Source organism: Leiobunum rupestre, chromosome 7 (assembly GCF_980474605.1).
Source record: "Leiobunum rupestre chromosome 7, qqLeiRupe1.1.hap1, whole genome shotgun sequence".
Taxonomy (NCBI): domain Eukaryota; kingdom Metazoa; phylum Arthropoda; class Arachnida; order Opiliones; family Sclerosomatidae; genus Leiobunum; species Leiobunum rupestre.
This window is the reverse complement of record NC_143390.1, coordinates 1,468,900-1,529,847: the sequence shown is the minus strand read 5'-3', so window position 1 is coordinate 1,529,847 and position 60,948 is coordinate 1,468,900. Positions and strand designations below refer to the sequence as shown.

Here is a 60,948-nt window from a genome sequence, read left to right as displayed (position 1 = left end):
CCTATGTCTTGCCCTCTTGTTGAGATAGCTGACAGCAGTGTTGCCAATGTGTGGGATACAGGGATTTTTAAGCGAAAATCATTGATTTGGTGGGATTTTTGGCCTGAATATTTGAAAAAGCACTATTTCCAGAAATTCATAAACCGAAAATATCAGACTTCTATTTCTCTAACGCTATAAAAATTATTAGTAATTTTTATTTAATTTTTTTCCCGCGCTGGCCTACGAAACTTGAAAATATTTATCATGTTTTCCGCTGAGTTTTGGGAGGGGGCGTGGCTAAAAACGTGTAGGGGGTTTGGCTGGAAATTTTGGAACTGGACTGTGGGATTTTCGCTCGTCAAACAATGGCAACACTGGCTGACAGCGGTTTTCAAAAAGTAACGGTTAGGTCGTGGTAATATCAGTCTTTGCCAGAAATTGCCATGCAGATAAAATTATCAACACAACAAATAAGTAAGAAGAATTTCATAATAATTAAGTAATATTTATAATAATGAAATTATTAAAGATGAGTAAATATATGTATTGTATTTTTCATATAAACAAATGGCGGGATTTTTTAACATTAGGTACTTTTGTTTTTTTTGGTTTGTTATTTGTTTTTTTGGTTTGTTATTTGTCAAGGATTACAGTAATGCAAAAAGTTTAAACAGCAAGTTATAATTTAAAAAGATATGATCAATGTAAAATTGCTACTTTCTAGCAATTTATACAACGGAAAATACGACATATTTCGAGATTTATGTACGTGTTGGATGAGGTAGGACTGATGACGAGGACGATTCTTTAAATTCCTAGATTTTAATACCTTTTGGATAAAGTAGGACTGATGACTAAAATGAAAAAGGCTGAAATGCAAAACAGTACTAACTTTTAAGGGTTGGGAATTTTTCCCGTATTTCAACGCATTTTAGCCTTTTATTAACCAGACTATGTCATATTATATGTCTTCTGTGTGATGTTGACTTATACAACGTCGAATGTATTCTAAGTATTGGCCTCCCCAACTTAAAAACTGATTTGCGAGAAAATTTGATATTTAACGCGGGGAAGACGGTCGTTCGACTTCATTTCAAGAAAGATGTCAGAGAGTGACAGTTATTTCCGTTACTATAAGTCTCAAAATGGGGACGAGTGTTTGCCGGCCCCGTTTACCAGAGAGGGCGTGGTTTGGGTGGAATATTTAAGAAATTAATGAGATGTATTACACCGATGATAATACCTTTACGCAGCGAAGCGCTAGGTCTCGGAAAGCGTATGTTCGGTGATTTGGAATCCGGTGTAGATCCGCAATTGGCTATCCGCAACAATTTACGATTAGCCGGAAGCAATTTGTTACATAAAGCCGCTGACAGAATGAGTAAGCCCCAGTCAGGCAGTGGAACTCGTAAGAGACGCGCGCCTCCTAGACAACGGAAAAAGAAAACGAAAAAATCTAGGACGAAAGACGATTTTTTGGGATAAGAAACAATGGCGCTTCGAGAAGGCATGCTAAGTTCGTTAGACTTGTTCGAACGACCCGTGTTAAATACCAACATATTAGCTACAACCGAAATACGATATCTACCCACGAACAACTTAACCGACAATGGACCTCTCGAATTTTTTATTCCGGCATCTGATGACTTATACATTGATTTATCCAAAACTATGCTCAAACTAAAAATGAAACTCGTGCATTTCGATGGTACAGACGTACCAGCCACTGAAGTGAAAGTCGGGGTCACGAATAATCTTATTGGAACTCTTTTTTCGCAAATCGACGCTTATCTGGGCGACACGTCTGTACAATCTACAAATAATCTTTCGGCGTATAACGCGTACTTGGCGAAATTGCTGAATTTTGGTGAAGACGCTAAGAAAACGCTACTGGAGAATGGAATGTATTATATGAACTTAACCTGTAACCCGCAAGACATGTGGGAACCTGCTTTTAACAATGATCGTAACGGAATGCTGAAGAGATGCGCGCGAACGAAAGAATCGACCACGTTTGAGTTAATGGGCCATTTACCCCTCGATATTTGCCACATGAATAAGTTTATTGTCAATCAACTACCCGTAAGATTCCGCTTAGTAAGAAGCCCTCGTTTAACTTGTATAATAGCTTCAGAGCAGGGAAAAGATTATAAGCTAATTTTAGAACAGGCGTATTTATACGTTACTAAAGTCAAGGTGGCTCCGCAGATAAGTTAAGCCCACGCTAGGATGTTAGAAAGCGGAATACCAACGATTTATCCCATTACGCAAACAATTATGAAAAGTTTTTCTATCGCTCAGGGTCTGAAAAACATAAATCGCGATAACGTAATACTCGGGAGAATACCAAAAAGGGCAGTTGTAGTTTTTGTCAAAGAAGAAGCTTTCAACGGGTCATTGACCACAAATAGCTTGCAATTTGAACATTTAAATATCACCGACTTATCTTTGTCAGTCGGACCGGATAGATACCCTCCTGACGGCTTTCAAATGGATTATGTAAATTCAAATTACTGTTTACCTTACCAGGCTTTATTCGAGTCAATGGGCATAGCTTCCGAAGATAGGGGTAATTATCTAAATTTTGCGAATTTTAAGGAGGGGTACACGGTCTTTACTTTCGATATGTCGGCGGACCAGAATGCCTCGGCTGATCATACGAGTATTCCTCGACAGGGGTCTTTACGTTTAGATGTTCAATTGAAAGACCCCCTACCGACTAATGTCGTGTGTATAATGTACTTTGAATTTGATAACGAGATTTTAATTACCCGGGACAGAAAGGTGATATATAGTATCGAATAAAATGAGCCACCCTGTTTTCTATTCGATTAGTTCGACGCGAGCTTTTGTTTGAGAATGACACGCCCCCATTTTAATTAACCGTCAAGGACATAGAAGATATGTCAATTTTAGCGTAAAAGTGTGGAAGAATCTCTGGAACTATGAACAAGAAATTGAAAGATTTTTCAAAACCACTACCGAAGCTATACGTTTTCATAGCTGGTTGTCGGATAATGTCAAGTTGGAAGGATTCTTCTGTCAGCGTGGAAGAATTATTGATATTCGCGGCTATATTCGCGGGTCTAATTCAAATTACGACGTTGTGTATTCCTCCGCCAACGGGGTCGCCCTCGATAAAGAAGCCTAGGACCGTTTGAAGATTATCCGTACGAGTCTCGATAAAGAAATAACTGACCGAAAAGACGCTTTTGAAGGAATGAAAATGTCTATTTTAGACGAATTAAAAAGTGTATTATTTACGTTAACCGAGGCATGCCCAAACCTGCCCTGCCATAATCAATTGGCCCATCACATTAGTTGCAAACCGATCGCGTCACATTTCTGCGAAAGACTCGAAAAAAGTGTCAAGATGGCGATACCCCTTATGAACTATGACAAAGTAATTAAGGCGTTTTACGTCAACTTTCCCGACTATAAACTTGGGGGTAGAAAATTTATATCATGCAAAATGAATCTGCAATTTTATCAGAGCTGATGAATTAAAATTTTCCATTAATATGTATAAAAATGTAAACTTTGCTGGTCTTTCATTTAATAATGTTGCACACTTTGAACTGTTAAGACATGAATATAGAATCTATTTATTTTGACCCAGAAAATCCCGGAAGTCTGGGAGGACTAAAACGTTTATCCGAACAATTACCCTCTATTTCCAAGAAAAAAATTAAAGATTGGGCACTGACCCAAGACGCCTATACGTTGCACAAAGATAGAAAATTTAATTTTCCTAGAAATAGGACTTATGTCACGAGCTTGAACGAAGAACACCAGGCTGATTTAATCGAGTTAAACGAATTAAAAATTATTAATTAATTTAATTATATTCTTACTAATATCGATATTCTGTCCCGATATTTATTCGCTATTCCCGTGAAAACTAAGAGAGCGAGCGATATATTAGCTGCTTTCAAAAAAATCCACAAACAACGTAAGCCTTTGAAAATTAATACTGATCAAGGTTCTGAATTTTTTAATTTTAAAGTGCAACGCTATTTCAAGGACCAGGGGATTAAGCATTTCGTTTGTTACGGCGATAAAAAAGCAGCGTATGCGAGAGAGTGAATAGGACGCTTAAAAATAAAATTTACAGATTTCTTACCAAAAGTCGGGGAAAAAAATTTATAAATGAACTACCAAAAATTGTAAAGTCCTATAACGACAGCGTTCATCGCACGACGGGATTTAGACCTAGCGAAGTTACCTTAGCCAATGAGCATCTTGTTTGGCAAAAATTATTTGGAAAGAAAGTGAAAAGAGAGGAACCGAAATTCAAGATTGGCGATCACGTGCGCCTGTCAAAAACCAGCAAAGTATTACGTAAGGGATTTAGAGGATATTGGGGTAAAGAGGTTTTTACCATATCGAAGGTGATAAATAAACCCCGCCCACTCTACCATATCAAGGACAAGAATAAAGAGAAAATATTGGGGTCATTTTACCCCGAAGAAATTCAAAGGGTTTTGCCATGAATACTTTTCAATTGGACGCCTTTTTAAAATGCGACCCGAGAACCAAACCTTTTTTTCTGGGCACATTTTCCAAAGATACTTTACCTCGAGATTGTCCGAAAAAAAGCCCTTTTGTTTGGTGGCCAATGTACAAGACTCATCCATGCCGGGAAGCCATTGGATAGGAATCTTCGTCAGTGCTAAAAATAGGAAAGAACAACGCGTGGGAGATTTTTTTTGTTCTTTCGGTCAACATTTTGATGTCTACGGTTTTAAATTGGATCATTTAGCTCAGAAATGGTTTTATAATAAAAATATAATTCAAGATATGAACCAAGAAACTTGTAGTTTGCACGTTGCTTCGTTTCTGTTAAATAGGTCTGCTGGATTAAGCTTTAAGAAAATTTTAAAAATGTATAATAATGAAATATATATGAACGAAGCAATTTCGCTATTGGCATTGTGTGTACATTTATTTAATCACGAAAACAGATTTTGTAATCAATAGTGTTTAATAAACATGGTTTTACAAAAAACATTAATTTTCCCATTCATTAATTTCCCAATCATTAATTTCACGATCTTTAGAACACGCCCGGCGTCTTTCTTTGCGACCTTGGCGGGTTGGCAATTCCTTTCTTGTCAAGAACGGTCCTACGAAAGGCAAGGAAACAGGTTCGGTCGTATTACGAAGGGTGGATTCCGAGGGCTTATAGCTGCTGTCTTTGAAAGTTGGCGTGCTATATTCATCGAGACTCGTTTCGCTTCGAGATTTACGTAGCTCAGCTCGAGCGGGCGAAGTGAAAACGTTGCTAGCGCCGTTCTTCCATTTCCCTTTTTGGTAGCCTGGAGTACTCGCAAAGTCAGGCTTGAATGGAATATTTCGTGACGTCACGAGATGTGGTGGGGCTGCAATTAAAGTTTTATGGGCGTAATCGGGCGATTTAGATTCGTCCAACCCCGAAATTCCAGAGACACTGCCATGGTGTAGAAATTCCAGGATTTATCGGTGATGCTGGGAGGGGGCTGTTAATAGCCATTTCCAGTTGGTGGAGAGGTTGCTGTACGGCTCTTTGCACCTGTTGTACGGGCGGCGCGGCGAACAGTTGATGGAACTGATTTGGCGTTTGGGAGGCGAAAAAACACTTGGCGAGGCGAACGGCGGGTTACCGAATGAAACGTTAGGTACAGCGGGAGGCTGGTAGATCGCACCGTTTGCTAACTGTATCGGCGCTAACGTACTCGAAGAAGGAGGTAAAGGGGGCGGTTTTATTTGAACGGCTGGAGCGCCGTCGTAGTCTTTAATTCTGCGATACCGCGCCAACATTGCCAGATATTCTCGTAGTTTTTCTTCTTCACTACCGTCTCGAACGGATTTGTTAAGAATACTATTCATGTGTACTTGTATTAAATTTAGCAATTTTTCGGTATCGGATAAATAGCTATCAGCGGGTAGCAAGACAAATTTCTTCATCGCGCCGGATTAATTATACGACCCAAGATTGGCGGGATGAGCGAATCGAGAATCGCTCCCCAAAAACCGCCCGTTTGCGAGACTAGAATTCTTCGTCGATAACGATCACTGAGATCTCTTTGACCTAGTTTTCTAATAGATTTTTTATATCGTTGTAATTGCCGTCGTTTATTCTCGCCAACGGGTAAAGCTCCGCGGCAAATATTATGACAGATATTCGCGATTGAGCCAACCTGATCTCGCGTGGCGTTCTTAAGTAAAAATCGTCTTTGATTTGGGGAAGCCTTTTTCAATAAAGTTAGATACGGGCGGCTTTCTATAATTGACCTCGGCAAAGGCATTTTACAGAATGACGTAAAATTCGAATAAACACTTTGTTATATATTCTGATTATTACAATAATGTACATTTTCCTCTACCAAAAATGATAAATACATAAAATAAAAAAAATTAATTTTCGGTAAATACTAGCATCGGTCCTTCTTCCATGAGGCATTGCGTTCTAACTTTTAGAAATTCGGGAGTTTTTTGTTGTAGGTCAACAACCACGTTAGAATAGGGCTTATCCGACGTTACGTAATTATAAACGTTGCTCAGAAAATTAGGGTTATGCGGAAAAATCTGACGACTTAAATGTTTTATTTGTGATGGATCACGGGTCTTCGGAACAGGACTATAAATGAGGCGTTAAGCGAAATGTCGCGAGAAAATCTGCCCTGACCAAAGACGTTCTGGCATAAGAATACAATACTCAGATTCAGATGATGCGAACACACGCGAAAAAGTTCGGATACCAGCACGTTGTCTAAGCATTCGCTCGAAAGGTCGTCTAGCACCAAGAGATTGTTTTGTCTTTTGTCAAATAAATCTTCGGGTTTTTCGCTAAAGAGCCCTTTATGGAATTCAATTTCGGGGGCGAGGGTTTTTAATTCGTCAAATTGATCGTTCCAAAGATTGTAGCAATATAAAATTTTTTGGGGTGGATTGTCGAACATTAAATTTTTATTTTTCAGGAGATTAAACGTCCAGTGACTTTTTCCCGACTTACTGGGGCCAGCCAAAAGAAAGGTACACTCTGTTCAAAAAGTCTTTGCCCGTGGGAGATTTCGAACATTTTCGCCCGTCATTTCTTGTATAGTTGCATCAAGTCGAAGCGGACATCGGTAATAGACGAATAAAATGTTTAGCTACAAATTGGCCAAAATCAATTTCTGGATAGACTTATAATTTGGCCTATTTTGGCCTAAAAGAAGGGTGTGTCAACTTTTTTATTTTTGATCTCAGGTAATTTTAAACCCGATTTTCGTGATCTCCGGGGTTGATTTATATTTAGAAAGTGTTGGAATTATTCAAATCGACGCATTGGTTCAAAAGATATCCACCAAAGAAGTTTTCACAGAAATTGAGAAATATCTAAACATCTCACCAAGCCATTTAAAATAATAAATGTTGACGGGTTTTGTCGTAATCTATAGTTCCTAGAAGTAATCTTTTTTGCTTAATTCTAAATATGTAACAAATTGAAGGTTAATATTAATATTTTCATGTGCTCATTTGGGAAAGAACAGGGGCGACGCCAGAAAATATTTAGGTTTAGGCAAAGATTTTTTAAAAGTGGGCTCCTTGTTCGTCAAATACTTAAAAATTATAACATTTCCCGACTTTTCAAATTTGTAACTAATTTTTTTTTAATGTTGTGGTTTTTTAAACTTTTACAATTTTAACTTATGTCGCAGCAGCGCGTGAAGGCATCTTAAGACGACGAAAACAAATCTCCGCGCTACAGCCTGAAAAGTGAGAGGCGTTTAAGGTAACAGGTTAAAATCGAAATAGATAATTGAATGTAGTATCGTCTGCTATGCAATTTCGACGCCCCGAGATAGAAGTTGGGTAGCATTTTCGTTGAGCCGAGTTCTCACTTGGTTACTTTTGTTAGTTTCGCGACGAATTCAATTTTCGCCCTAGTAATTTTATGCGTAGGCGTAAGTCCGATTAACGAAAACTGGATTTGGCGCCACTTTGGAATAAGGCTTTGAGAATTTACACGAAGTTAACTAGAAATCGCCGGGGCAGCTTCAGACTAACTTATGGGGGCACCGTATGGGTTTTTTATTGAATAACGTAAAGAAATAAAAACCTAGAATCCCGCGTGGTATATATTATTTGTTTGCCCCCTCCCCCCACCTCCAAGGTGCCGCCCCGGGAAATCAGCAAAATGTAGCAAACACCAATTACAAAAATCTGAAAATTACGCCTAACGAGGCCTACTGACGACTTCAAAAGTTTATTTACGTATGTTAGTAAACACTTAACTTCACATGTGTTTAATACGTATCCGTTATCGTTAGTACTAATATAGGACCGTATGGATATTTGCTAGGCTGAAGCTGAGATCGCGTTAGACTGGTTATTTTAATAGTCAATTAAAGGTCCACACCGAGTAGCGACTTTCGATAGCTCCTTTAAATCCATACACATTTACCCTGCTCGAATATAAACAGTCGTCTTAAGATGCCTTCACGCGCTGCTGCGACATTAGTTAAAATTGTAAAAGTTTAAAAAACCACAACATTATAAAAAAAATTAGTTACAAATTTGAAAAGTCGGGAAATGTTATAATTTTTAAGTATTTGACGAACAAGGAGCCCACTTTTAAAAAATCTTTGCCTAAACCTAAATATTTTCTGGCGTCGCCCCTGTTCTTTCTCAAATGAGCACATGAAAATATTAATATTAACCTTCAATTTGTCACATATTTAGAATTATACAAAAAAGATTACTTCTAGGAACTATAGATGGCGACAAAACCCGTCAACATTTATTATTTTAAATGGCTTGGTGAGATGTTTAGATATTTCTCAATTTCTGTGAAAACTTCTTTGGTGAATATATTTTGAACCAATGCGTCGATTTGAATAATTCCAACACTTTCTAAATATAAATCCACCCCGGAGATCACGAAAATCGGGGTTAAAATTACCTGAGATCAAAAATAAAAAAGTTGACACCCCCTCTTTTAGGCCAAAATAGGCCAAATTATAAGTCTATCCAGAAATTGATTTTGGCCAATTTGTAGCGAAACAATATATTCATCTATTACCGATGTCCGCTTCGACTTGATGCAACTATACAAGAAATGACGGGCGAAAATGTTCGAAATCTCCCACGGGCAAAGACTTTTTGAACAGAGTGTACAGGGGGTTTGAAATTTTAGGCGAGTGAGAGACATGAATATCCGTAGGGAATAGAAGTACCGTCTTTGAAAAATATACGTTTCGTCGACGTAAATCCCACAAGTTTTTCGGCTTGTCTGAGATACAAGTGCCCGGTTTTTTGTCTTTTCACGTTAAAGGAAATCTCGACTCGGTATTTTAATTCGCGGTTCTCGAGCGCCAACTGCTTTATCGTGTCAAAGTTTAAGATGGTCTGATTTTTTTAAGTAAGAGTGACGCCTTTTATCTTGGTTAAAATTTTGCCCGATTCGAACAAGATAGAGTAACCCTTGGGGGCTATCGTGGTAAAAGCTTTAATGGGGTCATTAGGATATTCATCCGTAAGTCCGCCCAAGCTGCTTGATAAAGTTAAATCTAATTTCTTATCGTGTATCAGAATACAACTGTCCGTATCGCCATAGGCCAAATTAGGCCCTATTTTAGCCATTAGATTGTATAATTTAATACGCCCATAAGAGGCGACGAAAATGCTCACAGTTGGGGAACCTTTACGATAAGCCGGGACGTGGTCTTCGTGATCTTTGGTCGTCACGAGAGCCATTCCGTTTTCTAGGAGTTTTAAATCGGTCAGCTCTTTCGTTGTATCAGTTAAAATTTTAACCAAGTCGGCATAGGAATTTATAAAAGAACTATTATTTTGACGTAATTGAATTAGGTGACGCCCCCAAAGCTGGTTAAGGGAAAGCTTGCCAAGCGCTTTGAGAGCCGGGTTAGAGCTAACCTCTTCTAGGCCTATTTTTATCCCGTCCTGTTCCCAAAAGTCGTTTAAATATTTTTGTTTTTCTTCTAAGGAGTCAACGTTTTTAGGAAAACCAGCGTATTGGGTTTTCATTTTGTAAAAATCTCTGACGTAATCGTCAAATAGGGGGGAATCGGAGTCGAAAGTTTCGCGATAATGCTGCACTTCGTGAATTTGTAAAACTTTATAATTATAATGAAGGGATAAATAAAACCCGGGGGTAGTATACGTATCCGTAATCGCGCGTTCCGCCTCGGTATGACGACAGTCGGCTAGATTATAGAGGGCGCACGTTCTGCATAACGTAAACATTAATTTATCGCCAATCAGGGAGCCCAAGACGGGGAGATATAGATCTTGGGGTGGAACAAGAGTCGCTTTGATCAGCCCGAAATAGAAATCGGGTTCGTAATTAAAGTTGCTAGTTAAGATTTCGGGGAGCCCTTTGGGGTAGCGGTAATTTTTGGACATGGAGACAGAGGGGTACATACTGTTAAAATCGTAAAATTTAATCGGCCTCTCGGGGGTGGATTCTATATACAGTAAAAAGTTTTCAACGCGCCCGCCCCTCAGAGCACTTCGCGAATTGATCGGATCGGAGAAAGCCAGCTCGTCGCAAAAATAATTTATTTCGGGGTTTTCTTTTAAAAAAGTGTCCCATTCACATTCCCATATGGTAATTAAACGCGCGTTGGGGTAATTTTGACGATAAAATTCGATTTTGTCGAGAGTTTTTAAGTAATTATTGATATTAGATTCTTTAAGTTCGTAATTGTACCCATTATGGTCAGTGTGATTGGGACACCCGTGCCAGAAACACCCGAAAAATTCCCCAATTATTAAAGGGTCAGCGCTGTAAATGTCGGGGTGGTAAGGAGCTAAAAACTTTTCTCCCTCCAACGATCGCGCCGTTTGAAACTTTACGTGCATTTTTTGCTCCAAGTAAGCCGCCCATCTGAGAGCTTTAACGGAATGCTTGCCCCTGTACCCTGCTGGCGGGATAATAGCTATGGTATTTGGTTTCAGATACCGGCTCAAAAATAAATCGGTTAAAGCTCCGGGTAGAGTCACGCTTTTTCCCGCCAAAATGTCGAAATTGACCTTTTCTCTAAAAAGATTTCTGAACCGGTCAAAACCTCACTGTAACAGCTTGACGTCATCAATGGCGTACTTTGTCAACACTTCTTTTAAATCAAAAACGGTAAATTTTTGGGCGTCGTACCAAGTTTCGAAATTTGTCAATTGGTCGGGGGTGAATTTATCTACTTCGAAAAAGGATTTTTCCGGTACGACGCCGATATAGTCTAAGGTGTCTTTTTTAAGAAGGAATACGGGAAAAATCCCTTGCTTTCGCTTAAATTAAAGGTTTTGGAGAAGCTTCTGAGATGGGCTGGAAAATAAGAAAAGCTATCTATAAATCTTATATTGTATTTGGAAAGAAACATCGCGAGAAGTTTGCAGCCTTTAAAGATAACTTCGGGGATTATTGACCGGGTCAGAACTCCTTTTAATACGAGTAAACTATCAAATCCAGATCCAAAATGCGAAATGCACGTAATGTTTTTAAAAACTGGTTCGACCTTTGAATATTTGGTCTTACCCTTTTTTGCAACGACCTGACTCTCCAATAAGTAATCTAAAAACGTCTCGACGCAATTAAAGCCGGTAAATGTACGGTAATCGTACGTTTCAGAGTACGGACTGTCTTGCATAGCGGTAATTAGCAGAACGGGTTTAATCTCGTCATTGTCGACTAAAGTTTCAAAATCAAAGTAAAGGATTCTGGTGGAATTTTCCGGTAACGTGATAGGTTGAACAAAACACGCATTTTTCGGGTGCTCAACTTTGCAGTAGTGACATTTCAAATCGCATACGTGGTCCCCTTCAAACTCTTTCCCGCAAGTCAGGCAACGTTTGAGTTTGTCGCACGTCCCTAATTCTATATGCTTTTGGAAGCACGTATCCCCCGAAAAATATCTAAAGCAGTTGGCGCAGCGTTGACTAGCTTCGGTATGGGAAACATTCGTGTCGAGACACCGCTTACAGCTAACGGGACCCTCGCAATTGTGCATCTTTTTTTCTTTGCTATTCCCAAAAACTTTCAAACAAAATGGACAGTACCCTTTTCCCCCGAACATGGCGGCGTAAGACCTCACTACATGGACGTGGTTTCCTAATTTAAGGAGAAAGATTTTTTTGGGTTGAAAGTGGCCTAAATAAATGGGGTCAAAATTGGAATCGGAATCGAGTAGGATAATTTGATAATCTGGTAAGACATTTTGGAATTTAGGAATGTCTTTTATTTCAACAGGACCTGGGGGATCTCTTGACAATCTGTGCAACGCTAAGGCCGTTTTTTTGTTTTGGATGGTTGACATTACGAATGTACTTTAGATCATAGCTATTAAAATTTTTGGATTGGCCTTTATTTTTTAATTCTTGGTAGTCAGCGAGACATTTTCCTATCGCTACCGCCCTCGCAAAACACAGATTATCAGAATTGCGAATTGGATTAAAGGTATTGCCCTGTTCAATATAATTTTCTAAGCACTCAATAGTCCTGTTACGAATACTTTTTTGGCTACCACTCATATTGGTGTCTTGCAGAAGAATTATGTCGAATTTTTCCAGCGAATGCGCGACCTCAATTTCATTCGATGACATAATTAATAGGTGATTCTCTTGGTATTGTCGCTAAAGGTATTTTATTTGTTGATACTCTAACAGCGAGCGGGGTAACCTAGCAACGGCGCATTCCTCGATCAACACCTGATCAATCAATCAAACCTGTCACCACCTTAACAATGGAAAACGGGGACCGAGTATAGCGAGCCTGGGAATTCCTTTAAAGGAGTACTGACCCTTTTAGCGCCAAAACGCCAACCAATCAGCGCCATTTTGAATAATTTCGCGCCAGCCAATCAGCGCGCAGTACACGCGTCGCGTAGTTACCGCGCCAGCCAATCAGCGCGCGCCACTCTGCGGAGGTCAATGACCCCGAGGAACATGTCGACCCCCCGCGCCACCTGCCGGAAGGGGGAAGGAAGCGGGGACTTCCGGTGCTGACCCCCTTTCTACCTGTACATTGAAAGCTGGCAAAGATTGGGGACACTCCTACTGACCCCATACTAAAAAAAGCTATGGGCCATCTATAACGCAACCTAGAGGACAGCACCAAGCCTGACGCATCAAGTATCGTCAACCCGATATTAATCCAACTAACCTAATAATATAAATAAACTAACCTAACCTATTTTCCCCGCCAAAACCCCTAAAATGCGTTGAAATACGATGAAAATACCTTAAATAAAAAAATAAGTTAGTAATGTTTTGCATTTCCACATTTTTAATTTTAGTCATCAGTCCCACATTATCCACAACGCATTAAAATCTAGGAATTTAAAGAGTCATCCTAGGGAAAATTCACTGCAAAAGACCAGTGTTTAAAAATTCATATCTTGGTTAATATTCATTTCCGCAAAAAAAATTAAAATAATCCCCATCTTGCCCTCTATCCAAAAAAATATATAAAAAATCAGGTGGGGGGCAGCTATTCTACACTTTACCCAAAATTGCTGGCAAGTAACAATTTTATATTTATCATATCTTTCTAAATAATAAATTGCGGTTAAAACTTTTCGCATAACTGTAATCCTTGACAAATAATAAACCAAAAACAATAAACAAAACCAAAAAAGCCGTAGTAGAAAACACATTTTCGGTTTGCACACGTTTTAAAAATTTGGTAATATCTTGTCGTTAAATCTAATTCGTCATCAGTCCTACCTGATCCAACAGTTACAAAAATCTCGAAATATGTCGTATTTTCCAAGGTAAAAATTGCTGGCAAGTAACAATTTTAAAATTATCATATCTTTCTAAATAATAAATTGCGGTTAAAATTTTTTGCATTATTGTAATCCTTGACAAATAATACATCTAAAAGAATAAACAACACCAAAAAAAACCAAAAGTACCTATTGTTAAAAATAGCCCAAATGGCCTAGGCTTAACTAAATACGGAAAAAGTTAAAAAGAAATAGCACACCTAATAGAATTTTCACCCTCACTAGGCTCACTTATAACCAAGGTTAATAAATAAAAGCACTAAATAAGGTTGCCTATTCCGGCAGTTTTGGAATTCGCGTCGTCTGCTTGTCGGCCTACCTAAAATGCGTGTGACGTCACTGGGAGACCCAGAGAGGCTGAGAGCGGGAAGCTTTAGCGTAGGAACGCGGAAAAGATAAGGTAATTTTAGTAGTACTATTCTTATTTATAAACCAAATAATAACTAAATTTTATTTTTATTTAACAAATAACCTTTATTATAAATCATTTTTATATTATTTTAGGTCATTACAAGGAAAGAAAAAAATTCAGCATGCCTGGAATGAGGTGTGCTATAGCTGTGTGCAAAAACAGCCGCTGTAATACACAATCGAAAGTTATCTATAACAAATTCCCTAAATATCCCTCAATAATAAATATTTGGAAACAGCGTTGCTACAGAGCTGATTATTTAAATGAAAACACCGCGCGAATATGTTCTGATCATTCTACGGAAGGTGATTATTGTCATGACTTAAAAGCGGAGTTATACTTGGAATAGAAAAACGAAAGGTTTTGAAAGAAGGTGCCTTGACTACAAGAAATATTAAACCATCATCAAAAGAGAATACTCTCAATGAAGAACGTGCAAAACGTATCGCAAAAAGGGATTCAAAGAAAATAGTTAACAACCTTTTAAATTCATCAACACTTGCCATAAATGCAGGAAATGAAGAACCACCACAGGAATCTAGCACTATTTGCACTGATCTACCGCAATACAAAGCTACTTTAGCAAATCTCACATTAAGACAGTTACCAACTCTCAACTATAACAAGTCTAAAACAAGCGAAGTAATCTCACCAACAATAGACGACATAGAAAACTGTAGCAAAACAGTTTAAGAAAAACTTAATTTATCTAGTCACTCATGCGTGCAAAGTTTGGATTCATCAGGTTATTCAAGTTTACTATCAGAGTCGGATGATGATGCAATATTAACTTTGAGATCCAAATGCAAAGACTATGAAACTCTACTAAAAGAAAAGGACGATTTATTGAAAACTTTAGAAAATGAGAAAAAAGACTTAGAAAATCATTATTCTAATCTAAAATACCATTCAATCATGGGCAAACTACTACGGGACTCGTAATATAAGCCTATAGAACTTCGCTTCCATATGGTCGCGCTAAAAATTTTCGATGCATACAGCGCCACCCAGTGTGATTTTTTGGAGTTGAAAATTTGGTACAAGATGGCAGCCGCCATGGAGATTGAACTTAGACAATTAGAAGGTAAAAACATAATTAATTTTTAATGTATATTAATAATTAATAAACTAATAAATGATTTTTGTAATAGATATTATAGAAAATCGATTTATGTCAATTCTCTGTGAAACGATTGAGAAACTTAATGATGCTTTAAGCACTCCTCGCCATGATGAATCAAAGAGAGTAATTATTATTTTAACATCAAAAGGATACTCTGTTGAATATATGATACTAAAAGATACAGTTAAAGAAGTGGTAATGAAGGTGCTCATCACTGGTAAAGGCAAATTTTCCCTGAAAATGGGGCTTATCCTACTAAACCACGCTCTTCAACTAAAAACACAGAAAGTTATACGGATAATTTGTGAAAAGTATAAAGTAAGTTACCATTAAAATATTTTTAAATTAAAATGAACATGATAAATATTATTACAGACTGGACTTGTTGATTGGTCTGATGTGACTGTTAATGTCATAGCGGCAGCTTTTATGAGGAGATTTTTAATAGTAGTAAATTACTATCTCGTATCACGAAATGAAAAACCATCAGGAGATACAACTCCAGATCATGACAAAGAAAATATATCATCAGAAGGAATACATTATGTTGGTGGTTTTGTCCTACAATCACTCAAGAAAAAGCTCATGAAAATTAAAGGGTATAAAAAGAGTGATGTTCTGAAAGTGATTGACAATATGACTGCCAGTTTCGACAGTGAAAAACATGATTATGATCATTTAAGTCGAGCACTTAATCGTGGGGCGTTAAATAACCTAAATGAAAGGGGTTTTCAAATGTTTAAAATCATAGCAGAAATCTGTAAAAAGTATTACGATTCAAAGTGTTGTGAGCTTATTACAAACAGAAAAATAAAAACAGAAGAAGAAATTAAGAAGAATAAGCAAGTGTTAGAAACATGGGAAATTGTTTGCACTGGCCTATCTAATAATATCGAGAAGAAAGGTTTGGACACTGTCATAGCAACATACCTTAATACTCATAGCAAAGCGTTCACAAACTATTTAACTGAAAAATATCAACGTGATAATTTAAAAAACATTTAATCTGTTCCTAGCTTACGAAAAGCTTTAAGTTCCTATGAAAACAATAAAAACTAGTCTTTAAGTCGTAAAAAATCAAACTAGTCTTTAAGCAGTAAATAAATGATTTTATTATATATTTGTAGTTGTATTTCCTCCTACTGCGTGAGGGACAATTCCTATTGGCTGGCAGAGGGATTGGTATTAGAACCGCAAAGGCTTCTGTGTTTTCCAAACTCCTGTTCTATAGGGTCTTGATTTAATTTTCTGGTAGAAATATATTTTGCTCCCTTTGAAAGCATATATCGAATGATTGTTATCATTGAACAAGCTGTTGAAGAAAATTACTTTTAATTATAAGGCAAACTTATGAGTCAAAGGTTTATGTACTTGTAATTTTAGGTCCCTCGGATGTTTCAGTGCTTAAGAGCATACTCTTTCGCTGTGCATTGGAAAACCCCTCTAAAGATGAAACTTCCTCCTCCCATTCTTTGAAATATCCCAGAAAGTCATTTTCAAGCCACTAATGAAACACAAAACCCTTTTAATAAAAATGTCAAAATATGCACTTCAGTTAGTGAGCTTACTGTTAAACGGTTGTCATCAGGAAACTGAAATGGTTTCAGATTTGGATTCCTTTTATGGTATGATTTTGAGAAATTAGATGTATTCATAATATCAAAGTAATTGTTCATCAAGCTACAAAACTTAGCGGTTTCACTGCCCTCCTCACCAACCTCCTTCGTCATTCCAATGGCTATTTTTGCGGACAAAACCTGAACTGCATATTTCACTCTTATTTTACCATGCGATTTCAAATTAATATGAGACAGTCTCAATTTTGGGTAAAGTCTTGGAATACGTCTTACATCATTGCTGTATACTTTGCGGATGTGGTCCCAAAGTATGTGTTTTTTATTTTTCTTTAAAAGTCTAGTAGGCAAGTCATCTTTGGGTTTCTTTGGTGGTTTCTCTGTTAATGTCTTACGCTTTCTTTGAATTTTGGGTTTCTTAATCAATGTGCTGCATTCCATATTGTTGCGACTGGTCTTCATAAGGTGGGGATTGTCAAATAGAAAAAACAATGGTCTGGGATTTTGTTCCATTGCAAAATAATTTAAGCCATAATGGGCGAAACTACCATCATTGGGAGTAACCATATTGTTCTTAAAAAATTACCGGTTAGTATTGGTACCATCTCCAATGATTGTCAAAACCCGACAGTCTATAGCTTCTAGACGTTCAACAGCTTCCCAGATTAGCCCATTCAAATCTTCGGCATGCAGACCGCTACATGGGAAGAAGGCCAACGAGAACTGCAGTTTGGATGTAATGCCTTTCACCATAAATTGGAAAACATTCGTGGCCAGGTCAATATTAGTTCTCTACTTATCAATATTGGCATTGTTAGCTCTTCTAACTTCATTAAGGGTTTCCCCCAGGTCCACAAAACCAACAAGATCACCAGTAGTCCGCTTTTAAACTAATTTCTCTTTAATTTTCATTTCATCTATCAAGATAGAGACATACTTTGTATGTTCTTGATCAAAACACTTCAATTCCTTCATTCAATTTTCAAATATTGTAAAAGAGTTTGCTTGAAATCCTGGTTTCGCAGTTAAAGGCACTGAATAGTTGAATAATGTTTTTTGACATGGTAACTTAAGCGCATTAGTTTTCCGCAAGCATTCATACGCACTTGGTGATTTACTGTGAATTAGTAAACACCATTTTATCACGCTTGGATGCCATCTACGTGCTCTACTATCTGGCGCTTTAATAGCTGATAGCTGCTGTTTTAAAAAGCCTTTGAAACGTTTTTTGTAGAATCCATATTTGTTTTTACAATTTCTTCAAAAATATGCCCCTCTTCACGAATCAGCTTGCAATATTTCTGTCTTAGAAGTTTAGTTTGCTTTGAGAAATATTTTTCCCTTCTCTTTCCATTCTGTACACTGCAAATCAGCTGTTTTTTGGTCATAAAACTTGGTCTCTTCTTTGGAGTGCAAGTTTTATTTCTTGACACTAGTTAACGTAAAATATTGCGTAGATTTTTGAAATATTTACATCGATGAATTCTACCGTCTTTTTTGAAGAGGAGTTAACATTTTGTTGAGTGAAGAGAGTCCCCAAGGTTATTATAAACACTTCTTCCAAATGAGTTAATATCCGGAAAATCACACTTTTTATTTCCTGGGCAAACACAAAATTTTTCAAGATTCTCTAGGATCTTAGGAATATCCTCAATGTCTGTGATTTTACTTTTCATTTCTTCCATAAAAAAATGACTGGAAGGTACTTCTTTACCCAATACAGTTGTGCGAGTTGATTGATCCTTCAAAATATAAAATGACAATTCCAGAACCTCGCCGTTGGCTTTAGAGTTTTTGGCATAGTCAACTCCATAGAAAGTTGTCCAATTTTTAGGACAGCCAAACTTCTGATTTAATAGGTCAATTGTAAAAGGAGGCATAATGTCAACCTGAAAAATATAGAAATTTATAGCTTATATATTATTGTTAATATTCGAATACCAATAAGGGTATATTACTCGTACAGTTTCATTTTGTGAGCCCGAAGTTGATATTGAGAAATCGTGAGTTTGTTTAATCTTTTTGACTGTAATTGTTTCTTGATAACGGTCACTTGGTGAACGAGTACAGGTGATATTATTTGCCTAAAATGAAGTAAGTCAGCAAGTTTAAAATAGCGGTACTAATTATTCCATAATAAAAACTTTACCTTTGGCCTTTCATATTCAAGTGCATCAGCAGTTGTCTCGGACAACATAATAGGATCTTCTTGCTGTAGATAACTTCTTTTACGATGCACTGAAGAAATGTTGAGTCTATCCTCTGCCTTTATAGTGGGCCATATAATTTTGTTAAGATTATTATACATTGACATAACAAAACTCAAAAATGTCTTACATTTGAAGTATCATATTGAAGCTGGGTATTATCGTATTGAGGTTCATAATTTTTTGTATCACTCAAGTGGTTACCATCATCATAACTGGTAAATAAATCCTTACCACTTGTTTGATGGTTTAAAACTGGAGTTGTACTAATATTATCTTGGGTAATAACCTTCCGGCGATCATTGCAGAGAACAACCTAAAGGTACAAGCAAAGAGTGTTTTAATTTAATTAGTATGTATAATAAATATAATAGGATGCTTACCTTTCCATTAAGTTTAATTGGATTTGGATTTAACTTGGAAGGTCCATCGTTATCCAGGAAATGTTTGCCGCAGACGTAGCGAGGAGTTTTAGAATAATGAAATTTTTCAGATGAAGCCAAGTTCAAACCACTGGCTTTTAACCAATGCTCAAAAAGAAACGGCTGTTTTTGGGGATTCGGATACCGATAAAATTTTAAATTTACACCTTTCAGCAATCTCGTATCACTTCTACAATCACCATAAAAGCATTGTTTAGGTGCCATCGCTAAAATTTAAATATTAACTCGTTAAATCAAACCACGGTATACGTCGCCATCTAGATTTTTAACTCTCGCGAATTACGCAGGGTGGCGCTCCAGTCGAATAGCGCGACAGTTCGAAGAGAAATATTCTATGGGAGCTTAGTATAGAATTACGAGTCCCGTTGTAGTTTGCCCATGATTCAATTAAAGTCAAAAAGCAACTAGAGTCAGCTCGAACAGAAATTGCCCAAAGAACCATAATTAATACATCCTTAAAAAAACAGCTGAAAAAAACCCAAACCAAAGCAACATCAAAATTAGAACTAAAACGATACGTTTTATTAACTCTTAAAAATGTTTTCACTCCAAATCAAATTGATATTCTACTCGGAATAAAGAAACGTGCGCAATGGAACAACGAAGAATTGGCTACCGCATTTACGCTAAGATATTTCAGTAAACACGCCTATATTTATCGTCGAAAGACTTTAAAATTCCCTCTTCCTGGCATTTCAACTTTGCAGAAATACGCATCGAAAATTGATCTTTCAGAAGGTACGCTATATGATGTTTTAAGGATGATGAAAGCTGTTGGTGAAAAATTAACTGAAATTGAGAAATTAACCATAATTAATTTTGACGAAGTTAAAATTAAATCCATCTATGAATATGATATTAAGAAGGACAAAGTTGTAGGCCCCCACTCACAGCTGCAAGTTGTTATGGCTCGAGAGTTGTTCGGAAAATGGAAACAGCCTGTTTATTTCCAATTTGATCAAAAAATGACCAAAGACATTTTATTTTCTCTAATAACAGACCTTAACGCTATTGGCTATAGAGTAGTTGCCTGTGTTTGCGATATGGGGGCCTCAAATCAAGGTCTGTGGAAATCACTCGGTGTCTCCCAAAACAGAATATCTATCGAATCGCCTTGCTGTCCTAAAAATTTTATCTTTTTCTTCGCTGACGTCCCACACCTGTTAAAACTGATTAGGAACTGGCTCTTGGATAACGGATTTCAGTTGTAGGATGGACAAATAATTTCCAAAGCTCCACTTGATGCGCTCCTGAAAGAGGATTCACACGAGTTAAAAGTAGTTCACTGGTTGACACCATTACATTTGAGTTGTAAAAATACAGAGCGCCAGAACGTTCGTTTAGCGGCAGAATTGCTTTCACACACTACAGCAACGGCTTTAAAACAACTTAGGCCAGGAGGAAATCTAAAAGTGGCTTGCGATACAGCTGACTTCATAGAAACCACCAACAATTGGTTTGATATTATGAACAGTCACATCATTGCTGTTCCATCATTTCCTACAAAATGTGCTTATGGCTTAAAACAACATATAGATGAACAAAATAAGTGGCTTGAGGAAATAATATTTTTGATGAACAGTATGACTTTTATCGGATAAACAGCTATGCAAGTATTCCAGAAAGGTGTAATAATGTCAACCAGATCATTGCAATCCCTTTCTATGCACATGGAACGAGAATTTAAAATTGATTTCATTCTGAGTCACCGTTTAAATCAAGATTGCCTTGAAAATTACTTTTCACAGCTGCGAAGTCGAGGTGGATTAGACGACCACCCGACTCCTCTCAACGCAATTTATCGCATGAGGCTAGTGATGTTGGGCAAGAATCCAGAATTAGTTAAGAAAAACACCAATACAAAAGCGCCAGTAACAAACCGTGATGACCAAAACTTTTCCAGCTCTCCGTGTTCTATTGATGAATCTTCTTTTGTAGTTGCAAAAGTTCTTAAGCAACTAGAAGTCAATTTGGAAAGTAACGTTGAGAACAAACACTATGACATTGACAGCTCTTTAGTATTAATTGAAAAGGATTCAGAAAACACGTGTGAAGCCCCTACGGACGTTGAAATTAATTTAACCAAAACCGAAGAGGTTGGATTGGAAGTTGTAAGTGGATGGGTAGCAAAAAAGTTCCAAACCAAGTATCCCCAGTTATCTAAGGATAATGCAAATTACACGGATGACCACACCTATAACGTTCCATCCTGGATCAAACACTTGTCGTTCGGAGGCATGATGGAACCATCTGAATCCTTTTTAAAAGACTGCAGACTTATAGAAACAGAATTTAGGAAGTTCCATAAAGACAACATAAACAGAGAAAATCATGTTATTGAGAGCTTAGCAATGAAAATAAGCCACGAACTTACAAGCCTCCCATATGAAGTCATCCACTCTTATATCAAAGTACGAACATTTATACGCATCAAGTATTTGAATGCTCTTCTGGTTCAGTCGAATTAAAGAAAAAACAGCTGAGGATACAAAAAGAAAAACTACCAAGAAAGTACAAAATGTTTTAAAATAATTATTATCGAGTTCTTAACTGATATTTTTTTTAAATATAAAACATGATTGAGTTCCTATTTTTAAACTTTATTAAATGTATTTGTGATAAGTGGAGAAGTGGCACTAAAAATATTAAGTGAAAAGCTACAGTGGTGATAAATGTGTTACTAGTTTATATTCTGAATATTAACTGTATAAAGGTACAAGTGGTACTTCCCATAATAAAATATTTCTACATTTTATTTATTGTATGAGTGTTTTGACCTAGGCTTAATTGGTTAAGCTCTTTAAACTAAATATTTTTACATTTAGATTTACTTTCAGTGATTTTTTCTTAATTCTAACTTTACTTTATTAAAATTACTATTACGAGAACCGTTTTATTTCATATTAATTAGGTATAGTTAAGGAAAATAACATAAAATAGGAACTTTTACTATTATACTCAATGGAGCTCTATGGGAGATAGGTCTCCCTCTGACGTCAGAGACTCTGGCACAGCGTCAGCCAATCACCATTTAGTTTGAAAAGTAGGCCCCCTTGACTTATAACAACCTTACCCAATACCACGGCCAACTTTGATCACGCGCTGTTCGCGCTACTACGGCCAACACATTCCGCGAGCAAGGATTTCCCCCCTATAAACTGTACTATAATGTGTAGGAGTTCAGCGCCACGCTCGGTGGTTATATTGTCTTCAATGTAAAAACTATACTAAAAATAATAATCCGCTAGGGGCGCTGACGTCATACACATCTTTTGCTCATAGGTTAACACAGAAACGTCAACGAATGAGATGGCCGCTGTAGCGCGAGAGATGCGCGAGAAATCAAAGTTGGCCGTGCCAATACTGACTAATTATACTTAGAGCAATAATAAGGGTGGTTAAATAATTTTGGGTTAAATAGTTTTATTTCTGTGTGAAAAATTTGCATGGATTAAAGTAATTGCGTTGAACAGAGGTACAGTGTTTTCAAGTTGCTTTTAAATATAGTTGAAAATAGGCATTGTTAAAATGTTTTCACTCATTGATTATGGAAGAGGATGGAAAATTTTCATTTAGGTAGTTTATTTGAATTTGAAATTTTGATACCCTGCACCTGAAGTCTGAAACGCTTTGTAGGTTAAAAATAAAGTGGTTACATTTTTTGAGTTCAATAGTTGTATTTCTGGGTGAAACATTTGCATTTATTAAAGTTATCATGTTGAACGGACCCTCAGTGTTTTCAGAATTAAATGTAAGCGAAGTTGCCTTTAAATATAGTTTAAAATAGGCATTGTTAATCTGTGTTCACCCATAGATTATGTTAGGATATAGAAAATTTTCTTTAGGCAATTTTTTGAAATTTGAGTTTTAAATTTTGATATTCTGCACAATATATTATCATTTATTTAAAACTCAAATTTGAAAAAGTGGTCTAAATGAAAATTTTACATTTTTACCATACCCAATTGGTGAACACAGTCTAACAATTCCTATATTCAACTAATGACAACTATATTTAAAGGCAACTTCACTTACATTTAATTCTCAAAACAATGAAGCTCCGTTCAACACGATATCTTTTAATAAATGCAAATTTTTACCAAGAAATACAACTATTGAAGCCAAAAATATTTAGCCACTTTATTTTTAACCTACACAGCCTGTCAGACTTGGGGAAGGTTGTTTTTAGTGAGGGTTCAATCACATTTGAAAAAAAAATTGCTTGAGCTCTAAATAAATGGTATAGGGTGCAGGATATTAAAATTTCAAACTCAAATTTAAAAAAACTACATAAATGAAAATTTCCCATCTCCTACCATTATCAATAAGTTAACACAGACCGATAATGATTATTTTTAAATATATTTAAAGGTAATTTACATTAGGTTTAATTCTGAAAACACTGAAGATTGTTCTACGCATAACCGTTAATTTATGCAAATTTTTCACACCGAAGCAGAATTATTGAACTCAAAAACAATTTCACTATTTTCATTTTAAACTATACAGCGATTCAGACTTGGGGAAGGTGGTTTTTAGTGAGGGTTCAATCACATTTGAAAAAAATTACTTGAGCTTTTAAATAAGTGATATAGGGTGCAGAAGGTTAAAATCTTAACAAAGCTCAAGCTTTTTTTTTCAAATCGTAATTGAACCCGAGGGGTTAACAACTTTTGAAATCAGGTGTAGAAATCAGCAGTGAAATCACTTCAAATCAGTAGCTTTCATAACGTTAAATCAAAAGTGAAATCACATGAAATCTGAAATCAGGTGTACAAAATTTTGCAACAGTGAATAACCCCTCGATTGAACCCTCATTAAAAACAACCTTCTCCAAGTCTGACTAGCTGTGTAGGTTAAAAAATAAAGTGGTAACATATATTTGGTGAAAAATTTGCATTAATTAAAGTTTTGTGTTGAACTTGCAGATTCATAGTTTCCAGAATTAAATGAAAAGGTAGTTGTTATTAAATATAGTTGAAAATAGGCATTTTTAATCGGTGTTCACCCATTGATTATGGTAGGAGATGGAAAATTTTCATTTAGACAACTTTTTGAAATTTGAATTGTTAAATTTTGATACTCTGCACCATATTATCATTTATTTAAAACTCAAATTTGAAAAAGTTGTCTAAATGGATATTCACATTTCTTACCTTATTCGATGGGTGAACACAGACTAAACAACATTGCCTATTTTCAACTATATTTAATGGCAACTTCCCTTACTTTGAATTCTGAAAACACTGAAGCTCCGTTCAACACAATACCTTTAATAAATGCAAAAATGTCTTACCTAGAAATACAACTATTGAAGCCAAAAATATTTAGCCACTTCATTTTTAACCTACACAGCCTGTCAGACTTGGGGAAGGTTGTTTTAAGTAATGGTTTAAATAGAATGGGGGAAAATAGCTTGAGCTTTTAGGTAAGTGATATAGGTACTTTGCTACCAAAATATCAAATTCAAATATTAAAAAGTTGTCTACATCAATATTTTTACTTTTCTAGCACAATCAATAAGTGAACACCGACTGTTAATGATTATTTGTAACTATACTTAAAGGCAATTTCCATTACGTTTAATTCTGAAAACACTGAAGATTGTTCTACGCATTAACGTTAATTTATGCAAATTTATTACACCGTAGCAAAATTATTGAACTCAAAACAATTTCACCATTTTCATTTTAACCTACACAGCTATTCAGACATGGGGAAGTTTGTTTTTAGTGAGGGTTCACTCACATTAGAAAAAAATTCTTGAAATAAGTGATATAGTATTAAAATCTCAACAAAGCTCAAGCTTTTTTGTCAATTGTAATTGAACCCTCATTAAAAACAACCTTACCCAAGTCTGACTAGCTGTGTAGGTTAAAAAATAAAGCAGTAACAAATTTTTGGTGGAAAATTTGCATTAAAGTTTTGTGTTGAACGCAGATTCAGTGTTTCCAGAATTAAATGTTAGGGAAGTTGCCTTTAAATGTAGTAGAAAATAGGCATTGTTATTCTGTGTTCACTCATTGTTTATGGTAGGAGATGGAAAATTTTCATTGAAGCTTTCTTCTATGTGATAACCTTTATATATGCAAATTTTAACCCTGAATCGCAATTATTGAACCCAAAACCCATTTAACCACTTTTTTTAACCAACGCAACCATAAGCTTCAGTGTTTATAGCCTGCAATTTAAGGGAAATTGCCTTTAAATATAGTTCTTTATTAGTCTGTGATCACCATTGTGTAAGGAACCATTTAAAAAAAAATATATAATTTTTTTATTTTGAAATTTTAGCAGTGATTTATATCTTTTCTCTATTTTGTGCAATTGCATTTAATCATAACTGTTGGAAGACAAAAAACCCGCCTTAAACCCTAGTGCTTAAGGTTAATTTATTAAAATTATTTTATTGTTTAGCTGCAGTACACTCAAAGAAGACATGGAAGAGTTTACATTATGAAACATTTTGGCAGTATTTAATATAATCGAGATTGAAAAATGTTAGTCTGGTAGAATTTATGTAATGTTATATGAACTACTTAATTTTTAATAGCCAGAAAAGTTAATTTTTTTTAATTTAAAAAAAAGTAAATGTGATTGTAATTTAGCCACTGTAAAAATTGTGAATCTATTTTTAGTAAATTTTGTTAACTAAAGCTGTTTTAATTCTATATAGCTGTATCACGTCTTTGAAATAAATTAGTTCATTCAAAAATTTACTTTTGTACAGGGTGTCGCAATTTGCTCGATCAGGCCATTTTTCTCAAATTGTATTTATGCTAGGGTTCTGACATTTTCAGGGTTTATTTGTTAGGTATAGAAGGCTTTGGTTACTAAATTTTAGAAAAATCGAACGATTTTGTGCCGTTTTGGAAAATTTATTTTTTCACCGGTAGGTGTCACGCAAAATGTTTCAATAGAAAAGTTGTAGGGCATAGTCGAAAGTGTAAAAGTAATTTTGGTTCGGTTGAAAAAGACCTATTTTTCACTGAGTTTGGAGGTCGGGGGAAAAACAAGTTGTACTGACAGGCAATAGCCTTTAACGAATTGTAGGTAACATGCATTTCAGTTATAAGATTTCGAAAAATAAACAAATAATAATTAGCCCAAGTGACAAATGTTTTTTAATGACTTCTTCAAAATGTTTTCAAAAATGCCACCTTCTGATGCAACGCACAAATAAACACGATGTTGCATATTGCGAAATGCTCCCCGAACCATTTCTGGAGTCACCCGGCAACATGCTTCGATGATGCTTTGTCGTAAATATTCAACGCTCGTCACAGGTGTTTGGTATACGTAGTCCTTTACGAATCCCCAAAGAAAAAAGTCGAGTGGTGTTAGATCAGGGGATCTTGCAGGCCAACGAACAGGACCAGTTCTTCCGATCCATCTTCCAGGAAACTCGTCGTTTAGATATGCAACCACGTCACGATATTGGTGAGGTGCCACCCCATCTTGCTGGAACCAGATGCGTCTGTACTCGGCCAGAGGAATGTCGTCCAACACGTTGGATATTTCATTTTGAAGTAACTCCAAGTAGTTTTGACATTCAGACGATTTGGCAGGAAGAACGGGCCAATAATTCTGTCACCTAACAGACCAGCCCACACATTTAAGCGAAACTGCACTTGGTGGCGGTGAGGAAATCCCCAGTGTGGATTCTCGTAGTCCCACATATGTTGGTTTTGACGGTTGAAAGGCCCATCTCTTCCGAATGAACATTCGTCGGACATCAGTAGTTGATCGTGAAAATCCTGGTGTGCGTCAGCCATGAGGCAAAACCAATTGAGAAATCGAGTCGGCCCTGTCTATCACCGTCATGCAGTCCTTGGTGAAGTGTCGCTCGAAAAGGATGAAAATGGTGTCTTTTGAGTGTTCTAAAAAACGTAGTTTCGATCCAACCCTAAGTCAAAGCTGGCAGTCCTGACGCTCGCTCGAGGATAGGCGACGAAGTAGGCAAGTATGGTGTTTTCCATGTCGATGTCCTGGAGACCACGACCACGAAACCTCGGATTGATATTACCCCAGTTGTCGAAGTCGTGGACCACTCTAAGAACCGTCGTATGACTTGGTCTGCAATTGGGAAATCTTCGTCTAAATAACTGACTTACTAGAGTAGCATTACGACGACCTTCTCCGTAAAATAATTCTAGCATATGAGCGCGCTGATCTCGAGTGTAAAGAGGCATACTGGGCAACAATCGGCCAAGCTGAGATAATGTTTTAACTTTGAAATTTAAACGCTTTAAATACTACTCGGACAATTGATATTTCACGTTAAAAAACAACAAAAGAAAAATAAGCGTAATTTTTGGTCTACAAATCTTTGTTTGATGATCTTACTCGTAACCAGGTCGAAATGGAAGACGCGGTCTTTGTCTACTTTGTCTAATTAGGTGTTGAACGTAATAATTACCTCTCCGAGGGTACTTTGTACCCTGGAGGGGTATTACAATCACCGTGTCTGTCTGTCTGTCAGGCCTGCGAACGCGTTGGCATTTTCGAAGCAAAGGGTAATCACTGCGTACGCAGTTTCTTAGAATCAGGGAAAAGGTTTTTCCAAAAGTGCCCTCTTTTTGTCAATGGGTGTAGTATAATTTATTAATCGGCCGGGATTCGAAACCGAGCCCTCTTGAACGACAGGTGAGCGGTCTACCGCCGAACCACGGATACAGTTACGCTTGACGGAAAATTAAAAACTCTCCCGAGGAGAGTTATATTTTGGCTTGCCAACTTATTTTCTTCAACAATAACTTTTTGCAGATCTGATTATTAACTACATAGCTGAAAGCATACGTTCCCTAAAATAAATGTACATGTGTGTTGTGATTATGTACGACTGTTTACGTTAAAGGCTATTGCCTGCTAGTACAACTTGTTTTTCCCCGACCTCCAAACTCAGTGAAAAATAGGTATTTTTCAACCGAACCAAAATTATTTTACACTTTCGACTATGCCCTACAACTTTTCTATTGAAACATTTTGCGTGACACCTACCGGTGAAAAAAATAAATTTTCCAAAACGGCACAAAATTGTTCGATTTTTCTGAAATTTAGTAACCAAAGCCTTCCATACCCAACAAATAAACCCTGAAAATTTCAGAACCTTAGCATAAATACATTTTGAGAAAACTGGCCTGATCGAGCAAATTGAGACACCCTGTATATTTATATACTGTACAATTAACAACTTGCTTACTGTAATTAACACAGATTCAATGTTTACGATAAAAAAACTTCTGTTTCCATTTCTGCAACCTTTACACCTTTTCTGTAAATTTTACAGAAGGAAAGCTTTTGGACAAACAAAGTTGTTGTAATATTTACCAACTTTTTCTGTAATTTTTACATAGGTTATTTTTTTAGATAGACAAAGGTGTGGTAATATTTACGTCTTTTATCTGTAATTTTTACAAAAGCAAATCTGTTAAATGAACTAAGGTGTTGTAAAATATACAACTTTGCATTGGTAATTTTAACAGATGTTTCTCTGCAGAAAAAACAAAACGTTTGTAAAATTTACTACCCATGTTCTGTGAAAAGTACTATTAGTTTTTACTGTAAAAAATACAACCCTTTTACTATTATCCTAAAAAAAAACAAATAAATGGTAAAATTTACAGAAATATTCTGGCATGAAGTACTTCCAGTAATTTTCTGTAATTTTCACAGAACCCTTTACTCTGTGTATTTTTGTTTACTACTATCTGTGAGCCCTGTTTGGTCGTTAAATATCTGGACGACTATAGCGAAATTTGAGCAAGTGTTTTCTATATGTTCATTTGATGTGTCTTAAATTTTTTCGGTCGATGCCAGATGTTATTTAGGCGTAACAGATGCTCTAATTTTGTTACGATCTCGTTCCATAGATGTTACAATAGAACATCTGCAGAAGCACGTAAATTGCACTTAGAGTGCATCTAGAGTACATATATGTTACACATAATTGCATCTGCTGATCACTAAAAGTGCATATGTTCATGTGTTCAACAGGTGTCAGGTGCTCTAATTTTGTTACGGTCTCGTTCTATAGATGTTACAATAAGACACTGGCAGAGCACCTAAAATGCATTTAGAGCACATCAGGAGGACATCTACCGTACACACAATTGCATCTGATCAACACTAAAAGTCCATATATGCAAGTGTTTAACATGTGTCAGGTGCTCTAATTTTGTTACTCTCTTTAGGTGTTTTTTAAGCGTGCTGTAGGCGTCATAAAGATTTGCAGTGTACGCAAATCTTAAAACTTTTTCAATAGAGTTTTCTATTTCCATATTTAATACTGAATGTTTATTATTCACCCCCTACGCCTCTGGTTGTTTGAATTGTCATAATTGTAATTATTTTTAAATAACTAAAGGGTCAATGTCCGTGAACTGCTATCTTTGTTCCATTTAAACTTTTATAGAATTATTTTATTTTTTGTAAACGCTCCCTACAATGAACCAAATATCAGGGCTGATACTGGGTTACTTTTTTAACTAAAAGTTACTTTTTTAAAATCGGTTACTAAAAGTTACTATTTATCTAATTTGGTTACTAAAAGTTACTTTTTTTGCCCATAGAAATAAAAAATGCCGTCTTTTAACAAAATCCTTTATTCGTAAAAAAGGGAAACGTGTTAAGCTACAAAACTAGCGGGAGAGGCCACCACTGGCGAATTCCCTAGAAATGTAACGGCCGCTCCCTAAGCCAACTTATGTCTACTCCTATTTTGGCAGCCACATTTTTTTCTCGTCTTAAAGATCGTCTGCCTAATTTATCTCAAACCTCGTGTGGTGGGTTTTTAAGTTATTTCTTAGTTACTTTCAGGTTACTTTTTGGTTACTATTTTAGAAGAGGTTAGTTACTATTTCCACTAAAATTAGTTATGAATTTGAGTATCAGCCTTGAAATATGGAAGAAAACGTCTTTTGCTTTTCTATGTGTGAGTTTTCGTCAAGTTTACAATTTTGTAATAAATTAACAAGCACGTTTATTCAAAAATGGTCATGACCATCTTTGAGAACTCATATCGTACGTTAAGACATAAAATCATATCGAACGTCTGCTTCAAAGAAGTAAAAATCGCAGATAAAGTCGATTCATTCTATAAAGGCCAAGAACGACGATGAACGATCGCTTATTATATCGATGTTATATCGATCTAATTTCCTTTACATAAGAAGCCCTTTCCGCCTCATAAATATACACAAATCATCGAGTGGATTTTTACCCTTTGATTCTGCAATTTTTTCCCGAAAAATATAAATTAGTTGAAATAAAACTTTTCGGGGTATTCATAAAACACCAAATTAGCTGGTTTTCGGGAACCATCTGTCGAATCCAATTTTGGAAATTACCCGCTGGTTTCAATTTATATGATGCTTGAGAGCTGTTCTATGTGCGTATGTCACCGTAACTTTATTCTTGGTCATTATGTTAAATAATTATATACTGAGTAAAACCAAAATTAGACACAAAGAGACCTCATATAAAAACGATCACTTTCTTCATCAAAAGTTCGTAATGATGAACGATTCCCTCAGATTATTACTTAACACAAATAACTTCCGGCTCAAAACCTATTTTCAATGAAAATGTGCAAATTCGGTTTTTTTTTCTATAAAAATATTCGGTTACTGTTATACTTAAACAATTGCTGCTCAACATTTGGACATTTTTTTAATAACTGGCCGGTTATAGTTCCGGTTATAAGTCGGAAGAAGACTTGGCCCTTGTACCCCTATGGTTCTAATTTCATATGTTAATAAAAATAATTGGAATTTGAATTTGTTAGCGTTGATACTGTTTAACATTGGGTCAGCTTATTGGCACCTCTACAGAGCATTAACCGTTCAATTGGATGTCAGAAGACAAATACACACCTTTTATTAACTCCTTCGGGAAAAGCGTGATCGAGAGTTTTCCGTAAGAAAAACGAAACGAAAGAAATTCTGAAAGGATATTGACTTAAATGAAAGTTCTTCTGCTTGCTCTCTGTGATATGAAGCATTGAAATGTAACGTTCACACAGTAAGGCCACAGAGCCTTCGGGCATTTTTGTTTCGAAATATTGAAAAGTATTCGAAGCTTTTATTATAGATTTGTAACTTGCAGCCAGATTCCTGAGAGCTCTTTCGTTTGGAGAACCCCCTTTCTGTTTAACAAAAGTCTTGATTTAAAAACAAGTAAAAATTCAAATCGTTAAAGATTACAAGTAAGTTCAGTCATACGTTCCCGATTCCTATAATACAATTATCATGGCTGCACAGGTTTTCATCTAAGAAACCACAATTTTTGCAAACGAGACCAGGTCCTTTCCATTTCGTTTTTTATTAAAGGTTAAATATTTCTGGTTCGTGGTTCGTTATAATAAAAGATTTTATTTTAAAAATATAGAAGACTTACACATGGAGTTTTGTATAAAAACCTTTAATTAAAAGTTCAGTAGCTTTCGAGCTCGTGGCTCTTTTTCAACTTGAAAGGAATGGTCCATTTCAATGGAATTCTAGGTTCCTATATCCCCCAACGGTATACCTTTCCTCAAAATTTCCCATTTCCAGAATATAAAGTTTTTAATAAAAATGAGTGGGCTGATCAAATCTAAACATCGGGTTAATGAAAGTATAGTATCAACGACATTTTGTAAGACAGTGTGAAAGATGACAAGCCACATCCATTGATAACGTTGGATCGATAAAATGAGAGGGCGAAGCCAGAGGCATAATGAAAGAGGCAAATATATTTTCCGCTCAGGGCTCATCAGGTACGTTTGCAAATTTTCCGGTTGAAATAAAACTGAAATTTCATTATGAATAAGGAACTTACTTCAATAAATAAGGACAATCTTTTACTCAGAATTGGTTCAATTTTTCCACTTTCCACGATATCTTTCAATGTTTCGATTCTTCGGGGAACTCCCAAAAAGGCAATTGCGGATATGATGTATGAAGAGAGAAATTGAACAACGACAAAAACGCAAAATAACCACAGTCCGACCAGAATTCGACTTTTCGGGCTTTTCGGTACAAATACGCTTGCTAAAGATAAAGAATTATGTGCACCTTAAGGACTTTTTTACGGAGTTAACTAAACAACAACTGCCGAGAAAACTCTTAGCCCTACAATTAAAATTGCTTCGGTAAAAATTATGCAGCTGTAAAAAATGAAGCTGTTAGGGTGAAAACCTTTTGGAACTATCTCAAAACATAATAAAAGTTGAAATCCATAGAGAAAAAAACAATTTTGGTGGCCATAAATGAAAGTCCATTCTGGTCCACCCTTTCAGGGATTCACAAGTTACAAAAAGGTCCACATTCCCCCGAGTTTCGTCGTTAGATTCTCTTATGAGCTTTCTGATTAAATTAGTTGGTAGGTTATAATTAAATTAAATATAAGTAAAATTACGTTTTAATAAAGTCCAAACAGTAAACATTCCAATGTGTTGAGAGAAGTTTGGAAGTCGCTGTTTAGTGTTTAATTTTTTCGGAGGCTTAAGAGTAATAACACTTGCTTCCGAAGTGTTATAAAAACGACTCATTTTCTTGATAAATTCGAGCTCCGCAAAGAAAGACAAAGTTGAATAAGCAATGAGAAGAGAGGCACCAAGAAGTAAGACCTGTACAGACACAAATTTCAAAATTAAAAACTAAAGGTTTACTCTTCCCAGGGTTGGCTTCATTTATGTAACGTTTCGGTTTTAATTGATTACTTCTAAGTTTTTTAATGAACTTTGGGAGGCATTTTTAACGAACAAGTATTATATGCTTATATAAGTTCATCGTTTATAGACGACTGTTAATTTGCGCATGATGGTGTCAAAAATGTTATTTTCTAATAAAGAAAGACCCCAACGTTAAAGCTACAACGGTGACGTAACCTCGGAATTAAAATCCCATTATTCAACGCACTCTGTGATCAGACTCTGCAAGAATGTAATATTTTAAAGGAACCCAAATTTCATATTTGGGAAAGTTGGAAAACCAATAAATTGAAAAATAAATGAATATTCAACGTAATTAACAAAATATATTATATACAGGTTGATTAAAAAATTTACAATAATTTAGGGAGTTGTAGGGGACGAGCTCAGAAGTATGCTTGTTTTCATCGTGATTTTTTACAATGAAAAGGCATGTTTATTCAACACACACAACTGGCATGAGTGGGCGCTTGTCGATCTCCATGACCCATTTACTTGTGGTTTTTAGGAGCGTGTATTGGTAAACATGTGGGCTGGAATTGTTGGAGATGTCTTGGTTGGTCCTAACATGCTGCTGCAACGACATAAAGGGCATCTCTTTCCTGCTCTTCTTGACGTTGTATCACTGGCGACTCGGCAACAAATGTGTTTCCGGGCTACGGCTCACTATGCTTTGGCGGTCCGGGGTGAACTGAACTATCAATTTACACGCAAATAGATTGCGTAAGGAGATCCAGCCTGCAAGATCACCGGATTCAAAACCACTGGACCTTTTCTTGTGGGAATAGATGAAAAACCTGGTTTACGCCAAGCCGGTAGACTCAGAGATGGATTTTGTGGCAAGGATCCAAGCCGCTACAGAACAAATTAAGAACACACCCGGAGTATTTCAACATGTATGCGATTCCCTCCTTCGTCGCTGACGTCTTTGTATCAGAGTTGAAGGAAGAAACTTCGAGCATTAGTTGTAAAAACGAAAATTTATTTGCCTACTTTGGGCTTCAGTGTTTATTTTGTCTCATTTACCATGAATTCACAACATTATCGTACCCCTGAAATGGCATTTCCCTGCTGAATGGTTTAGTTTTTACCCCCCCCCCTATTATGGAGGCCCCCCCCCACCACAATTTTTTCAAATCCGTCCACATGGATTATTTAATTTTTTTAAGCAAAAAAATTTGAACTAAAAAATAAACTACTGTTAAAGATACTCGTACCTTTGGAAGGAATATAACCAGCGATGTCGTTCAGCGAATCAGTCGCATTGAATATTGAAAAATTAATAAATAAATTATTACTCAAACAAAATACAGAATTTTCTGATATTAAATAATTTGGAGGCCCATATATTAAATTTTGGAGGCCCCTACCAAAATTTCAAGTAGGCCCAGGCCTACCCCGGCCTGTTGCTGACGCCGCTACTGTCCAGGGGCTAGGAGGTCCCACTTTGAAGCTCTCTGGCAGTTTTTTAACTCATCGCAGATAATCGCAACCCAAACCGGCAGTCTTCTCAGTTTCTCCCCTACAACTCCATAAACTATTTGTACAGAGTTTTGGATCACCCTGCATAGTTTTTAAAATTGGTTAACCGTAACAAATTCGAATATCTTAAACAGGTACAATAATAAAAATACCCAGTACATATTCTTATAAGGAGCAATTTTCATGAGCGTCAGTTCCACGAGTTAACTCGAGGACCACTTATTTCAATATAACTATTTATTATGGTATCAAACCACAGAGCTCGTTGTTCTGATACAGTCCGAAAACCACTGTTTAAATTTTTATCGGCAAAACATTACTAGACATATTCAATACCCCTATTTCCACGGTACTATATTGGAGTAGCAAAACTTAGGTCTGTGATCGTGGGGACCATACATTTTTCTCAATACACGTGATTTCGAAGCTCCACCTTCAAATTCAAACTATAAATTGGCTCTTAGTAACTGCGTGACAGATGAATGTCACTTGCTACCAAACGTTTGTCGCCGGCCGTTGTTCAATAGGAGGGGGGAAGTTTATCTGTGCCGTGGTGGGCCCTCTGCAGCACAGCTGGTCTTTACAGCGTCCTTGGTGTGAGAAATAAGGCAAAGCCTAAGAAAAGAAAACCCTGAAGGCAGGATTCACATGGAGGTAACAAATTTATATGTTTAATTTCTTACGCCTTGAGTAATAATACCAATAAGACGAAATTAAATCAAATACTGGAATCGATCTGTTTTCACAAATGCAGTAATAATAAAATTCTTGGGACCAAATATTTTGTTAGAGTACCTTGTAATTTATAAGACGAAATACTGTCCACAAATCCATCGAGTAATCCAATGGCTTCCCAGAAATAATAATTATTTCCACCTCTGAAACCGCGTGACTTGGCATCCACAAACTATTATTTAATATCGTCATAGGATATGGAACAGAAATGATTTTCAGTTCCTATAATAAAAAGCAACTATTGAAAAAATATAAATTGTTTACATGAAACCCGGCCCGACGAGAAAGGTCAACGCCTCGAGTATAGTTATCCCGGGTCCGGGCCTTTTTCTCGACGGTTCTGCTTTAATTTACAGTATTATGTTTTAAAATTTACCTCATTGGCACTTAACCGGTGGTAATTTTCCTTTTCTTCAAATTTGAACGGCGCAAGTTCAATTCTAAAATGACAAAAAAATAAATCTTTCACAGAGACTATTACGAGCGTGTGTAAAAAAATAAGACCGATCTTACACAGAAACTTTAGCAAATAATAAAGAACCTTTTAAAAAGTCACTAAATTTTTGGCAACCCCAATTTGGTCATTTGCCGATCTTATATTTCTATGGCTTTTCCCACAGGGACGTGTTAACCTATAAGGGGAAGTAAGCGAACGCCTATGGGCCCCACAATTTGGGTGTACCTTAAATTTCAATTTTGCGCCTAAGTGAAAGAGTCTGAGAGGCCCTAAAAGTGAGAAGGCCACCAAATAAAAGGCCAAAAAGGCACTATTTCCAATTACGTGAATGATCTAAAAGTTATAGGTGTCTATAAAACAAACATATCTGACCAAAGGCTAATACTGGTTCATTTTTGTAATTTTATTTGTATAAACGAGGCGCTAATATTTTATACGCCTATGGTGGCCAAAAGTCCTAATACGCCATTGATATATCGTTGGTGTTTTAGCGTAGTTGAAATCTGGAGTAAACGTGGGCAGTTTTGAAGGAAAAAAAACATCCAATTTGTTCAGTCACTATAAAATTGAGTATTAAGGGGGAGAAGATCGACATTTTTGTAAACTCTCGCGAAATGCTCCGAGTTTTGACCCTTTTTTTAAAGTTGCAACAAACAATTTACCATATTCCCTCTCTTGTTGAGTGAATTTAGTTTCGCTCTAATCGTAAAGAAATCACGAATTCTGAATTTCAAATAAACCCTCTCCTCTTTGGTCGACAGACTTTCGGATACTTTTGGAAGGAGCTGATTTTTTTTATAAAACCTGGTTTTTAGCTTTATAATGGTGCATATTTTCCCAGTGAATTTTTTAAGAACATTTGTTATTGTAAGGCTTTTGTGGTTCTACAAGTATGTTGCTAAATTGGATTTTCTGGCTATAAAGCTAATATAGATGGTGATTAGGGACCTACCAAACTGAACTTTTAAGAATTTCAATGATATTACGCGCCCTTCTGAAGGATTTTTGGTGACCGTTTTACCACGCGTAGAAAATATCTCCACCTGATAGAGCTAGTAGCGTAGGTTACAAGTTTTTTATATAGTCGGGAACTTCGCCTGTGTGACTCTATAAACCGATTTCTGAGGAGTCAAACCGGATCTTTAGATTTTCCCGCTAGATGGTGCCAGTTATTATATATTATTATACTCGCGTGTATTAAAGTCCACTTATTTTTCTATCGAATGGTATATAACACAACCGAATAGACGGTGAAATAATTGGATGTGAAATTTTTAACCATTTCTGCTTCTTCAAAACTGGACGGGAGGAAACTCCGAATTGGTTGATATTTGAGTATGCGCAGAGACCAATTTTTTACTATTGCCAGAGAGTGTAAAGTCGCATCGTTATGAGAGGTGTCTTTTCCTATTCAGGTAATGTTAAAATTTATAAGAGATTTTTGAAGAGCCCCCTTCATGGGAGATATTTCTGGTCCATAAAACGTGATGGCGCTAGTGAAAAACTTTCAATCCATGGAAGGATGCGAAAAATGTTTTCTTTATTTTTATGATGGTCAGTTTATGGAAAACTGTACGATATGACCAAGGTATAATTTGTTAACATTCATTGTTTTTTAAATTATGAAGTTTATGCTTATTTATAAAGAGGATAAAATTATTTGTACAACTAATTCCTGGAAATTACTGAGTATGTATTTAATGTTCAATTTTCATAAGTTTTCTATCTAATCTTTTCTGAGATTTCACGTATTCGTGGTCGATATCTTGCTTAATCAGTGTGCGGTGAATACAAAACTCAATAAAAAAAACCTATCATGGTTGGAAATATAGTTGCGTGTGATGAATCCTTAAGAGCGGCAAACAACTTTTAGTCAATACGTCCTGTTATAAATCTTTCTAAGCGGCCTTTAACATTTGTCGTATGAGACAGTAAGGCACATCCACAACACGATAGTTAAGGGCCCTTAGATATACAAGTATATACGCGTATAATTTCCAGTTCCCAGAAATATTTACATTCCATGTGATGAAAGTTGGAATATTTCACGCGCCATCTTCTATCAACATTCCAAGAAGCGTGAAATGACTTAGATAATACGATATGTAAAAATAATTTCTATAGAGGATTTTCTATTCAGAAAACTTATATTTTATGGTGACATACAGAAGGAATAATTCTAGGAGCTTTATTTTTTATATTTATTCTACCCACTCAATTCCACTTCTTCGAAACTTTTCTGAAAAATTTGATGAATAGGACAATTGAAAAAAAATTATATACAATATATAATAAAATGTTCGCTGTTACTAGATAAATAAATCAAAATGAAAAGCATATGAAATGAAGGTTGAAATTTACTTTTGCGATAGATTGTTAAAAATGACGAAATTAATCAGATCTCCAAGGATAGACGGATTGGCCATAGTTGATTCTTTCAAACGATTGGTGGTTTCATCGAAAGCAAAAAACGGAGCGACATTCTGTTTAATAATAAGACCAAAATAATTCAATATAAAAGAGAGAGATTTTGAAAGCCATTTATTTTCAAAATAAAATTCTACCTATTTTCTTCAAATTTGTGATTATGGTAAAATATACATGAAATTAAAGGTAGAAAAGTCCTTCGGTATTAGCAAAGTTATTATTACTAGGTGTACAAAAAGTACTTAAGTTCGGCGATGAGTTTCAAGGGCGGTTTCAAACATACATTTAAATCAGATCTCGCAAAATCAAACTTTAGTCTTTGTACTAATTTGAAATATCAGGTAAATATAACTCCTGTGTAATTAACTCATTCTCAGTATACTTGACAGCAATTGTAGCAATATTTTGTAAGAGGCTAAAATTTTAAATTTTAAAAATATTGTTTAGAAGGTCCCAACCACGAATTGGAATCGATAAACAATTATTAATTAGCTATTAACAATAAATTACGTCGTTGCGCTACTTGACCTCTGTGAAATAGAGATTGGCTATGCAATTAAGGTATAAGTTACGATTATTAAATTACAAAAAATCACGAATCAGTTATATTGGTTTTAGTTTCGCACTATTTCCTTCATCGGGGAATTAAAAATTGTACAAAGAAAATATTCATAAGAACATTAAATAATTTACAAGGTAGCCATGTAGTCAAAGAGCGAGCATTTTCCACGATTAACAGAGGATCCACGGCCAATGATACACCGTGGCAAGGTACATACATGGCGATTATTTTGGGTGAGCATTGCTTAAAAATGGGAATATCAACTGGCATAGCTATTTGCTTTAAGATAATGAATAGAAGAATTTAAATTTACATACTTTTTGAAAATAGAGTACTTTCAGAACCATTTCGAATTGGAATAAGATCCTCCGCGTCGAAGAATAGAAATATATTCTGATTTCTTATTTCTCCAAAATTTAATTTGATTTCCAAAATCAAGCATGAATACTGAACACTTTGAAATACGGTTTACTGGCTACCTCGCTCACTTGAAGGTATTAAGCTGCGTTGTTTAGTCAACCTGCAGATATGTAAAATAAAATTGAATTACAAAAATTAAAGGAAACTTACTTTAAAACCTCTATCTTTACTGAAGACGTTATTTGGGGAATACTTAAATTAGGAAACGGACTACGACCACTGACGGTAATGCATTTCCAAAATGTTACACCACCTCATCAGCGGCGTATTAACTGCCAACCGGCCCCTTGGTTTATGTTTATTCGACCTCTCTAGTCTTGTTTCGTCTAGGCTCTCTCGGGGCTACCAGTTTTTGATAAGTTTCGAGCCATTAGGCTTAAGATTAATTACCCTCTCTGTTACTGGACATTACTACTTGTTTAAATTAATTTCATATTTCCATTTATTTTGGCCTTTAACAAATAAAGTATAGAAATGAAATATTTCTCAGCGTTAAATTGCATTGCTTACGAGTATTATTATCTTACAAATAAAACTAGGACTGACGATAAGAATCTTTGATTTTCCTCCTTTCTTTCACATTGAAATGTCCAAATAATCTGTTATTTTCGTCAAATTCACGTTAATCTAAGATTAAAATAATAAAATATCTAAAACTATTTTAATTAGTAATCGCAACAATAATTAATGTGAAATGACTTAAATACAAACTTTTCGCATAAAGTTACCATCGAACCTTATTTATCGGTCTTAGCTGACGAGTAGATGTTCGGCAAAGTGAATATTATTATTATGTATAAAAGGTGTGATTTTGCTCTGACTGCACATTTTTCTTAAAGCCAATAAGAGTTAGAGTTAAGATATTTTAACATTATTAGGTCTAATATCATTTGTTTTTGCGACAAAACAACAAGAACCCTTCCCATCCTAGTTACGGATAATCACCTCTATCGTCCTAACGCGGTGTCCAGAAAGGTGATTGGGTTCTGCCTCATTGCCCAAAAAGTGGCTTCCCGCATGAAATCCGACTTAAAAGTACCTGGATGATTCTTCGCTCGGCGACGGTCCAGACACAGTTCTTAGTGACTTGCTTCTTCTCAAAGAAATTTCCGAAGACATTAATCTCTAACTGAACACTTCTAAATGCGAACTGTTAGTCCCTAACGCCAGCGAATTCGACGATTCATACACCCAGGGTCTTTTCTCCACGGCTGCTCGCGGTATACAAATTATCGATCGCAGCACCTACGTGCTCCCATTTCGGTCAAAGCTGTCTCCGCCTGCCTCTCTAGAAAGACCGATAAATTAAAAACAATGGCTGGAAACCTACACCAAATAACGGCCCATTGGGATATTTTCCTACTAAACATCTTGGCCGTCCCAAAGCTTTCGTACATCCTCCGTAGTGCCCCAATCTGGCGGGACGAAGATGGCCTTAACGTCTTCGATAATACCCTCCATCCGGCGCTCCAAGAGTTTACCAATACTATTATGGAAGATGCCCCTTGGGTACAGTCTTCCCTTCCCGTTTCTAAGGGGGGCCTTGGAATTCCCCATGCCTCGAAACTATCCCTTCCGGCTTTTCTCTCCTCCGTATCTAGTGTCGCTGACTTGGTGCGCGTGATCCTTCCTGACTTTATTACCGATTCTCCTGACCCCGTTTTGCCTTACGCCTTAAATCAGTGGGAGTTTCTTTTGGAGGTGAGCGTTCCATCCGCCGACCATTGGAATCATCAACCAGCGTGGGAGGGTCCGCTCGTGGACAAATCATTCGCCTTCTTGACTGACGCCGCCTACGATGACCGCGATAAGGCAAGGCTGCACTCGGTGAGCGCTAAAGAGTCCGGTTGTTGGTTGAACGCTCTCCCATCGCCGTCCTTAGGTACCCTCTTAGATGACGACTCGTTTAGTATAGGCGTCGGCCGTCGGCTGGGTGCTAAAATTTGTGTTCCGCACTCGTGCAACTGCGGAAGCCATGTTGACTCTTTCGGCTCTCATGGCTTGAGCTGTAAGAAAAGTGCGGGTCGGCTTTCGGGCCACGGCGCTGTTAACGACATCCTTAAACGCGCCCTAGTATCTTCTGGCGTGCCATCCATCCTCGAGCCTCCTGGCCTATCGCGGGATGACGGGAAAAGACCCGATCTGGTCCCTTGGTCAGGTGGAAAATCCGTGGTGTGGGATTTCACCCACACTGACCCTCTAGCGCCATCGTATTTGGCATCTTCTTCGTCATCCCCTCTCTGTGCCGCCACCCAAGCTGAAAACAACAAGAAATCCAAATACGAGGGCCTAGAAAATCGATACCTATTCAAAGCCGTTGCCATTGAAAACTCTGGGCTATTTCGGGTGCAATGGCTTGAAATTGGTTAACTCCCTCGGTCGGAAAATTCGGGAGGTAACCGGCGAGTCGCGTTCCGTCGAATATTTCACGCAAACTATCGCGATTGCTGTCCAAAGAGGCAACGCGGCCTCGGTATTGAACACATTTCCTCCGGGGGCCTCGCTAGTGAACTCTCTACTCCCTATTCATTGAACGAGACTATTAACATAATTTAGTTAAATTGCTGTTATTATAAAAACTCCTCCTTGAAGACCTATCAGTCCGCGTACTTTAAATTTAAATTTTAGGTACGAAAATGTATTTAGAGTTAATATGGAAACGTTTCAAATCCAATAATTTTAAAAAAAATTGGAACCATTTCAAGTATTTTTTAAATTAATGTTTTGGCCGGAAGGTGCTAGACACAAAATTCCACTGAGACAGTTGTAGAGCACTTTTAATAATGTACAATGAAAAAGACCAATTTTTCACGAAGATACGAGCTGATGAAAACAGTTGTCCAAATAGGGCGCAAATATACAAAACAGGTTAATTTTAAAGAAGATTTGTACAAATATTATTGAACATTTACATGTAAGGTTCAATGATATTTCCGTTTGCCACGATGCATGTTTCGGCACGATGAAGCATATTTCGAAACGATCCGCTGATGATACCAGAAGTGTCACACTAAATTTATATATTTCGTCAATATTTTAACCAAACTCGAATTGTCGAGATAAAAGCCTGGGAGGCTAGGACAAAATAGTTTAATTCACGGTCGTCGCAAACAGATTTAAATCCGAAAGCTGACCCAATACAAGGAGTGATCATTCCACGTTTCGAGTGATATTAACGTCACCTCAAGCTCTACTCTTCCTCTGTGGCCATCTAATCAAATTTCTTCAAGTTTCGTCTTTCCGAGGTGCCGTGTGTTTCATCAGATTTCTCTGAACTATCATGATAAGTACTTTCTCGAAAAATGGCTTGGCAGTAATTATTAATGTTATGGATTATTAAATAATTTGTGTTAATAATTGAATAGTGTCGGGGTTTATAGTGGGTGGGTAGGAAACCATTATTGTTGGGTTGGGAGTGTCGGGGAAGTTAATCGTTTTTCTTGCGTGAATTGATTTACACGGTTTCCTAACAACCTCATTGATAGTGTAATCCAGTGTCCTGATTAAATGACCATTGGCATCGTAAACCCGGAGTAATAATTTATCATATCCCTAGTTTTTATCTTACGATTTCAGGAGCTCCGAGAACCTTGTTTTTGTAGTCGCTAGGGGGAAACCAAAGGTAAATAGTAAAATAGAAATAATTAGCGTTACAGGAGTGAGAAGTGCGAAGGCTGTCATAAATCGTTGTCGTAAATCATCTAGTCTCGCAACGTTTCTTTGATGAAACCCCATAAATGAAATGTAATCGGCGTTTTGTCTGGAGGCCATTGAACGGAACCGTTTCTATCAGTCCAACGCTGACGAAACTCGTAGTTAAGATGATCCACAAATCATCTAGGTTGATGAGGTTGTGCACTGTCTTGCCGGTACCATAGTTCAATTTTCCAGTGGAATGTAGCCTGATATTTCGTTCTTCCAGAGTTTGCCAAGTAATTTTATACACTAAGATGATTGGGAAGGAAAAATGGGACCCTAATTCTATCTCCGACCAAAACCAGCTCAAACATTCAGTCGAAATTGTTGTTTATGATGGTAATGGAAACCCTATTGAGTATTTTCATCAATCCACAAATGTGGTTGTTTTCACGGTTGAAAGGTCCATCTCAAACAAAGGAGCACCCGTCGGTCACCAGAAGATGAGTGATGAAATTCATTTCATGATCAGACATGTTAATTAGCCAGTTGCAGAAATCATATCGTCATTCCATATCTCCTAGGTGGAGGGTAGCACGAAACGGATGAAAGTTATGATTGTGAAGAGATCTCCAAACCTTGTTTCTTGATAACCTAAGATCGTCGCTTTTAATATAGTTTTCTGAAATTTGCAGGATATATTTGTAAATTTCACAGTAATCTCAGAAATTTTTGTCACCGATACGCGTAAGAGCAAACGTTTAAAGGATAAAATTAAAGAGCTCACTCTCGAACCAACATATCAAATTTGTTCCATCGAAATGATCTTTTTTCATTTAGATATTACGTTATGACTAAAAACAAGTTGGTAATACCTATTTCTAAATTACGTTATAAGCATAACACTACAGTATACCAAATAATAAGTTTTAATTTAATCAAACAATTAGTCATTTAAGACCTACTAGATACAACTAAACATATTTTATGGCGAATTTTAATGCTTTGTCAAAAGATATTTTTTTAAGTTCATTAAAATCTGAAAAGTTATTCATTTAAATTAAATATGCCTCGTTGTTCTTTGATACAGCACGCTTTTATGCTAGCGTTATTTCTTGGTCAATTTTATCGTTATGCCACGAGAGTAACCAATTGTTCAGAAAGCGCAGTCCCAATCACCACATTGTCCTCAGAGTGCTTCGTGGCTTTGAAAATTACGGTATCCGAGGTTCCAATTATCAGTTATCATCCCATCAACATGGAAGATATCTATCTTGCCTAATTTTCTGCTTACCCTCGGCAAAGCATCGGGACCGCTAGCAAAGAGTTGCAATTGTCTAAGGGTTATGTCTGGAGAGCTCTTGACCATATCCCCATCAAGCACTTCATGATGGGGATTTGACTTTTTGAACCTGGCTCCTGAACATGACCCACAAATATCTGAATTTTCTAAATCTAATGGTAATATGTGATGAATGCTCTCTGTCAAAGCCTTTTCAACCATCAGAACCAATACGTGTAGAGCTATGTCAATCCTCACTGGTATTTACTCATCACCATCAAAAGCAATTTAAGCCAAACATCTGGTTAGGAAACGTCTTAATGGACCGTTGATTCTTCTACCTCATCTCAATGAAAATAACTACTTAGCCTTCTTACAAAACGAAGTTGCGAAATAATTTTAATAACTTTCATTGACCGATGTTCGACGACTTTGGCTCCAGAAAGCCGTAAAGAACACATTTCAAGGCTTCCAATATCACCGGACTTAAACCCCCTCGGATTAACGCTATCAAACGCTTTGACTTGATCCAAGGAATAAAATAGCTAGAGGACTCTTGATGTTGTAAAGTAAAAAGTGACAAAGCGCACAATTGAAATGCTAGAACTGAGAGTGCGATTTACGTCTACATTTATTACTTTAATTATTCGCTTTCCGAGAGATTTGCTCAGGATCTTGTAGTCTCCAGTTTTGTAGTAGTTTTGAATATAATTTTTGTTGATGAGTACGATCAAAGCGATCAAAGAAAGCTTGGTAAGTGCTCTAAGGTAATGACGAAGCATAATAGTTTCAAAAAAATTCAACCGTTATTGTCCAAATATATTGGAAGAGTTCATAAGTCATGGCCTGGCAGACTCTTTACTACATCGTCAAACCCGCTCTTTGTGAGGTCGCTTTCGAAGGGAATTATCTCCGAAAATTTCGGAAGGAAAACAAGATAATTAGTTTCATCTTCAACTGGTTCGTAACTAAAAAGACCCTCGTAGGAGTTACGCAATTCCGTTACAACTTCCAGATCATTCTGGTCGTTGACGTTATATATTCTACTGGTGCCTTTAAACTTTTCGCTCTAACGAATATTTCGAAGCTAATGCAAAATCGACTTTCAACCTGTAGAGAGTTCCTTCTGCTTTTTTGTCTCCAAGAAAGTTTAATCTTAAGAGTAATATAACTTTTCTTTTTCAGGTGTTGCTGAGTCAACAGAAAGCAGGGTTTAAAAAAACCCGTTTTTTTAAATACCCAGCCCAGTGTATTTTTTCGGGTTTTTTCGGGTTTTATGGGTTTTATTGGGTTTTTATTTTAAAAATATTTAATATATTATGTTTATTAAATATATTGTTTTTATTAAATATATTATGTTTATTAAATATTATGTTTATTAAATATATTGTTTCTTGAAAATATATTATATTTTCAAGAAACAATTTAATTTTACAATTTTACATGTGAAAAGGCAATTAAACTTGTCAAAGTCTATAGATATTTCCGCGCTGAACCAAAACACTGGTAATAGGCTAATAGTCTAATAGAGTAGTAGCACTATCCATGGTCGCCATTTTAGTCGCAAATTTTTTATCTATAGGATAGAGCATGGGTGACGTACTAGGACGCCACAGGGCCATTACTCTATAAAGATTTAGATATGAGGTTGTTTAGATAATAAAAGTAATAAAAAATCTAAAAATTTTCCACTAGTGTTTTTTAAAATTCAAAACTTTGAATGTTGGTTTTTTAAGTGGGTAATACCCAAAAAAACCCATGGCAGAGACATAGCGACATGATAGGATATAATTCCCCCTGGCATCTTTATATTCTTGTAACGAACGAAATCAAATTCAGAAAGTATAGAATCAATCGCGGCGCGCCTTCTTTTGTGGATTGGCAAAGCAAGTGCAAGTTGTATCTCGTTTATATGGGTGAAAATTTCTATAAACGTCTTTCCGATTGTTAAATTTCAACCGCTCCTTCCAAGAAGAAATGTTTCTTTAGTTAGAAAAGAAAGAAGCAATAGCTGATATTTATAATATTTATTAAAAACAAGGCTGTGGTTGTAAAAAGCACAAAGGTATTTTCCGATGGCTTTTTACATCCGTCTAAACCAGAAACTGGCGATGTTTCAATATATAAAAGATTAACAAAAAATGTTTGAAAAATAAACGTTTCGACATTTGCAGCAACTAAACCAACTTAAAAAATAGCAGAAATATATGTGTACAAAAAATTCCAAAATCATTGTAAAATATTACCCCAGTTTTTAGAATATAAACAACCTTCGTCTAAGTTTAGAGTACCCTGTTTTTATAAAGAAGCCCTCATCAAATTTTCTCTTTTACGAATTACTCTCTTTGTATAAAACCTTAGCCCCTTCCCAATCTATGTTATGGTTCAAAGATTTTTTTGGTATACACCTAATCCGTGAACCATAACATAGATAACATATATAATATATTATAATTGGAGCAGAACGTTTGCTGAGCAACGGCGGTGATACCTGCTTTATAACTTGATAATCCACGAAAGTCAAGTATAGAAGGGTTTCGAATATTGGTAACGAGTGGCGTTTTATCAAAGAAAGTTTCTTGCCAGAAACAAAAATTAGCGTTGTTGTCTTTCATGAAATAAATTTGTTTTAAAAAATCCACAGGGGCTTAAATATATTATAGTCCGTGAGCCAAGTTACCGGTACCAAATGGGCGCACCAAGGTTTGATAACATTTTCATATAAGCCTACCCCCAAGGTTCATGGGAAAAATTGGTTGACATTCGTGGGGGGTAGCATTCCCCGGAAAGGGCGGATGAAATTCAAAAATTGGGTTAAATATCGCGTTTTTAAGCCGTGGAGTAAGGCATGTTCAGTGATGTAGTGCCGTTCGGGAGTTAGTTTGTTTGATATTTGTTTACGAGCGGAAAATTTTTAAGTATCTAGCAATGCAAAATTATTTGGATTATGTGTTTTGTAAAATAAATGCATCTTGAGGATCTATTTTTAATTTTTGAAATATAAAGCGTTTTTTCATTAGCGTATTTCCATGACCATAAGTGCTAGAATTAAAGGAATTTAAGACCCAAAAATTATGTCCTCAAATTAATAGAATGCAAATTTATGCTCAAGATGTGAATACTGGTTGATAATGCAATTCTAGAAGGTTGGATCGTTTAGGTGTTGGTAGCGTTATTCGAAAAATTTCCTAAATCTTGGCGCTGCCCACTGAGCAGAACTTATAACAATCAAAAGATTGTGGCCTCTCATGGCATTACGAATGCAATGTTTACATATTCGTGACCAAACTTTTTAATTCAGATTGTTTCACCTTTTCATATAAATAAAGTTTTCTGAGAAAAAGGCGAAATAAAGTATATAAATAAAATCCTTCCGGGCGTTAAATTGCCTTGCTTAACCGAAAATACAGTTCATTTTTGACATGCAAGAAGAAATTGCATTACTTTTAATTAATACCTTGAAGGTTACGTACGATTAATTATTTGTACTATCCATTTCCTTTTGCTACTGGAAATCACTTAATTTTGACTTCATTCTGAACAATTTTATGATAGCATTTTATCAGTTTCAATATTGAACAACATCATTTCGAGTGAAACGGCTTAAATACAAATAGATGGCTTTAATGCAATAAATATTTCTTGATCTCATTGAAACAGTGTTACATAGAATTGTGATTTATAATCCGATCCGGATAATGAGACGCGTAGTTACATTAGAAGATTTCGCTAATATGAAACATCTTGTATTTTGACAATGCCAACTTGTCATTTATGTCAGATTTGTGAACCGAATTTACAACCATATTTAAAAATGGTGTACACTACTTCCGATTTCAAAATTTCAACAGTTTTGTGGGCGATGGGTTTAATTAAATACATTATTTATCAAAAACTTTAAAATCAAAATATTTCACCCCCAATCGTGGGTGAAGAAAAAGTTTTTTAACGCTTCCTGGAAATAAATATATTTTATAACGGCGGAAAGGTACGAAAATTGGGTCTAAGGCTTTGATTTCTTAGCCCTAAATGTTGCCATTTAAGAATTTTTCTCACCTTGGATTTTACCACGGACGATTTTCCTATGAAACCTAGTTTTCTTTTCGTAGTAATGCTTTTAAAACGCTAAAAAACAGCTTTACTATTTTTTATATAGCATACAATCTTAAGTAAAAAATCATGTAAGCATATAAAGATTACACGCTATTCGGAACTTGGGCTTCGAATTTTGGCCACACCAATAACATGCATAATACTGTATATCACAAACATCGCGTTTAAAAAGTCAATTAAAGTTGCACGTTAAGGTCACGGAATTCGTGCAATAGAAGTAATTAAGTTTCTAGACTCTATGTCGGAAAATCGTTTTTACTGATTTAATTCCAACTATACAGGCTGTTTGAAATTGATCGATACAAGCGGTTTTTGTTATAACTCTTTATTTGCGATGAGCGAAATTTCCTAGGGGTATGCGATGACTTATAATCGTTTTACATTTTAATTTTCACGAAACTCGCGACATTTTTCATGGTTTTGAAAAAAATAATTATTTTTCACCGACTGGTTGCGCACAAAAAGGTTTCAATGTTAAAGTGAGAGAGCAGACTCTAAAAGATTAGAATTAACTTGGTTTGTTTCAAATCCGCTTTTTTTCATTAAAATATAAGGTCATGAATAAAACAAGTAGTTTGAACGAGGCCATAGCTTTTTATTTCATTTATTTTAATCTAGAATTCGAAGTTACCACTTTGAATTTCCAAAAACCAAATTAGTTTACAAATGTGCTTCACTTGTACCACCGTCATCTCCGATACGGTTAAAAAGATTTCGAAAAGAGTCTTGGATCATTTTTGGAGTGCATCTATATTTCTCTTGAACGGTGGCCACAGGCGTACGGTAGCTTACTTCTTTCATTTTAATAATGCCCTTTTGATATTAGTTTCTGTATCGAAAAACATAAGAAAACAATGCTTAGTTAATGGAAACATTTGGGTCCAACGAATAATAGAAACTGCACATTTGCGCGTTTTGGAGGTCGATTATTTACGGACAATTACTCGGATACGGTTCAATTTTCGACAACGTTTCTTGGACCTTTTTCACTCCTTGTTACCGAAAGAACACGCTTGCAAATTTGTGCCAGTCTTCACTAAAAACCACCTTGTATAAAAAAAGCTTACTTTTCCTAATTAATTACTTAAAATATCATATTGTTTAGCCTTAAAACAGTCTAAAGAATGTCTTACAAGCTTCCTTAGGTTTCCCTTAATAATTTTTTAATCAGTACACTACATTTCCCTAAAGGGTCCATAAAGGTTCCCTAGCAAAGAATGTCTTACAAGATTCCTTAGGTTTCCCTTCATAATTTTTTTATCAGTACACTACATTTCCCTAAAGGGTCCATAAAGGTTCCCTAGCAAAGAATGTCTTACAAGATTCTTTAGGTTTCCCTTCATTATTTTTTAATCAGTACACTACATTTCCCTAAAGGGTCCATAAAGGTTCCCTAGTTTTATCTATAAACACCTTATTTGTACAATTAAAATGACATCAGTTTTATAATTTAAAATTTCGTTTTTTACCACCTCCTGGCCGTCTGGCCATCGTATCTAACGTTATTTTCTTTGATTTGGTCACTGATGGTTTGATTGAGCGCAGATTTTGGCACATCTGGAAATGGTTTCGTTACAAAGCCTGAAAGATTTTATTTAAATATAAAATATTGTATAAAATGAGAGGGCGTTTTAATTGTTAATTGTGTTACAATGAATTTGTTAAATGGCACTTTAATAATAATTTGTCATAGGTATTTGGCGATCAATTTAAGGGATAAGTGTCTTTCCATTGTTCATTCTTAAATACAAATATCAGGGGGGGCTCAAACTTATTTTTGAATTATATAATAGTAGTAATTAGCTAAGCTAATACACAAGGCACCACCCTAGGCCAAATCAACTGGGACTTTTATGATCTTTCAATTCAGTTGACCTGGTTAAATTGCGTCGAACTGCCTTGACTCTTCTCGCGCCTAGAGCTGCTTAGAAGGAACGTTGCGTTTTGCATCGATTTGCTTCTATGTCCATAGGAAATGTTCATATTTTCCGTTTCAGAAAAAAAAACTTTCGGACCAAATTCTTAGAGAAAAGAACACATTTTACAAAGCTTAGTTAAATTGTTATTGAGAATAGCATCTAAACCAACAAGTTTCATTAGACCTACCAAATTTACAAAACATGTTTTTTCTTAGTTGATTTGTCCAATGGTTTCATTTAGTTTTAGTATATAAACAAAATAACCCAAAATGAAGAGCAGTCAGTCTTGCAAGTTTGCAAAGGTCAACAATACCTTTGTATTCTGCTGAACAGCGCGCTTTAATTAAGTTTAATTAGTTATTTTTAAGTGAAGCCCATCGAAACGCTCGAAGAGTTTGTCAACTTTTCAAAAGTGGTATCCTGACAGATTTCCCAGTCACAACACCGTTTTCAAAGCTGATCGAGATTTTCAGATTCCAAGATTCCGAGGAACTGATCGTCAAAAAATCGTCAAAGAAAATATAGTTTAAGCGTTCTTCGTGGCATATATCTAAGCAAGCATTCGAAGTGCAAACGGAGAGTTGGGTTTGCCCCGAATCTCCATTTGGAGTATTCTTCACGAGCACAACTTTAATCCTTAGCTAGCAACAATTCAATAAGCTCTTCTTGACCGAGATATGGTTTGTAGATTTGACATTTGTAACTGGTTTCCCAACATTGTGAACGAAACTCCGGATTTTTAAAAAAATCTGCTCTTGGTGACCGATAAGCGTTCGATTGGGAGATACGAACCATTTGACCACCAAAAAAGAATCACATGTGAGGTGATGGGAACGCACGATGAGAATTACCCACCACCAACAATTTAGGTTAAACGTGTGGGCGGGTCTGGTCAATTGTTAACTTATCGTACATTGACATGTTATTCTCAAAAACCATTAATTCAACTTAGCTTTGTAAAAGAACCCTTTGGCCTGCAATGGCGAACTTATTTTTTTGCTGACCTCATTATCTAAGGGAAAAATTGTTCGTTTGTTTTTGAACAAAGGTTGATTTGTACGTTTTTAAGTATGCTCTTCAACTTTCTCATTGGAAATTGTTCCTAAGCCTTATCGGGCAAAAGATAAATTTAAAAATAAAGTGAAAACCTATTCGTGTATCTGCAATTTACAATATAAAGCGTTTCCAACTAAAGTCTCATACCGTGCAAAACGAGCCACCCAGTATAATTTAATGAGAAAAATAATTATTTCAGTTTCTGCTAACAAATAAATTTTTCTGGATAGCCTAATCATCTTTCATTAAGTTTCAAAATTTCATTAAAATTAAGTTTCACTTTTAAAGTTCCTAATGATCATTAAAGTATCGAAAAATATTTTTATTAATATTGCTGCTCCAAAACATTTGCAATTGAGTTTTTTGATATATTAAATTTATTCGATATCTTCATTAAATATTTTATCAATTTAGTCAAAGCTGCATGGTCAAAACAATTATCGATAATAAAAAAATTAAAATTATAAATTTAAATAGAGATAAATTTTACCGTAACTATATAAGAAACAAAACTAAACGTATAACCTTCTTTCTCAACACTGACGCATCCCAGCTCTGACTGGGATTCACAACTGAACTGCGCATGGTATGCTTACTGAAGTCTATCTAGAAATTTAAAAAAAAACCCTCATCCTTATCTTGAGTACCATTACAATAACCTTAAAAATACTGGATTCCCCTTCAATTATAAAAGCGCCATAAACCTTAAATTATAAAATTTAGTTTAGAACTGAAGCCTATCTATGGGATTATATCTTAAAAACTAGAATAAAACTTAAGCGTTACGCTAGTAAATAGAGCGGGATTATAAAGGAGCACCTACTTAACACATGCAGAAACCATTAAAAAAATACTAGGATGGGTACCTTTCTTAAAACCCCATTTCAAAATGAACCGGAATAACCTTCAGCTAGGATTAAAAGATTTCAAATGTCTCATTGAGTTTTAATTTTTTGCTCTTAGATTTTCTTTTGAAAGATCATCCTAATAGTGACTTTCAATTTCCTCAATTTAAGTTTTCATTGATAACCTTTAATTCAAAAGGTGTTCAAATTAGTAGTTTTATAGTTAAATAAGTATCAGCGATTCATTTGCGCAAAATATATGCTATTATATATAATAGCATATATTTTGCGCAAGTGAGTATTTATAAACATTATCACAATTTACTCCAGTGAAAAAATATGTATCGTTTTTTCCGTGAGCATCACGTTTTGATGAAAAGTAATACTTCGGTGAAGGTCATCGACACGCACGTATAGAAGGTCAGCTATTTTGATGGTACTATCCCAACAATCAACCACACTATTCTCAGAGCTGTTCCTACTTCGAAAATGACGGCAACGTTAATCCCAGATTTAGCGGACACACTGAGAGAAAAAAAAGCTGTTTCAACAGTAATCAATAATGTAAAATATACAAATCCTTTCGTATTATATAGTTTACACCACATTACTGTTGTTTTTACAAGTCCATCCCTTACTTCTTAAAACAAGCATTTGTAATTGGTTAACACAACCAAAGACTAAATCTTACAACTTTCATTTAGATTCTACATAAGATCTGTAATACATTATTACAGATTATTAGTTTTTACCTCTCCGAGGGGACTTGATACCCTAGGAGGGGTTATACAACCACCGTGTCAGTCTGTCTGTCTGTTGGTCTGTCTGTCAAAGGTTAATCATTGCGTACGCAGTTTCTCGAAATTTCTTCGTTCGCAGTTTCTCGAAATGTTGGCAAAACCACCGTGTGACGGTGAGCGATTGATTGGCGGTTGGGTTTGGTTTGGATGGTTTTTCTTCGTCAACGCTCACCGTCGCGACAGTTTTAACTCAGTTTGATTGGATATTTCGTTATTGTAATGTTTAGGTGTAGGTTGTGAATGTTAAGTTCGCATTATGACGGTTGCGGGTGTTGAGTTTGTTTTGTTTGTGTTATGATGGTTGTGGATATTGAGTTCGTGGTATGCCGATTGTGTGTGTTGAGATTGTTGGCTTTGTGTTATGATGATTGTGCATGTTGAGTAGGGTGTTTAAAAAAAATGCAAATATCGAAATGTTTTGTTGCACATTGATTTTCTTGTTCATTTTGGTGGGAAAATGACCCAGGAAAAAGTTTACGTAAATTCATTAATATTTAGGACTGCCTCAACGAGCTAAAGTTTTACCATTATAAACAAACCCATTTACAAGCAAAAAATAATTATGCCACTCAAATACTTTAACTGAACGAAATATTTAATATGTATTACTTATTTAAGTTTACACAGGGTTTATTATAGTAATAAGTACCGGTACACAATAAAATAATTGGCAGAAATCCCCATTAAACCAGGTCCTAACTTGTGATTTTCAGCAGTTATGACTTGGTTTAGTGCGGCTTTCTGGCAAATATTTTATTGTGTACCGGTACTTATTTCTATAATAAAACTTGTAAAAACTTAAATAAGTAATAAATATTAAATGTTTCGTTCAAGTAAAGTATTTGAGTGACATAACTGATTTTTGCTTATAAATGGGTTAGTTCATAGTGGTAAAACTTTACCTCGTTGAGGCAGTCCTAAATATTAATGAATTTACTTTAAAAGTTTCGTGGGTCATGTTCTCATCAAAATGAACAATAAAATCCATGTGCACCAAAACATTTCGATATGTGCATTTTTTTGAACCACCCTAATGTTGAGTCTGTTGTGTTTGTACGGGCGTTTTCTCTCGAACTTCTTCTTAATGACGTTGGGACGGACCGAGTGCTGAGTGTTATGCAACCTCTCAACGTCCAATGGCAAGGTTTCCTCCAATTGTACACGGTATTCGTCTTAGTATCAATTTGCGATTTATTGGCGCCGGCCGGGAATCAAACCCAGGTCTGCCTCGTGCAAGAGATTTACTCTAACCACTCAGCCACCAACGCTTGTTAAGTTACGGCGTTTTTTCGAAAAAACAGCTTTGGCGAATGTCCTTTACAAAGTCATAACGTTAGGTACTATAATTTATTCTACATCATTTTAAATATTTTTAAATTATATTGATCTTATATTTAATTAAACATTTATAAATTATATTAATCTTATATTTAATTAAATATTTATAAATTATATTCATCTTATATTTAATTAAATATTAATTAATTATATTCATCTTATATTTAATTAAATATTTATAAATTATATTCATTTTATATTTAATTTAATATTTATAAATTATATTCATCTTTTATTTAATTAAATATTTATAAATTATATTATTCTTATATTTAATTAAATATTTATAAATTATATTAATCTTATATTTTATTAAATATTTATAAATTATATTCATCTTATATTTTATTAAATATTTATAAATTATATTAATCTTATATTTTATTAAATAACTATGTATTTTAATGTAAAAGTTGATCGTGATCAGGAATTGAACTCGGGTCACATTGTTACCACGCGGATAGTTCACCGCCGAACCATTGACTTCCTTAGGGAAAATGTTAAAGTTAAGGAACCATTATGATAAGGCGGATTTTCTTACTAAACGGATGAATACAATATCTGAGGATATTTTTTATTTTTGTGAACTTGTTTAATTTTTGTGGACTTGTTAAAGTCGAAATATTTTACTTATGAAAAGTTAAAGGTCAAATCTTGTTTTAGCGCAAACAGCAGATAAAATGGTTAAACGGTAGAACCCGTTAGTGTTTTGTAATTTATTTCGTTTTTCCAGTCTTTTTTAGTTTTCAAGGTTAATAGTTCATTTATGAAGAAAATATCGAGTTGTTTACATAGTGGTCTGGGTTTTTAACAGGGTCGTAATTACTTCGTAATTTATTATAAACGTTTTCTCGACTGATTAAGATATTTAATGCAGTTCATCAATTGGGTTCGTTTGTTTTATTTATAAAGAACCCTAACTATTCCGTGTACGGTCATTTATTAATAAACGAGCTGTCGTTTAGTCAAGGGGCTTTCTGTGCTTTGTGAATGGAAAGTTTTTCGCTTCTTGTTAATTCATTTTTTATTGGTGTGGATATTTGGACATCTACGATTCCTAATGCAGTCATTGATTTCCTGGGTGTGCGAGTCATTATATGATATTGGAAATTGGACGGTATTGGTCTTTTTCATGCGGCATGTGTCACAACGTCAACAGGAAGTCTACGAGTCGTCCACTACCAGTTGTCGAATATAGCTTTCTACGGTATCCTCATCAAGGGCGAGTGTTGAAATAAAATGAGCGTTAAAGATGCGGCAAGTATGTCGTAAGCGAGAAAAATACAAATACCCTCTGTACATATTTCTTTCATTAAAATTTGCTTCGTATTATATTTAAATGATAAACTTGTTCTGTAAATAGGTTTAAATTCAATTGTGAATTGTTTTAGTACGTCCAGGCTCTGCGAAATGAGTCTCCTTAGCAATTTGTTGTGTCAATTTTATTAAAGTGTCATTTGAGATCAAAGGTACCTAATTTTTTTCCTTGGTTTTCGTTTTAGGATTTAATACGTCACAAATGTAATTTACCAAAGTATCATGGTGTGCGCTTTTGAATCAACAGGTGTGACGTTTTCTCAGACGTAACAGGGTTGCAAAATAATAATAACTTGTAAATGTACTAGATTTGGGCAAGTAATACCTTAAGGGGCGGAAGTAATTTAACAAAGCTTAAAAAAATAAACACTGTCTAATTTGCAGGAAGCAAATTTATTTATTTTAATTGCATACTCCTTGAAGTCCCAAATATATATATGAACCTAAATAATATCAAATTATTCTTATCTTTTCTCTGACTAATAAGTTTAAAATACTCAATATAAAATTAGAGCTCGGGGTTTAAATAAGTTATTTGCCTTCATTTGTTTTTATCTGTTCCCCCTAGCTCTTCAGAGAGTCAAAATATTGCGTAACTGTACTTTGTAATTGATAAGCGTGAAAGTTCTCCACGGATCCATCGTGTAGGCTAAAGGCTTCCCAGATACAATGATTAATTCCGTCTCTGATAACGTATTACTTGGCGTCCAACAACTGGTATTTAACATCGTCATTGGAAACGTCATAGAAACGACGTCCAGTTTCTAAAATAAAACATACAACTAGTGAAAGAAAAATATCTAAAATGATAACCTTATTGGCAAGAAACCAGGTCCGAAAATTTATGGGACCTGAAAGGCTTGATTTTCCAGATCTCTACCAATTAGTTAAACGGAATTTTCATTTTCCCTAAACAATTGAGGTTTACTTAAATTAAGTGTAAGACCTGTTGACTGAGGGGCCTAAAGGTCATAGAGGCTCTCCATCACAATACAACCCGACCAACTTGAATAATGGCCAAGTCGTCAAACTTTTAATCTCACTAGATGCGGGCTAATAGGCTTAAAACGGGCTTCCACAGGAAGAGTTTTCAATTTCCATGTTGATCTGTTTCCAACAGATATTTTGCGCTTCCAATTTACAATCGACAGCTACTAATATTTGCACGCTGACAAACTAATCATTTGTGGGCGCTTTGACTACTAGTCTAGATGATTAGTATCATTTATTATTATCGTTTTTCTTGGGTCTGGGCCCCATCTCGATTCACATAAAAACAAAATCCTGTTTAAAAATGCATATGCTTACCTTATTGGCACAGAGACGGTCAAATGTTGCTATTTCTCCAAATTTAAATGGCGTAAAATCAATTCTTGAATGACACAAGACATTAAATTTAAGTCCGATTTTTAATGAGAGGGTTGCAATTTTTCGAACCAAATATTTAAAACATCATTTTAACATTTTTTTAAAAGAAATACATTTTTGTAAAATGTTTTAAAGTGCCTTAAAATCTGTATTTTTTAACAAATGTAAATCCTTCTCATTGTAAATTCTTCTGATAAAGTATGAGCTGTAGCAACAGGATATCGAAGACCTCCTGTTAAAGGTGGGGTGGCGGAGTGGTTAGCACTTTCGCCTCGCAGCAAGAGGAGCCGGGTTCGATCCCAGCTTGTGGCACTGGGTGAACACTCGGAACAACTTCTTCCGCGTTAAGTTAGCAAGTTCTCTCCCCACTGGTTTAAGGGGTTTTCCCTCGAGATCTTCGGTTTCCCCTTCCACAAAAACTTGTTGAGGTTAACGGTAATAGTTAGTGTAGGGAGCTGTTGGCTCGAACGCGTGGCATGCAGGGCTTGCCACCACCCTCCTACGCATTGTAACCCGGCCACCTGAATTAAAAGGCTTTAAAAGTCGCTCAATGACTAAGGGCTAAGGTGGTGCCTTGGTATTAGCCTAGCTGATTATTAAATATTGGTTTTCAAAATGCTACGTACCGGTCCACAACGGGATAAGTTTAACTTGTCTACAAAAAGATAGACCTGTTGAGTTCATCTCCAAATAAAAATGTTATCAACCATTTTCGTTAAAGATTGCTATTTTCTCTAAAACTATTGTTACTTAAATCAGATTCTGTTTTAAAACCAATAAAATACGTCAAATGAAATCTGATATAAGTGATCCGAGAACGAATTTTAAAGTCGGTTAAAATCAAAAGTGTTAATTCTTGAGTTTAAGTAATAAATATTTATGAAGAATGAATTTATTGATATACACCCCTGAAAAAAGAATGGCCGTATGTCCAAATAGTAAGATGTGCTCGTCTTTTTTTGGCGCGAGCTTTTAAATTACCAGAAAGGATTTGACCGCATTTTCCGCAGCTGTTGGTGATGAAATTAGCAAAGATTTACATTAAAGCTCATAATTTAAATAAAGGTGGACCTTCAAACTATTCCTTAAAATAAAGTGTAACGAGAAAATAAAGTTGGAAAAGTTCCGTTTGGAAAAGGTGTAATTATCTTCAATTAAGTGCGTTTAGTTGGGAAAGTAATGCGGAACTCAATAAACCCAGATATTACTGGATTTGCAATTTGCAAGCAGCTCTAGAGCTGTAATATGGGTACCATTAGACTATTTGCATTTCACTACTTCATACAAGTGCATTAATTTGTGACGCAGCTAGTACAAATCTCAGAGTGGTTATTTTTTTAATGGGCTTTCCAAAAAAGACTTTGGAATGCGCAACAACTCTCACGTTATTGATACGTCGTTCAAAAACCCTTTCTGCCACATGAGATAATTTTTCACACTCACCAGGTGTGTAAATATTACCTTCGGGACTCTATCACGTAATTTCTTTTCAGCTGAAGAACGCCATAAATGAATTACATTCTTCAAAAGAACCAGTTTGGAAGAAAAAAGTTGAAACACCGAGTGGTATTCAATTTGGGTGGAACGTTTTGGAGAATTATTATGAGAGGGAAGTCGAGAGAAAGAAAACTTGACAGTCTGAACAAGAAGAAGAGCTACATAGAAAGGGATACATGGACGAAATTGAGCTTTAGACCCTCGAAGATAATGGAGGTTCGTTAAATTATTTTCTACAGTTTCAACCACATTTTAAAGTTCCTTCAAATTTTAGCAGGATGTTATGCTGTGAGTGCTGGAACCCCCTTCAGATGCACCAAAAGTCTTATCAGTTTACGACTACCTTATATTTGAACGAGGAATATTACAGATGTTTCAATTATGGAGGTTAAATCATCCTATGGAACGCCGTATCAGCCAAAATTATTCACACAGGTAGGTATACACAGAGCCAGAAACTGTGTTTGTAAAAGCCATTGTAAAGTTTAACTGGGAAGGGATATTCTATAAAGGAGAGGAAGGTGTATACAAACGATGGTCGATCCTATGAGGCGAGAAAGTGTATGCGAGACGGGAAGGTGTATACGAGACGGGAAATTGTATACGAGACGGGAAGGTGTATACGAGACGGGAAGGTGTATACGAGGCGGGAAGGTGTATACGAGGCGGGAAGGTGTATACGAGGCGGGAAGGTGTATACGAGGCGGGAAGGTGTATACGAGGCGGGAAGGTGTATACGAGGCGGGAAGGTGTATACGAGGCGGGAAGGTGTATACGAGGCGGGAAGGTGTATACGAGGCGGGAAGGTGTATACGAGGCGGGAAGGTGTATACGAGGCGGGAAGGTGTATACGAGGCGGGAAGGTGTATACGAGGCGGGAAGGTGTATACGAGGCGGGAAGGTGTATACGAGGCGGGAAGGTGTATACGAGGCGGGAAAGTGTATTGGAAACGGGAAAGTGTATACCCAGCAAACACAAACACGTCCTATGGACATCCGATAGACGTCACAGTCGGATCTTGCCTTCGTCCGTAGTACATCCCAAAATCCGGGGTTGACGTCGGTTGGACGGTAAAGGACGTCCAAATGTCCAGTTTGTCTATAGCCGTAGTACGTCTCGGGACGAGTTTTCGGACGTCCAACGGCGATTACGGCGGTCGTCCCCTGGATGTCTTTCTATTAAACCTAGAGATGTCTTTAGGCCTTTAATTTGGTTCAATCATGGCTCAATAGGGATGAAACTAGGACGTTCATTGGATATCGTATTGTGAACAAATAATTTAAAAAGCCAAACTTGGTATTAAAATTTCATTCAAAACATTAAAATACAAGATAATGGAAAAAATCCAGCAACAAGTGTACAATTTGATGGAATAACACGAACTCTGTATAAAATTAAGAATTTAAATTTATTATATAAGGTTATTAAATTTTTACGATAGGTTTTCGAAAGTTGGAAACTCAAGTATTAGCAGTTAACATATAAATTACAAAACTTATATAGTTATTTAATTTTTAAAAAACAAAATAAATTTCGAACTAAACTATTAAAAATTAAATAACCTTCCTTATACAAATGTAAAAAAACAATAAAATTAATTTTCAAATCAGAAGCAAAATAAAACTAAGCCATTTAATACTATTCCTTAAAAACAATTAAGACTATCGAATGAAAAATGTACTCTAGAAATTACTGTTTCTCGAAGCTTAATTTTAATATCTATCCAAATCTTACTTTTGGAATTACAATTTAACTATATAAAATATCACAGTATGAAATAAAGCTTTAGGCGAACCATTCAGTGAGAGTAATGAATAATAAAATTAAAAAGTAAAATTGAAACATGTACAGGTCCAAAATGAACTTTAAAAACAGCGAACCTTCCGTAACTTTCGGAGAATACGTCACTGCAAATCTTACTTTTGGAGTTACAAATTCAATATATAAAATATAACAGTATGAAATAAAGCTTTAGGCGAACCATTCAGTGAGAGTAATGAATAATAAACTTAAAAGTAAAATTGAAATATGTACAAGTCCAAAATGATCTTTAAAAACAGCGAACCTTCCCTTACTTTCGGAGTATACACCCAAAATTTTACTTTTGGAAATACAAATTAACTAAACTATATTAACGGAACACATTTGAGCTATAAGTCCACCATTCAGTGAGAGTGAAGATGAATACTCCATAAAGGTAACGAGTCAAAATAGACTTTGATCAAACATTTTTTCTTCCTACCTCTGTAAAAGACACATTAAAAAAATCGAATTAAAATCATTAAAAAAATCAAACAGTTTTTTAATAAAATACTTACCCTTATGATATATTATCAGCGATACTAGAGATTACTATGTTATAATCTTTAACGTTTGTGTAGAACGCATTATGGACTTTTTTTTAGAAGCTCGTTATGAGCGATTGTAACGGGTGGGACAATTCAGTCCGCTCGTCCATTTGATTAATCAGGTGCGAGATATGTGTTACGGCCACGG

General features: G+C 35.8%; 1 protein-coding gene across 1 annotated transcript; it reads right to left on the bottom strand.

Annotated features, from left to right (window-relative positions):
- Window positions 1-17,439: 17,439 nt before the first annotated feature.
- LOC149933870 (uncharacterized) lies at window positions 17,440-19,711 on the bottom strand. The gene is made up of 6 exons (XM_090181001.1): window positions 19,448-19,711; window positions 19,195-19,380; window positions 19,007-19,123; window positions 18,822-18,941; window positions 18,448-18,746; window positions 17,440-17,554 (listed from the first exon to the last, which is right to left on the bottom strand). Exons 1-6 carry the CDS (start codon window positions 19,709-19,711, stop codon window positions 17,440-17,442), a joined length of 1,101 nt encoding a protein of 366 aa, XP_090037127.1.
- Window positions 19,712-60,948: the final 41,237 nt, after the last annotated feature.

Coding starts and splice junctions, on each gene's coding strand:
- LOC149933870 (XM_090181001.1), bottom strand. CDS start 19,711: ATGGCACCTAAACAATGCTTTTATGGTGATTGTAGAAGTGATACGAGA. Junction 18,942..19,006: donor TTGAATATGAAAGGCCAAAG/GTAAAGTTTTTA, acceptor ACTTCATTTTAG/GCAAATAATATCACCTGTAC. Junction 17,555..18,447: donor GTTTGCCCAGGAAATAAAAA/GTGTGATTTTCC, acceptor CTTCCCATGTAG/CGGTCTGCATGCCGAAGATT.